This window comes from Cyprinodon tularosa, unplaced genomic scaffold (assembly GCF_016077235.1).
Source record: "Cyprinodon tularosa strain WSP-4 unplaced genomic scaffold, ASM1607723v1 ctg955, whole genome shotgun sequence".
Lineage (NCBI taxonomy): Eukaryota > Metazoa > Chordata > Actinopteri > Cyprinodontiformes > Cyprinodontidae > Cyprinodon > Cyprinodon tularosa.
The window spans coordinates 9,374-81,462 of record NW_024039735.1 but is presented as its reverse complement, the minus strand read 5'-3'; the positions used below and the strand labels follow the sequence as shown (position 1 = coordinate 81,462).

The 72,089-nt window shown below is 39.8% G+C and overlaps 1 protein-coding gene across 7 annotated transcripts; it reads left to right on the top strand.

Moving 5' to 3' along the window:
* Positions 1–33,079: 33,079 nt before the first annotated feature.
* Positions 33,080–67,666, top strand: LOC119776776 (NACHT, LRR and PYD domains-containing protein 3-like). 7 transcript variants are annotated; one of them, XM_038275372.1, is made up of 13 exons: positions 40,019–40,159; positions 41,079–41,201; positions 41,286–41,290; positions 41,333–41,435; positions 42,502–42,615; positions 43,971–44,049; positions 44,210–44,426; positions 44,545–46,342; positions 58,099–58,272; positions 60,279–60,452; positions 64,893–65,066; positions 66,115–66,285; positions 67,434–67,666. In XM_038275372.1, the coding sequence occupies exons 2-13, from the start codon at positions 41,113–41,115 to the stop codon at positions 67,444–67,446; spliced, it is 3,111 nt and encodes a 1,036-aa protein (XP_038131300.1). In that variant the 5' UTR covers positions 40,019–40,159; positions 41,079–41,112; the 3' UTR covers positions 67,447–67,666. The 7 variants fall into 7 exon arrangements, with proteins under 7 accessions (XP_038131296.1, XP_038131300.1, XP_038131299.1 ...); XM_038275370.1 differs by adding an exon at positions 40,394–40,472 and having other exon boundaries at positions 40,043–40,159; positions 41,286–41,435; XM_038275368.1 differs by lacking the exon at positions 40,019–40,159 and adding an exon at positions 33,080–33,140 and having other exon boundaries at positions 41,286–41,435.
* The last annotated feature ends 4,423 nt before the right edge of the window (positions 67,667–72,089 follow it).

Genomic DNA, 72,089 nt, shown 5'->3' with positions numbered 1-72,089 from the left:
TTTGCAGTTGGAGGCAAGAGATGAACCATCAGGATAATGGCTGCCAAGTCTCTGTCCCATTCTAAGCAAATAATTTAATTCAGTTTAATTCAGTTTATTTATATAGCGCCAAATTCACAACACATGTCATCTCAAGGCACTTTACAGTTCAACCAGATCAAATTGATACAAAGTTTTCTATCTAAGGAAAACCAGTTGATTGCATTGACTCATTGACTCAAATACAATCCCCCACACTAAGCATGCTTGTAGCGACAGTGGAGAGGAAAAACTCCCTTTTAACAGGAAGAAACCTCCAGCAGAACCAGGCTCAGTGTGAGCGGCCATCTGCCGAGGCCGACTGGGGTTCAAGGAGACAGAAGCAGAGATACAAAAAGCAGCTGTAAAAGGCGGCCCCGTCCAGGAAACACACAGCCAGGCAGACGAGCTCCAAGGCAGCTCCCATGCCAGAGGACGAAGAAAGCACATCCACTCAGTCACGGTCAGAGAAACAGGACCACACTGGAAAACAGGCCGATCTCCAACATCTATAAACAAGGGTGTTGATGGAAGCAGCACAGCTGATGTTTCTTTCCAGGATGACGTCACAGCCAAACAGGAACAGACGAGGCAAAGCTACTCTGAGGAAAAGCAGAGAGAGCAGAAGGTTAGAGATTGAACTAACAGATTCTGCAGAATAGGAGAACAGAGAGAGAATGAAGCAGAATGATGAAATGGGGGTCCCTATGTCCTCCAAAAGTCTAAGCCTATAGCAGCATAACTATAGAGATAGCTCAGGATAACCTGAGCTATCTCTAACTATAAGCTTTATCAAAAAGGAAAGTTTTAAGCCTAGCCTTAAAAGTAGACAGGGTGTCTGCCTCACGGACTAAAACTGGTAGTTGGTTCCACAGGAGAGGAGCCTGATAACTAAAAGATCTGCCTCCCATTCTACTTTTAGAAATTCTAGGAACCACTAGTAAACCTGCAGATTGAGAGCGAAGTGCTCTGTTAGGAACATAAGGAACAATCAGATCTCTGATATAAGATGGAGCTTGGCCATTTAAGGCTTTATATGTGAGAAGGAGGATTTTAAATTCTATTCTTGATTTAACAGGAAGCCAATGAAGAGAAGCCAGGATAGGCGAGATATGATCTCTCTTTTTCATTTTCATTAGAACTCTGGCTGCAGCATTTTGGATCAGCTGAAGGCTTTTAACTACAGTTTGTGGACTTCCTGATAGTAAAGAATTACAATAGTCCAGCCTTGAAGTAACAAATGCATGGACTAGTTTCTCAGCATCACCCCTGGACAGGATATTTCTAATTTTTGCAATGTTCCTCAGATGAAAGAAGGAAATTCTAGAAACCTCTTTGATGTGGGATTTAAATGACAGGTCCTGATCAAAAACAACACCAAGATTTTTTACTTTATTATCTGAAATCAGTTTAATCCCATCCAAATGAAGTGACTGGCTAATCAGTTTCTTTTTCAGAGACTCTGGTCCAAAGACTATAACTTCTGTTTTGTCTGCATTCAGAAGCAGAAAGTTAAGAGTCATCCAGGTTTTTATGTCTTCAAGACATGCCTGTAATCTATGTAATGGGTTAGCTTCATCTGGATTTATAGACAGATATAGCTGGGTATCATCAGCATAACAGTGGAAATTAATCCCATGCTGTCTAATAATTCTACCAATTGGGAGCATGTATAAAGTAAAGAGAATTGGTCCTAGCACTGATCCCTGTGGTACTCCACAGGTAACCTTTGAGCGTGTTGAAGATCTATCATTAACATGAACAAACTGAATTCGATCAGATAGATAAGATTTAAACCAGTCTAGTGCTGTTCCTTTAATTCCAACAAAATATTCAAGTCTTTCTAAAAGAATATTATGGTCAACTGTATCAAATGCAGCACTAAGATCCAACAGGACGAGCACAGATACAAGTCCATTATCTGAGGCCATGAGAATATCATTAGTGACTTTCACCAGAGCTGTTTCAGTGCTATGATGAGCTCTAAAGCCAGACTGAAACTCTTCAAAAAGTTCATTATGGTGGAAGTGATCGCAAACTTGTTTGGCAACTACTTTCTCAAGAATTTTGGATAAGAAAGGAAGATTGGATATAGGTCTATAATTGACCAAGTCATCTGGGTCAAGAGACGGTTTCTTAAGCAGAGGTTTAATTACAGCAACCTTAAAAGCTTTAGGTACATATCCCTGTAACAGAGATAGATTAATCACATCTAAAATGGAGGAGGAGATCAAAGGGAATACCTCCTTAAATAACCTGGTTGGAACTGGATCTAACATACAAGTTGAAGGCTTAGATGAAGACAATAATTTTGCTAATTCAGAGAGTTCAACTGGATCAAAGCAGTCTAAACCCAGTTCAGATTCCATGACTACCTCAGGTACAATCGCGGATAGAGGAGTGCTTATGATCTTATTTTTAATAAGATCAATCTTATTTATAAAGAATCCCATAAAGTCATTGCTGCTAAGAGCAGGTGGAATGGACGGTTCAACAGAGCTATGGCTCTGGGTGAGTTTGGCAACTGTATTAAAAAGAAATCTAGGATTATTCTTATTCTCCTCTATTAATGAGGAGAAGTATGCTGCTCTTGCTTTACAAAGGGTCCTCTTATACAGCAGTAAACCATTTTTCCAGACTAGGAAGGACTCTCGCAGGCCTGTGGAGCGATATTTTCTCTCCAGTTTCCTAGCATTTTGCTTCAAAGTACGCAGCTCTGCATTAAACCAAGGAGCAAGCTTTCTATTTTTAACGGTTTTCATTTTCAAAGGAGCTGCGTTGTCTAAGGCAATACGCAGAGAACTAGCAACCCCATCAACAAAATCATCAACCTGTGAAGGGGAATAAGCTAAACTTTTGCACTCTGCAGCACTGCTCAGTGACACAGAGGAGAGAGAAAGTGAAGCAGATTCTTTAAAATTTATAACTGCACTATCTGATAAAGATCTACTAAAATTGAACCTTCTTTTGGGGGAGGAGAACTCTGTTAAAGTAATCCCGAAGGTTATTAGAAAGTGGTCAGAGAGGACAGGGTTGTGAGGAAATACTGTTATTTCTTCACATTCTATGCCGTATGTCAGCACAAGATCCAAAGTATGAAGATGAGAATGCGTGGGACTATTCACATTTTGAACAAAGCCAATAGTGTCTAAGATAGCATTAAAGGCTGCTCTTAAGCTATCGCCTTCAATGTCAGCATGGATGTTAAAATCTCCCACTATGATGACCCTGTCAGTATTTAATACCAAATCAGAAAGGAACTCTGAAAACTCATCTAAAAATTCAGAGTAAGGACCTGGTGGACGATACAAAGTTACAAAAAGAAGAGGTTTTCTTGCCTTGAAATTTGGATCAGGGAAATTAAGGGTTAAATGTTCAAAAGAGTTGTAGGTATTAACTGTTTTGGGAGTAATCAGTAAGTCAGACTGGAAGATTGTTGCTACTCCTCCTCCTCGCCCAGAACTTCTGGGGATGTGAAAATTTAAATAGCTTGAAGGAGTTGCCTCATTTATGCTCACATAATCCTCTTGCTGCAGCCAGGTTTCTGTAAGGCAAAACAAGTCAATGTGATTATCACAAATCAAGTCATTAACTAGTAGACTTTTAGAGGAAAGCGATCTTATGTTAAACAGACCGCATTTAATTGTTTTAACTTTTTCCCCAATTTGAGTTATTTTGATTTTAATTAGATTATCATGATTTACTCCTTTGGGAATCTTTGCTAATTTATTAGATTTTGGTCGTGGGCAAGACACTGTCTGGATGGAGTAAAGAGTGGGTAACAGTAGAGAAGCTGCAGAGATGTGTGTTAAACTACAACTCTGCTTCCTGGTCTGCACCCTGGGTGGTCAGGGTTTTGGAGGACTAATAAATGTGGCCAGATTCCTAGAAAGAAGAGCTGCACCATCCAAAGTGGGATGGATGCCGTCTCTCCGAATCAGACCAGGCTTTCCCCAAAAGGATTGCCAATTATTAATGTAGCCCACGTTGTTTTCAGGGCACCACCTAGACAACCAGCGGTTGAATGACGACATGCGGCTAAACATGTCATCACTGGTCAGATCAGGGAGGGGACCAGAGAAAATTACGGAGTCCGACATTTTTTTGGCAAACTTACACACCGAAGCAACACTAATTTTAGTGACCTCCGATCGGCGTAACCGGGTGTCATTACCACCAGCGTGAATAACAATCTTACTGTATTTAACCTTATCCTTAGCCAGTAGTTTCAGGTAGGATTTGATGTCGCCCGTTCTGGCCCCCGGCAAACATTTGACTATGGTCCCTGGTGTCTCTAATGCCACGTTTCTGACTATGGAGCTGCCAATCACCAGAGTGGGCTTCTCAGTGGGTGTGTCACTGAGTGGGGAAAACCGGTTAGAAACGTGAACGGGTTGGTGGTGACCAGTGGGCAGAGATCCACGACTACGCTTTCTGCGTACAGTTACCCAATCGCCTGGCTGCTCAGGCACTTTTGGAGGACAGCTACGTGGGGGGCCTACTTCAACAGCCTGAAGCCTGGATTCTAACTCTGACACCCTCGCCTCCAAAGCTACAAAAATACTACACTTATTACACATCCCATTATCACTAAAGGAGGCAGAGGAATAACTGAACATCTGACACAGAGAGCAGGAGAGAGGAGAGGAAGAAGGAAGAGTTGGAAAAGAGTCAAGGGAGGGAGAGAGAGAAGCCATAGCAATGCTAAGCTAGCGCTAGCCTAGGCTAGCTACTTCTTGCTATCAGAAATAAAACCGTGTGAAACTGACAAGTGCTCAGTAGAAAAGTGCAGCAGAAGGTGCTATGTTTTAAAGTAGTCAGTTAGAGTTACTTAGATACAGAGGTATCACAGAGAAAATAACTTAACTTCAGATGGAGATCCTCTGAACAGCTGCACACTCAGTTAATCCAAACAGGAAGTTTGAATAACACATACCAACTTTAAAATCCGAGCATGCAAAATGCATATGTAGAGAGAAGTGTGCAAAAAGTTTATATATTAACACTCACCATATTCACCTGATTCCTCCTGAGCGGACAGAAGCTCATCCAGATGAGAACTGTGTCGAAGGCTTTTGCTGACAGTGATGACCCTCGGTTTGTAGAATGTAGGCCATCTAGCAATGAACTTTCCTGAGATGTCTTCCCCAAAGAGCATCATGAAGTCCTGTTCAATCTTGCACAAAACAAATGCATCAAAATGCAATTCAACACAAATAATTAGTTAATCAAGTCTGTATTTCTTACTAAGCCTGGTTTATCCAAGAATGTTGGGAAGTGATCCAAGATCAATGATGACTGCTCCAGATCATGCAGTAGTTTCTGTCTATGTTGAAATGTTGCCTTCATTTTCTTCTTGATGACTTCTGGGTTTGACGAATGCTTCATTATGGAAATTGCTTCTGTGCATTCATCCCCAAACAGCTGGTCAGATGTTTCTGTCTGCCTCAGAGTTTTTGGGCCACACTGATGAGCAGACTCAGAGGTTCTCCTGAAGTTGCTTGCAGTGTTACGCTGGACAGTTTTCAATCGACAGGCCAGGTACCCCTGTCCAATTTGAGGATCATAGTAATGCTCCTATCACAAAACAGAATAGACAAGACAAATTGTCTACTACATTCCATTCAACAGGATCTTCACAGTAGGACTACAAGTCATTGTCAAAAGAAGAGGACAAAAAAAGAGTTGCTTATTAATGCATTTTGTACAATTATCACTTAAGACATGTTTAACACAGTGAGTCATCTAATTTACTGTGGTTCATTCAGTTGTGTGTAAACAAAATAGTTGTGGTTGGTAAAGCAGTCTAGTCAGTTGAAACCTCAAACTTTAGTGATTAAAACTGATGGCAGTTATTTTAACCATTTAATTTTTGAAACCACCTTTTTCCTCGCTTACAGGGGTTAGAAATATAAAAGGAAATAATTAAAATCTGCATACATAACTAAAACAAGGAATTGTACTTGATGAATAATGAGAAAATGGTAAACAATCTATCCATCCATTTTCCGACATGCTTATCCCCGCTGGTGTCTATCTCCAGCTGTCAACGGGCGAGAGGCGGGGTTCCCCCAATAAATCGACCAGTCGACTAGGATTTTACAGCTCTACACACCAAGACATACAAATGTACCACACCCAAATTGTAGAATCAAGATTTCTACAAACAAAAAAAAAAATGTATATATTCACATAGCCAGTTGGTGAGGTGCTATCTTTCAAATTAGGGAAGAGGGTGACAATTCCCAGGGCATAGGTAATGCAGACACCGACAGGAGGGACCCTCCTACAAAACAGTGGCATAAAATTGCTATTTCACACAAGTGTCAAACTCGAGGTAATAGAAACTATATATTTCATATATTTAATAAGTGAACTTAAAAATAGTGGTTACATACCCATGACTTTCAATCATGTCAGCCACTAAAATGTTGACAAGTTTCTTTCTAGTTGGATCAGAGAGACTTTTGGTCTTGTACTCTTTTAATATATCTTCTCCCCCCGGTTTTTGGTGCAGGGCTACGTAGACAATCTGAAACAGGTGCCAAATGTCATCCTGCTATGAATTTTGAAAATGTATAAATATTCCAATTGCTACACTGACTCAACTCACATCTTTGGCCATCTTACTGTTATGTGGTCCTTCAATCAGTCGTCTTCTCTGTGCTTTGGTGTTCTCTGTTATCACTGTAGCGGAGGAGCTTGCTGAGCTCGAAGACGACCCATCTTCAGAACAGAAGGAAGCATCAGTTACCTCACTCTCAGGAGCAGATTTAATCCCAATTCAAGTCATGACAGAGCATCATTTGAAAAACCATTGCCTCCAAACAACCCAAACCAATAACTAATTCTATGCAGAGAATTTCATGCTTTAAGCCAATATACGATCACACTTGACGATTTGTCTGCACTAAGCTTGTTAGGTTTATACCGAAATCACATTTCAATTGTTGTAACATAAGCCATAATAATTTTTTTGCAAGTCAAATTATTTTGGCTATTCGGAGGTATTTTTCAGTGTGGGAAGTTCAGCTCAAGATAAACTATAAATTTAAATTTAACAAGTAAATATAACAAAATGCTTGCCATTTTTATTAGATTTTTGAGTCACATCCGTCAAAGCTGACAGTTAAGAAACAGAATTGCTCTAAATCTAAACAAGCTTAGTGGAGATAAATTGTCTGAAGTTGATTTTTACTGCTATAGCCCCGTTTATGAGGACAAACACCTGAAACTGAGCGGAGAACAGGAAGAAAAGGGTAAACGACACATACCTGTACAGTAATCCAAATATAAAGATTTTACTGGTGTTCATACTGTTTGATTTCAAGAACTAAAACCCTGAGAAAGACGCTTGAAACAGCAGACTGCTCGCTCCCACAGTCCTTCTCCTGCTGCTGCTCGCAGCTCCACAGGAACGCGCCCCATCGTATCCCATTACTGTTTTGAACATCATTGTTTTAAGTGATGTACCAACTCACATATGGCCAAAGTCCTGCACTTCTTCTATTAGCAGCGCACACTGAGACGCAGATTATTGCTTGCACAGCGTGGCTTTGGGAAGTCTTAACATATAGAGAAGAGCCAAAGGAAAACATGTGCCCCGCTTTGTAGACAAGAAAAACCCAAGAGCGATGATCGGAGAAACTTCTCCAGGCAGACAAGAAAAACTAAACGGTTCCGAGCGGTGCTACGTGCCGTAACAATGCGCGCAGCATAAAAAGACCAGCTAAGCTAATGAACCTGTACCAGTTAACAAGCTACCGCCGCCCCGCCGCCAGCCACGACGTCACAAAAAGACATTTCAGATTAAAAAAAATCTAATTGTGGTTGCCAGACCAACAAAATTAGCAATAAACTTACCTTCTTGAATGAATTTCAAGTAATCATAGCAGTCATATGTCACTGGAAGTCGAACCCATTTCTGGACTCCCTTATACTCCACTTGCACCAGCATTTCTTTCGACACAAAAAAGGATGAAAGTTAAGCTTGGACGTTACAGACATCTGCACGTTACAAAAATGTGAAGAGAAGTACTACTTAAAACAAAACGCTCCCTCAAAAGACAGCTGCGTGAACTCAATCCAAACTAGCGTTTAGGCCTAGCTATGAGCAGAGAAAGTTCCCGGTCGGCTAGCAGGTGGCTTTATACATAATAGCTTAGCTAGTAGTCTAGCTGAACATTAGTAGTGTGCCATGCCAGCTTTTTTAATTACACCATTTTAGGCTATACATACAGACACTTCGACTAAGGGGTAAAATAACAGGCAGTACTGACCAACTATAACATTAAAATTCAAATTTATCCGTCGGTTGAATTTTGAAAGATGGCGGGATATTTTAGTTTTATTATTTGGTCAAATAATTTTCCGCCCATCCGGGGGTCAGTAGAACCGTCGCCTTAATTTCGAGACGCTTCTGGTGGCCAACTCTTCACAGAGATGTCAAGGAGTATGTGTTGGCCTGTCCCACCTGTGCAAGAAATAAAGCCTCACATCAGCCTCCTTAAGGCCTGCTACAGCCTCTTCCGGTTCCCTCACATCCATGGTCCCATATAGCTATCGACTTCGTCACCGGTCTCCCTGTCTCCCAAGGTATGTCCACTATACTCACCATCGTTGATCGATTCTCGAAATCCTGTCATCTCATCCCTCTCAGGAAACTTCCCACGGCTTTCCAAACTGCTCAGCTTCTGGTGAAACACGTTTTCCGTCTTCATGGCATCCCCCAGGAGATCCTCTCTGACCGTGGCCCCCAGTTCATATCCCAAGTTTGGAAGGCATTCTGTTCTGCTCTCGACTGTAAGTCATCTCTAACATCCGGTTATCACCCACAGTCCAACGGCCAAACAGAGAGGATGAATCAACAGCTGGAATCGACCCTCCGTTGCCTGACATCTAACAATCCCACCGACTGGAGCCAATATCTCACTTGGATTGAATATGCTCACAATTCCCTCAAATCTGCTTCCACCGGCCAATCACCATTTCAGGTCAGTCTCGGTTACCAACCTCCACTTTTTCCCGCAGACGAGAGAGAGATTTCGGTCCAGTCAGTCAACCAGCACATCAGACGCTGCCAACGGATATGGAGAGAAACCATCACGACCCTCAATCGATCTTCTGAGACTACCAAGCGCTTCGCCGACTCCAAGAGACGCCCCGCCCCCGAGTACTCCATGGGCCAAGAGGTATGGCTATCCACTCGAGACATTCCCCTCAAGGGAATGTCTCGTAAACTCTCCCCCAAATTCATTGGTCCGTATAAGATTTCCCAGGTCATCAACCCTTCAGCCGTCCATCTTCAACTACCTCAGTCTCTCCGTATTCACCCTACCTTCCACGTCTCCCAAGTCAAACCTGTAGTCTCAAGTCCTCTGTGCCCACCATCCGACTCCCCACCACCCGCCCTGGAAGTCGATGGTCATCCTGCCTTTACCGTTCGTCGAATCGTGGACTCCCGTCGGCGAGGTCGCGGCTGGCAGTACCTCGTTGACTGGGAGGGCTACGGCCTGGAGGATCGCCAGTGGGTTCCCGGTTCTTACATCCTCGATTCTTCCCTGATTGAGGAGTACGAGCGTTCCTGTCCACCGACCTCCTCCGGACCGCCAAGGGGCGGTCATTGAGGGGGGGGGTACTGTTGGGAGCTGGAGAAGTACCACCTTTCTCCAGCAGAGTCCGCCGTGGATCCTCCTGAGTTGAGCCTCCTGCACAGCTGCAGCCCATTCCATCATCAGAGGATCCACAGTACTTAAGCTATCTTCAGACCTTGCCTCAACGCCGCAGTGTTGATCCAGTTGGTTAGCACCTAAGCCTAGTATCTCTGTGAACCTTTGTCGACTTCTGAATCCAGTCTGGATTCTAACCTTTGTCTCTGTCTTCCAGGAAACCAGTTTTTCCCCTGTGAAGCTCAGGAAGAGCTTAACCTGCCGAGCCTGCCCTCTGAGCCAAACCTGAAGCCTCTCTCTGAACTTCCATGCAGCTCTGGACCAAGAGCTGGAAACTCAAAGCCAAGGTCTGCTCATTCTTTAGAAGTAAGACGCTGAAGCAGCTTACGGACTCTGCTGATCAAATCCTCTCCAAGATCCAACAGTTTCCCTCTCAAGGCTTTCGTCAAGAACCCTCAAGGTACAAATCAGAAACTGTCAAGAATCAAACTCCTATGCGCAACGCTAACTGAACTGTTTCTCACGCAGACTCCGGTGAACCAGTTTCCCAGGCCTGAACCAGAACCAGTCATTATCTCAGTGCTTGTGAAAATAAACTCTGTTAAACCTTTTACTCCTGTTTCCGTCTCAGTGGTGTTCTGCATATTGGGTCACACCAGTGAACCCATCATGACAGTAGCCCCCCTCTCTCATATGGCAGGTACAGCAATCTGAGCCTCAACCTAGGTTTTTTGTTGTTCCAAATGAATTTCCTAAAAGTACTATTAAGTTTGTCAAAAAATGAACCTGGGAGTGGAAGTGGGAGCGATTGAAACAGGTATAAAAATGTTGGTAATATATTCATTTTAATCAGATTTATACGGCCAATCAGTGATATGGGCAGCATCAACAATCGATCCAGTGTCTCATTCACTTCACTAATTAGTGGATCATAGTTTGCTGGGGTGATCATTTTAATTTCAGGGAGGTCATTTTTTATATTTAGTGACAAGGTTAACTATACTCATGTAAAGCAGGCTGATCATTCTTTAAGGTTTTAAAAAATAGAAAATATGATGATTGAAATTAAATTGGTCTAAACTGGAGATTTACAAATTAACAATTATGGAACTGCTTCTAAAATACAGTTAAGTTTTAAGTTCAACATGATAGGAAACATTTATTTCTCATGTAGGCCTTATATAAAAGAGGGTCAAAGGATTGATAAAATACAGCTCTAAAGGAGCAGATTTATAATACAAAAGGAAGACAGCAAAGCTGCCATAAAGTGTCGGATCAATCATTAACCAATCAACAGGGTTCTCTCCATATGAGCTCCAGACAGGACAGATATTTGCAGGACCTGCTACCCGTATTCCAGGATGGAAAGGTAAGCTTGCACATTTATCTCATAAAGATTTCTTCAATGAGTTACAGGTCCTGGCAGCAGAATTTACAAAATACCAGACGACACAGGAACGTCCAGGCTTGGGATCAGTTCGGGGAATCGACTGGGTGCGCCTGAAGGTCATCAAAAGAAAATGGTCTGAACCTCGCTTCACCGGACCATACCAAGTCGTGGAGAGGACATCTCATGCTGTCCGTCTACAAGGGAAAGGAGACACGTGGTTCCATTGGAGTCAGTGCATAGCAATTGAGGAGCCACAACGCACGCTACAAGGCATACAGGAGAATCTACAGTCTCAACCTGCGGTCGAGGAGTGTCTGAGGGCCATCACAGCGCGGAGGAGGATCTGCATTTCCACGCAGAAGTGTGGCAGGGATTCCTGCCAAAACCACTTCATTTTCCTGAATTACAAGGCTTAAAAAGCCCGGACAGGCACAATAATCCTGTTCCGGTGTCCTTCCATTGAGAAAAGGAGATTGCAACCTCTCCTTAAACTCACTGTTATATTGGCACAATACTCCAATTTTCAGTGAGCAACGGACACTCAGGTGGAAACCTGAGGTTTACAACTGAGGAGGAACACGTGAAGTTCTTTTTTTAATGTTTTCTGTTCATAAATTTTTGTATTCTGGTCTCTAAATAAAGTTTAAAATGAAGTAGTTCTCTCCTATCAACATACCTTACTAGTCTGTGTTTTTTTTTAACTATTAATTTCAAAGAGTCACACAACCAGAAACTCTGCACATTTATAGCTCTGTAACCCTCAACTGCACGTTCTCCTCTTTCACTGAATAAATCTAAAAGCATGGAAACAGTGAACAGATGTTGAAACATCAGGTTTAAAACATTATACTAAGATCATCATTAACTTATCTTCCCTTTATTGCGTGTTTTCGTTTTTTTGCGAACTCTTCAAGAACATTTGTTTCTTTTTGCGCGTATTTTTGGATCGTTTCAATTCAATTCAATTCAATTCAATTTCAATTCAATTCAGTTTATTTATATAGCGCCAAATTCACAACACATGTCATCTCAAGGCACTTTACAGTTCAACAGATCATACAGTCAAATTGATACAAAGTTTTCTATCTAAGGAAAACCAGTTGATTGCATTGACTCATTGACTGAAATACAATCCCCCACACTAAGCATGCTTGTAGCGACAGTGGAGAGGAAAAACTCCCTTTTAACAGGAAGAAACCTCCAGCAGAACCAGGCTCAGTATGAGCGGCCATCTGCCGAGGAGATTTACATTTATTTATGAATTGTTCCTGACGAACAATTCATATTCATTTTTGGAGGACTATTGAAGGAGCATAGAGACGAACTCTAAGTTCTTATTGTTGAATTGTGAAAAAAAAAAAAGAAAAAAAAGGTCTTTTGTAATTTTTATGTGTTTATGATTTATTTTCTTTTTTGATGTTGTTATTGTTTTGGATTGACAAATTGTAATTTTTGTGGCGAGTATTGTCTTTTAAGTTTCCTGGGCATTTTTTTAGTAATTTCGAGATATCTTACTCTGGTTTTCTAATTTTATACTTGGGCTGGTATTTCTATTGTGTTTTTTTCTTCTATTGACATAACTGAGTTTTATGATTTTTTCATATTTGGTAAGTGAAAGGTATTTTTAGTTTTAGTTTTTACTGGTTAAAATTTTGTGGTTAATCAGGTGAGTATTAAATTGTTGGATAGCGCAAGATACATTTGATAAGTTCAGATAATGGAGTTCAGCTTCAGACACATGACCTGGCAGTGGAGCTAGGAGGTTCTGTCTAAAAAGGGGACTGTTATATATTTAGGCTAATGTTTTAGTTTTTTTTAGTATACTAAATAGTTTTTTGGTTCCTCTATTAGAAGGCTTAATCAATTTATTTGTGAGGTCTGTGTGTCTCAGACCTCAAAACGGGGACTGTTAAAGAAAAATGATTATTTTTCAGTCTTTAATACAGTTAATCTTATGGCATGTGTAAAAGGTATGTTGAACACTCTCATTTTGAACATATTTCTTAATTTTGAACAAGGTTGTGTTAATGATTTAAAACTAAGCTATTGAGGGGTAAGTATTTAAAGCACCAGGCCATAAAATGAGTATCTCCTGGGGGGCGAACATTATTTGAGCCTGGAGGAGAGATTTCTCCCTGGTTTACAGAAGGTCAAAAGTCTTCCAGAATAAACATTAGGGATGGTGTGAAACTGAATCAGGAAAGAGGCCCCCGCATTCTACAAGCTGTTTGTGAAAGCTTATCTTAGCCAGATGACCCTAAGAATTCTAGAGGCCAAGATAAGCTTTCCGCTTTTTCTTGTTAAAACAAAGAAGCAAATGACCCCAGATGTTTGCCGTAAATTAGGGGAATGGCTCCTGGTTGGAGGAGCAAGGGCCAGCCTTATTTGAATGGATTAGATACAAGAGGATAAAGCTTTCTACATAGAAGTAACAATTCAGATTTGCTCTTGCAACTCTCCAAAGATGTCTTTGTACGTCTTTGCTTTCTTTTCTTCTCTCCATTTATGTCAGGTAATTGAATGTATGTCTCTGTTGTTCTGCAGTTTCTGGTGTAGGTTTATGCATTGTCTTATTTTGGATTAAACTCTGTAATTCTGTGACGTCAACACGCCTTGCTGGTTTTCATTGTGACCACATGCAGCTCGCCGAGTGGACCTAGGAAAGGAAGAATGAAAAGCCAACCTTTTTCCAAAGTTAACTATTTTAGAATATTTTCTTCCTTTACAACTGTAAATTAACTATACATTATTGAGTATTAAAACAAAATGTTTGCAGTATTGACAGCCTAGTACAGCTGGACTAATGTTATTTCTTCAGCTGCATTAAGCTTTAACAGCTCTAATACTTTGTAATAAGCTGTTTGAGAATAAATAGATCCAATTAGTGAGGGATATATGCAGTTACAATAAGATTAAGGTTAAAATAAAAAATTGTGGTATTTGTATGAAGGCTTTTAATATGTTGATGAGCATCTCGTATCAACAAGTTAGTTTTAAGCTTTAACTTTAGCTGGTCCTATACATCCCGGTGGCTCCGTTACCGTCATGTATTTTAATAGATGTTCAGATAAAAAAACAAAAACAAACTACTTACATTTATAGGTGTTCTCTGCACTACTGCCGGCGCTGCTGCTGCTTTCTGTTGTCCATAACTTGAAGAAGATCCAACTTTTTTCTTCTTCTTCTTCTTCTTCTTCTTCAAATACTTAGAAAAAAAAGAGCACGCAAAGAACCTTGGGAAATCTAGTGGGAGGCAAGGCCACTAAGGATGGTAGCGATGCATCCTCAGAATTTGGGGAAAAGGAGGACGCATTTTGAGGCTGCATTTTAAGCGTCCTCAGAATTTATGCCAAATGGGACAGCCTCTGTGCAATGTTGTGACGTCACCGGCATTAAAATAGGGTGACCATATTTTCAAAGGAAATGTTACTTGGCGCAGAACAGTGGTGAAAATTGGAAGTTCAATTTAATATAATACAACTCTGTGAATGGTTCCGTCTGAAATGACTGAAAATAGTTTTTTTAATGTTTATTGAATCAGATATTTGGCGGTAATGTTGAGTTTGGCTGTAATTTAAGGACAGATTCTAATAGATCTGCAGAGTGGGAACTATAAATCTGATAGGAGTTTAATTTTTTTATTGTTGTTTTGCACAATATGCTTAACTAAGTATTTTTTGTTGTTGAATATTAGAGATTTTGCAGATATTTTTTTATACATTGTTTAGATTTACTTATATATTTCTACCCCTTTTTTAGAATAGAATAGAAAATCCCCCAAATTTACAGCAGCAGAAAGATTATTGAAAATGGTCACACAAATGAGGACCTTAGAAAAATGTATAAGAATAACATAATAGGGAAGAGTTAAAATATAAAAAATAAAATTCTGTAAAGTGATGTTATGCCAATATGCCATGATCATACTGTTTGGACATTGGGAAGCAGTGTCCATATTTCATCCTGATAGGGTGACCAGAGAAGAAAACGCAGCTTTGATGAATAACAGCTTGGGGACTTCTGCAGCCCCCCTTTTTCAGCCAGCAAGTCACATGGAAGTCACAGAGGTGTGAAAACCTACCCCCCTCTGTGAGGGCAGAACAAAACCACAGAGCACACAGGACTCTTTTGCCTCTTCTCTCTTCACTTTTTCTCCCTCGTCTGATCCAGCCTGCTTCTGCTCCTGCTCTCAAAGCTGGGGCCCACTGTGGCCCACAGTGGAGATGCAGGCCCCAGGGAAACCAGATCCCCAGAACCATCAAGGATGAGTCAGAACTCTTCAGAACCTAACTGCTGCAAACAGAACCTTTGCAACACATTTCTCTTGAGTTTCAGAACTTACAGAGCCAAACTGGATGAAGACCATGCCCTGGTGTGAGACTGAGGGGACCCCTGCTGTGAGACTGAGACAAAGAACCCCTGACTGCAGAGCTGCAAAACTGGATGAAACTCAAGCTTTCCAAACAGACATGGAAAAAGGTTTGCAGGTCTGGCATGATTAGGGACAGAACAAGCAATGTGTGTTTTGATGATGCTAATCATATCGTGTGTTTACTGCTGAGTAAAGACAACGCTAATTGATGCTAAAGAATGGACTGCATGCTACGCTATGCTACAGGAATATGTGTTGAGCTGTTGCTAAAGCTTAGACAAGCTTTATTCACTAAGGATTTAAACACTAAAATAACATTAGTGTTTATGTGTTCCTCAAATGCTCATTACACTTCCATTACCAAGTATGACCAAGAGTCATTTAGTGGAATCCTGATGTCTATTCGCTGCTAGCTATTTCAAAGAGGGTAAAGAATCATTTAACTAAAGGTTTTTGGTTCTTGATTAAGCAAATCCTTTAATAGAACATTATTTGGCCAAATAATGTTTTATTCACCTCATGGATTTGCATTGTGAATTGGTCTGAAAACATTCCAATTTCTTTAAAATTAGTGAAAAGCTAATTTGATCATATCCCAAATTATTCCAGATAAACTTTGGTTTCAAACACAGAATCCATCTTAAACTGTAATATGTTTTTCAACCGTTTTCCCCTTCCTCTTTGTACATAGTAGTTAGTTTAGTTTAGTTGAGTTTTACTAGTCTTAGTTGAGAGTGTTAAACTGAAATATGTTTGACGTGGAGCTGAATGATTTTTGTTAATAAAATCTTATATTTTGAACAGAACTTGTGGTGAATTTGTTCCATGTATGTGCAGAAATAACTGTTTGACCATGATTAGTGCTCGAATCACTCTTTCATCTATTGTTCTAACACACAGTTAGTAGGACTGTGTGTCATAAACAGTATATAACAGCTGAAATAATATCTGATTAAATAAGATATTTTACCACCCCTACAGGGGAGGGCAATAAACATCTTAAAGTATCAGAAACATAAATTCCCAGCGGGCTGGGAATAGAATTTAACTATAGAATCACAACATAAATATGGCGTCCCTGATTGCTGGGCCCATTAATTGTAACATTTATTTAGTGTCCCATGCGACTGGGCTCATTGAATGTAACATTTAATTGGTGTCTCAGTTTGGTGGTCATCGAATATAACAGTCATTCTGCACATATATGAGAATAAACTTAGAGCCATTATTGAAAACCGTGTGAAAGCATTAACATCAGCTCTCACCACTCAATAATGAAATCTTAAACTCACAGCTTAAGAATCCAATACTAAATGTCTTAGCTTATATGAGAAGAAAATATAACCTTTGACATTCTTGGAGCATCAAAATATAGAAAATTTAACTAAATCTAGTAACTCCAAAATATCTCTTCAGCTAGTGATAACCAACTTTACTTCAAAGCAAAACTCAGATGATTCAAATCAATCTGATCACTTTGGTCCAACTAAAACTAAAAGATTTAACACCCAAGTTAATCTTATTGTTCGACCAAAATTTATGCACATCTATACCTAGATGCTGCCATTTGTGGTTTCTATAACCACATCCCAAAAATGAAAACTCCCAAGTTATGCTATTTCAAAGTCACTTCCAGTCCAAAATAGGTTAGATGCCTCGGAATTTAACCTAAATCCCTTTGTCTATTAGACTGATAAGACTCCTAAACACTTATTTTATATTGTGTAGAACAAGATTTGTTGCCAGATTTAACGTAAGTTAATCTGTGATCCTACCCAACCGAAAGGGGGTGGATTCAAATTAAATTGCTTAAAATCCCTTAAAGAAAGGTGAATCATAAGCTAAATTGCTAGTAAAACCTTAAAGGTTAAGCTTTGCGCCAAACTGCTTATAAATCCTCCAAGACAGGCAAAGCATGCGCTAAAATAGCTAATAAATCCTAAAACAAGGTATAGCATTTTTAACACTGAAAGAAAAGTGTTTCTTTGATATCACAGAAAAGGGTGAAGCATAAGCAAAATTGCTTGTAAGTCCTTAAAAGGTAAGCTTTGCGCCAAACTGCTTATAAATCCTCAGAGACAGGTAAAGCATGCGCTAAAATAGCTGGTAAATCCTAAACAAGGTGTAGCATTTCTAACACTGAAAAGAAAAGTGTTCTTTGATATCACAGGTTTAAAGATAACCCGTGACCCGTTTCTACACACATAAAAATAAGTCCTTATAATATGTATATGTAAATATACAAATATAGTGGGTACTGACTGGATTGTGTTCTTTTGAAATTTCTTCATAACTTGTGTTTTTGTGCCATCAGCTGAAAATGGATCCAAGCATCCTCAATTCTGGGCACACCATTGACTCCATAGGCATAGAGAAACAGAAACAAATTGTTGCAAAGCTTATCCACTTATCTTCAGAAAAGCAGGATAACCTAAACAATTTTAACCTCAGCCTATGTGAAGAAAAGATTCAAGAATTAATTAACTTAATTCAAAACCCAAATGGAAACTTTCTGATAACAGATGTACTCTGTGAGCTCACGCTACTTTATCAGCTTAAATACCAAATAAAAGCTAAACAGTACTCTGAGTTAGAAGCCAAATATCAGATGATCTGCCACAGAGTAAGGGCTGCAAACATTTTATTGTCAGGAGCTGACAAGATCAAAGACCCATGTGGCCAGACTGACCATGCCTCAGAACAAACAGTGACCCCCCTCTTGGAGGAGCTATGCAATAAACAAAGCAAGCAGACTTTGAATCAGCAGGAGGTCACCCCAGTCAAAAGGAGAACAGTTCCTGAAGCAGATACAAAGTCTCTAAACTCTGAGTTAACACTAAATAGATCTGAAGATGTTCAAAGTCAAAGTAGTGTCGCAGACAGAGAGAAACAAGTAGATCACTTGGTAAACTCAAGCAGTTTAAAATTTTGCAAAGCACAGCCATGCAAACCAATCTCTGTCTCACACTCCGCTGACCGAGCATCAAGTGCCAAAGTTCACACCTTGAAAAACTCTGAGGAGAACCAGTCTCCCTTGTGTCATCAAAGGTTAGCTCAAAACCCCCCACCACTTAATGAGCAGAACCAGCTTCCTGACGGGCCAGGTCCACCGAGTGACCATAGAATTCAACAAATTGAATCCTTGGCCAAAGACATTGATATTTTTGACCCAGAAATTCAACACTCCAACATAGCTGATTATCTGCAAGAAGTTGAGCACTGTCTAAAAGACTTGCCATTTCCTTCTTCTCGTGAGAAATTGAAGCTGATTTGGAAAACAACAGCTAGAAGCGTCCATGTTTTCATAAAATCTCTTCCTCCAAAAACCAGAGAAAGTTATTCAGCTCTTTGTCAAACCTTAAGAGAAGAATATTCTGGTTACAGAGATCCGGCGTTAGCAACGCTTGAGGCATCTTTAGTTCTCCAAGGAGAACATGAAACACCCAGAGAATATTACTTTCGCTTGAGACAGGTTTATTTTGAGGGCTGCAGTTCTCCAGATATTGACGAAGAAGATCCCACATTTAAAGCATTGTTTATCCAAAATCTACATGAAAATGTACGATATGATGTAGCAATGCATTGCAGGATAGAAAACCTTTCTATTCAGGAAACTCGCAGATATGCTCAGCTTGTTTGGGAAATACGTCTCAAATCAGATAGATTACAAAGCAAGCTTAGAGTCTCTAACCTTCAAACAAAGAACAGGACCAGAAACAGACACAGATTCAGTTCCCCAGTGGTTCACCAAGATGAAGGTCATAAGCCTTCACATCACAATGCAAAACCAAAGGTTTACACTGGTAAAGGGGGACATCAACAAGTTACAGAAACAACCACAAAAGAAAACTTAGAACAGATCTGCAAAACAGTTCTTACAGAGCTACTGGCTTCTCTGACCAATCACAAAGTACTACAATTCCAAGCTAATGGTAAAACTTATCATATCCAAGAGTATGATAGTTGCTGATAATTTCTAACATACTTTAACCTGTTTTATCCTTTCTTTCTTTTGTTTCACAACTTGAGAAATGATGAAGGTTGAACAACAACATCATGAAGGTGTTAGGAAATTGTGTTTGGAATGTATATATTTGTGTATCAGGGTCAGACTTTCCTGCCAGACCTGCTTCAACCAGACGCAAAACCTCTGGAGAAAATGAACTGTTTTATGATAAGATAGGGTCAGCTTCTGCCAGACCTGCAACAAATCCTCCAGGGACAAACACTGGAGAAGATATGAACCCTAAATGAACTTTCTTCCTGCCAACAGGAACCTGACTCATCACCGCTCCAGATCTCATGGCTTTATGGACCTATTTGTGATCTGAAAACAAAGAACTGCATCTTTTATTTCCAGATCAAAAGGGGGATATGTTATGCCAATATGCCATGATCATACTGTTTGGACATTGGGAAGCAGTGTCCATATTTCATCCTGATAGGGTGACCAGAGAAGAAAACGCAGCTTTGATGAATAACAGCTTGGGGACTTCTGCAGCCCCCCTTTTTCAGCCAGCAAGTCACATGGAAGTCACAGAGGTGTGAAAACCTACCCCCCTCTGTGAGGGCAGAACAAAACCACAGAGCACACAGGACTCTTTTGCCTCTTCTCTCTTCACTTTTTCTCCCTCGTCTGATCCAGCCTGCTTCTGCTCCTGCTCTCAAAGCTGGGGCCCACTGTGGCCCACAGTGGAGATGCAGGCCCCAGGGAAACCAGATCCCCAGAACCATCAAGGATGAGTCAGAACTCTTCAGAACCTAACTGCTGCAAACAGAACCTTTGCAACACATTTCTCTTGAGTTTCAGAACTTACAGAGCCAAACTGGATGAAGACCATGCCCTGGTGTGAGACTGAGGGGACCCCTGCTGTGAGACTGAGACAAAGAACCCCTGACTGCAGAGCTGCAAAACTGGATGAAACTCAAGCTTTCCAAACAGACATGGAAAAAGGTTTGCAGGTCTGGCATGATTAGGGACAGAACAAGCAATGTGTGTTTTGATGATGCTAATCATATCGTGTGTTTACTGCTGAGTAAAGACAACGCTAATTGATGCTAAAGAATGGACTGCATGCTACGCTATGCTACAGGAATATGTGTTGAGCTGTTGCTAAAGCTTAGACAAGCTTTATTCACTAAGGATTTAAACACTAAAATAACATTAGTGTTTATGTGTTCCTCAAATGCTCATTACACTTCCATTACCAAGTATGACCAAGAGTCATTTAGTGGAATCCTGATGTCTATTCGCTGCTAGCTATTTCAAAGAGGGTAAAGAATCATTTAACTAAAGGTTTTTGGTTCTTGATTAAGCAAATCCTTTAATAGAACATTATTTGGCCAAATAATGTTTTATTCACCTCATGGATTTGCATTGTGAATTGGTCTGAAAACATTCCAATTTCTTTAAAATTAGTGAAAAGCTAATTTGATCATATCCCAAATTATTCCAGATAAACTTTGGTTTCAAACACAGAATCCATCTTAAACTGTAATATGTTTTTCAACCGTTTTCCCCTTCCTCTTTGTACATAGTAGTTAGTTTAGTTTAGTTGAGTTTTACTAGTCTTAGTTTAGAGTGTTAAACTGAAATATGTTTGACGTGGAGCTGAATGATTTTTGTTAATAAAATCTTATATTTTGAACAGAACTTGTGGTGAATTTGTTCCATGTATGTGCAGAAATAACTGTTTGACCATGATTAGTGCTCGAATCACTCTTTCATCTATTGTTCTAACACACAGTTAGTAGGACTGTGTGTCATAAACAGTATATAACAGCTGAAATAATATCTGATTAAATAAGATATTTTACCACCCCTACAGGGGAGGGCAATAAACATCTTAAAGTATCAGAAACATAAATTCCCAGCGGGCTGGGAATAGAATTTAACTATAGAATCACAACAGTGATTTAACAATATAAAACCGGAGAATTAATAACCAATATGCAGCTATGGACATTTTTACAGTAATGGATATTTGAAAATAGCAGCAGCATCATAGATGTGCAGAATGACAGCAGCAGGTTATTTAACTGACTAAGGTTTCTATCATTACATTTGATTTGATTTGTTCCTGCTCCCGGTGGTTGGAACCTTTATTCCACTCTGGATTCTTGTGAGTGTAGTCTTTGTTCACTTTAACTTTTTAAAAAATAAATAAATAAAGAAACAGTTTTGAAAATCATTCTTTTCCTGCTTTGTGTGTCAACTTTCACGGTTGCTAAGCAACAGAGCATACGGCGGTAAAACCCGCCGAAGGGAGGACCTGGTCGAATTCACAGCCTAAACTCTTCCAGCCTCCCTATTTTCAAGGACTTCGACGGATCCAGTCTAGGTAGACCGCGTCCTTGGAGGATGCAGCCCAGGATTTCGAGCAGAGCCTCTGATAAGAACAGGGCTGCCCGCACTGACGCGGCTCAGGGATTACGTCACACGGAGCGTCGTGCGCAGTGAAATCAGGACATTTCCTCACTTTCTAAAAAAAACGTTTGGTCACTAATTAAAATGCATCCTCCGAATTACGCAGCCTGCGAATTGAGACGCAGCCTAAAAGTATGGCTCGCTGTAGCAAACAGAAAGGGTTGGGGACGGACCTTTCCGTCAGTCCCATACCTTATTTGGAAATGGGACTATTGCATTCCGGAAATGAAGAGGGCACTATTTTCATAATCACTACCTTAAAGACACGCCGTTAAGATGAAAGCAAGAAGAAAGAAGTTTCAAAGGTTCGTGCACTGCTAGTGTTCGGCACATGCTCCACAATGCAAAACTCACAAAGCTATTTTTAACTTCTTAAAATTTTTCACCTAGTAAATCAATATGCTTTTTTGGATTAGGTTGAAAACATAATTAACAGCTGTAAACTAGTGAAATTCGTAATTCATAAAGGGAAAGGTTATTTTAGCCTGTCGCATTGCTAATTATTATCCTGCTGGGCGCCATTACATAAAAACAGAAAAGTAGATAACATGATTAATTGAGTGTATTTTATGATCAAACTTTTTTTTTTTATATTCATGATACAGCTCCACCTACCCATTTGCAATATTCGGAACGGAGAGAAGATTCTTCCGTATTGCATAAAAGAAACATATTGCTGTCCCATTAGCTCGTACAGTGCCAATGCATCGTAGAAGGTACAGAACCACACAGCACAGACTGCTATGGTTCAACATAACCGCATGTAAAACTACACTTGAAAAACAGGAAATGTTTTTTACAAACCAGTTTTCTAGTGTTTTTCTTTCATTTTTAAAGGTAATTTTTTTATATATTTTTTGTACACCAATGTTTTAAACAAACAGCTGCCATCATAGGTGGGTGTAATACCCAGATGTAGTACTCCAATGACGAGAAGCACTACTTCAATATATTTATTTAGTACGTAACTGTGCAATAAACGACACAAGCAACAGTAACAAAGTATTTGGTGAAATGGCTGTTATTAAATACTGTTTTACTGATCATAATGTGCAATGTAATATTACCCATTTATTTCTGCATACATGAATAAAACGGTGCACAAAAAAGTTATGTGCACTGTTAGGTATTTTAAAACCAAAAATGAGAAATATTAATACAAGACAATAGATTAAGGTTAGGAAAAACCAAACATAAACAACATTTATCTGTGTATCATGTTTTATTTTTTTATGGATTAACATTTCTTCTTCATTCAGTTAAGTTACTTGCATTAGGTTGCATATCAACAAACCTTACTCAAGAGTATAACATATGGAAAAATTGCCTAACTTATTTATTATTATTATTATTATTATTATTTTGTCAAAAGTTAGAGTAGTTGAGTAAATCTAATTAGGTAATACCTGCCCTTGGCTGTTTGAATAATATCACTTTTACAATTTCAATGAAGTTTTTTCCCTATATATATTTGGTATCTGAAAGCCATTGTGACTTCGAAAATACATTTTTAAATCCTACAAAACAGTAACAATAATATGAAATAATCTACAGTGATTAATTCAAACATGCCTTTTTTCTACCAATCATTTGTATATTTGCTGATGTGTAATAACTTTTTCTTTTACGTTAGTAGCTGTTGCGTTTTGTCCCTGCTCTATATTAAGTGGGAATGAACCACATGCTGTTTAAACATATCTGAGAGATATGTTTATAAGAGACGCCTTTCCACAGGACAGAGGTTTATGTGCTTAGTCGCACATCTTACACAACTGCTTTGGTGACCAGGTAGCATTCTTTTGAGCACACAAAAGCAAGCAAAAGGTGTTAGCAATACAGTTTAGCGTGTGAGGACATTAATCCTGTTTCTGTTGATGAAAGAAACAATATGGCTCCAAGGAAGAACGTGTCTGAGGATATGGAGGAACTAAGAAGAGCGATTGAATTCCTAACCGAGGAGGTTTCCTCGGTCAAAACGCAGCAAAAAGGAATATTGAGCTTAGTGGAGGAGAACAAGGCACTTCGTATTCAAAATGCAGAAAAGGACAAGAAAATCGAGCGACTACAAAGTCGGGTTGCAGAGCTGGAGCAACACGCAAGGTTAAACGAGGTAATTATCACAGGCCTCAGGGTGAAACCGCGTTCGTATGCTCGCGCTGTCACTGCAGACGAAGGAGAAACGAATATGGAGATGCAAGCGTCCACGGAGCAACAAGTTACTTCCTTTTTCCAATCTAAAGGAATTGAGCTGGACAATGGGAGTATCGAGGCTTGTTTTCCAATCACGAAGAGAAATGCCGGTGATAGGCAAGCCATCCTGATACGTTTTTGCAACAGAAAACACAAGACGGCACTGTTGAAAGAGGGGAGGAAATTGAAAGGAACCGATGTTTATGTAAATGAACATCTGACCAAGGAAAATGCGGAAATAGCCAAACAAGCGAGATTCATTAAAAAACTGAAGAAAATACAACAAACGTGGACTGTAAACGGCAAGATATTCATCAAGTTAAATGGGGCTCCGGAAGAGGCTAAAGTTGTTCAAGTAAGGAGTATGGAGGAGTTGAGAAAGTTTGAATGAGGAACGTCATGGGAGCTACCGTAAGGTGACGCAAAGACTACACCTACATGACAAGCATAAAAGAAGATTTGGCGGAGGCCAGTAGGTCACACCTTCACAATTTACAGGACATTACGGAGTTAGGCTTACACCAATTTCAATACACTGAGCATACCCAACTAGATATGGAACAGGATATAGATCCCAACAACAACTTCTACACTCACATCAAAAGTGACTGTCGTTACTACACCGACAAACAATACAATCAAATAAAGCAGGACGGGAAATTATCAGTACAACACATTAACAGCAGAAGCCTGTATGCAAACTTTGTAAATATAAAGGGCTATGGGCCGGATTTATCAAGATCCAATTTTGCGTGCAGTAATTTGCGCTCGCAAACTGGAATTTTGCGCGAGGGGCTGAACCATGGTTTGCGGGTGATTTAACAAGAGTGATTGCGTAACTGGTGGAAGGTGCAAAACTGTTGGAGACGCCCTATTTAAATGATGGGTTTGCGCGTTTTGTGGTTTGCGGCAAAGTAGTTTGTAGTCTGTACAAACTAGTGCATTAAGAAATTTAAATCTTACAGTGACCCCCAACAAAAAATAAATAAATCAAATCTGCAGTAAAAAAAAACAAACAAACAAAAAAAACAGGTGTTTTGTATTGGCCTGTGACTGTGGATGAGATCCCCGCAGCATTTGTCATGTTGCTCCACAGGCGCAGGGGGAGAACCCCGACCCCGTCGCACAGCACTTCTGAAAAAACGAGATAGGGAGATCCCAGCTCTCGCTGCAACCGTACGCTGGAATGACCCAGATGCAAAAAAGTGCAATGTTGCAAGGAGTTTTGTGATATCTGGTATTGCGTGGGTCCTCCTTGTGGCTGGCTCCAAATCCATTCGGAGTTCCCCCAACAGCTCCAAAATGGCAATGCTGGATAAACGATATGTTTTGATGATCGTTTCCTCGTTCATTGCAAAAATATTCACACGGAGTGAAAAAATGCGTTCTCTGCGTCTCCTTGCTTTATTTCCATGTCTCCTTCTTGCGACAATAACCGCTGCCATGTGTGCGCAATTACGCATACAGACCATTTGCACCTTCTTTTGAAACGTGTTAAATATAGAGTCAGATACCGTCAGCAAAATTGCGTTCAGGTTTGATAAATCACTTTGCGAGTGCTAAATTAATATATTTACATGTTCTCCTCCCACAAGACGCACTTTAGCGTGTAAACGCCCCATATTGCATATTCATTGCAGAAAAAGTACTAAATGGATAAGAGGCGCTATTTAGCACGTTTTAAAGACCAAATCCTTTTAGCACGCTGTTGATAGATCAGTTTGTACATTTTTTAGCGTGCGCAGTGAAATAGCTCACGTTTTAATACACGCAAACCTTTGATAGATCCGGCCCTATGTGTGTCAAGTTGTACATCCCTTTGATGTCATAGCAATAACAGAAACGTGGATAAACAACGAAAGGGGGGCGGATTTTGGGATGGAAGGATATGAGTTTGTGCATCTGAATCGAAACAATAAGACTGGTAGAGAAGTGGGATTTTTTGTGAAAAATGAGTTGAATGCTAAGATTGTTGACAAAATGACGGTATGTGTGGATGACTTACTGGAATGCGTCACAATTGAAATTGGTTTAGAAAAAATGAAGAATGCTGTTATCAGTTGTGTTTACAGAGCACCGGGAGGAAATGTTGAATTATTTACTGAATGGTTTGAGCACTTCTTTAATAAGACACAGACGCTTCTATTCATCTGTGGAGATTTCAATATTAATCTCATGAATACAGAACATAGAAAGACGGAACAGTTCATGAATACACTCTACAGTATGGGTCTATATCCAACCATTACCAGTCCAACAAGAATAACTTCTCACAGTGCCAAGTTGATTGACAACATATTTACAAACTACATGGAAAATAGCACAGAAAGTGGTATATTAATTACAGACATATCTGACCATTTACCAATTTTTACATTATTTAATTGCAATTATAGAAGAAAGAAGCTTGCAATTAATGGGTTTAGATATAAAAGAATTAAAACAGAGGGAGCCATGATGGCTTTAAAACAGGATTTATTACATCAAAACTGGGAGCCTGTGTACATCGAAGAAAATGTAAATGCAGCCTTTGAGAAATTTATGGATATGTTTAATATGTCGTACAATAAGCACTGCCCAGTAAAGAAATTTAAAGAAAGCATTAAACAGATAAATAGTCCATGGGTGACTGAGGGGTTGAGGAGGGCGTTTATGAAGAAGAACTCATTGTATAGACATTTTCTTAAAAAAAGGACAGTGGAAGCAGAAGCAAAATACAAGAGGTACAAAAATAAATTAACTAATATATTGAGGTCTTGTAAGAGGGAGTACTACAATAAATTGCTGGAAGGAAATAAAAACAATGTTAAAGGTATATGGACTATCTTAAACAGTATTGTGAGAAAGGAGTCAAAGGGAACAAAATTACCGGAATATTTTACTGAAAAGGACAAAATTATAAAGGATATAACTGACGTTGCAAATGGTTTTAATAGGTTCTTTGTCAATGTTGGACCTGAGCTTGCGTCAAAAATATCAGAGACAAATACATCTGTCTGCGAAGACATGGGGGAAAGGAACCCATACACAATCTTTCTGGGTGCAGTGACTGAGACTGATGTTAGAGAAATAATACAAAACTGCAATAATAAAACCTCTGCTGACTGGATGGAAATAGATATGAAAACTGTTAAGATTGTTATGGAAGAAATTATTAAACCACTAACTTATATTTGTAACCTGTCCTTTCAAACAGGTAAATTTCCCGACAAAATGAAAATAGCCAAAGTTATTCCACTGTTCAAAAACGGAAACAGACACCATTTTACAAACTATAGGCCAGTTTCTTTACTCCCTCATTTTTCCAAAATAATTGAAAAACTATTTACCACTAAACTAGATATCTTTATGGAAAAACACAACATATACACTGACAATCAATATGGATTCAGGTCAAACAGATCAACATCCCAGGCACTACTACAACTCATGGAGGAAATTACAGATTGCATTGACGATAAAAAAGTGGCAGTTGGGGTTTTTATTGATTTAAAAAAGGCTTTTGATACCATTGACCACAACATATTGCTGATTAAACTAGAAAGGTATGGGATAAGGGGAGTTGGGTTGGATTGGATAAGAAGCTACTTCGGAAATAGACAGCAATTTGTTCAAATAGGGGAACATAAATCAGAGCTCTTGGAAATTACATGTGGAGTACCACAGGGTTCAGTGCTGGGCCCCAAATTATTTATCATTTATATAAATGACATCTGTAAAGTTTCAAGGGCACTGTCATTGATTTTATTTGCAGATGACACAAATGTATTTTGTTCGGGCGATAGTTTACCGCAGATCTTGGAGCTAATTACAACAGAAATGAATAAATTTAAAATTTGGTTTGATAAAAATAAATTATCTCTTAATTTGGACAAAACAAAGTTTATCATATTTGGAAGAAAGAATTCTGAGATTAATGGAAACATTTCAATTGATAATAAAGAAATCAAAAAAGTGAATGAAATAAAGTTTCTTGGTGTGATTTTAGACCACAAGATCTGCTGGAAACCACATGTAAGCTATGTGAAAAATAAGCTTGCCAAATGCTGTGCTATTCTTAGCAGGGCGAGTCATATATTGAACCCAAAATCACTAAAAATGCTTTATTTTTCATTGTTTTTGCCATATTTGATTTACTGTGTTGAAGTTTGGGGTAACATCTATAAGAGCACATTACAATCCATATGCACACTAAAAAAAAAGAGCAATAAGAATAATATGCAAAGTAGGATTTAGAGAGCACACCAATCGATTATTTATACAGCTATATGCATTAAAATTCACAGACCTGGTAAAATTCAAGACAGCGCAAGTAATGTATAAAGTAAAAAACAAACTAGTGGCTAAAAATATAAATGAATTGTTTCAAGAACGAGATGAAAAATATAATTTTAGAGGAGATGCAGTATTCAGAACGAAGACGGTACGAACAGCGATGAAAAGAATGACTATATCAAGTAGTGGAGTGAAGTTATGGAATAGTCTACAGCCGTGTTTAAAGCAGAGTGTGAACATAAATTTGTTTAAAGGAATAGTACACCCAAAACATGATTAGCCTTCATTTTCTACTCACCCCCATGCTGAACAACACTCTGGAGTACTTTTTTGATATCTCAAATGCATCTGGAGATCTGGGAGGCTTCTTGCTGTCTGCTGACATTCAAATAATGGAGGTCTATGGTGACCGAGACAGAAAGGTCCATAAAAGTCCACCAAAAACGTGTCAATATTCCTCCATACTGCTCGTCCAATGTATTCCAAGTGTCCTGAGTGGGTAGCATCCAGAATTTACTCGAAACGAAGTCATTTAGAATGTTTTTAGAGCATAAACAGTAGTGTATAGGATTTCCTGAAAGCGCGCACATGCGCGATCACGACGCTACGGAAGCCGGCAGACCAAACCAGATGAAAGTGCGCATTCAGTGTCTGCTCCTCCAATAATGCAAGCGTAGAAGAAGAAATGTGCCATTTACTTGTGCAAAGAAAGAAACAACGAAAGAAAAATGTTTGAGGACTTCAGTGTTGAGGAAGAGCATGAGTTCTATGCCGAGCTGAATGCGCTGGTTTGGTCTGCCGGCTTCCGTAGCATCGTGAGCGCGCATGTGCACGCTTTCAGGAAATCCTATACACTACTGTTTATGCTCTAAAAACATTCTAAATGACTTTGTTTCGAGTAAATTCTGGATGCTACCCACTCAGGAAACTTGGAATACATTGGACGAGCAGTATGGAGGAATATTGAAATGTTTTTTGTGGACTTTTATGGACCTTTCTGCCTCGGGCGCTGGGCACCTCCATTATTTGAATGTCAGCAGACAGCAAGAAGCCTCCCAGATCTCCAGATGCATTTGAGATATCAAAAAAGTACTCCAGGGTGTTGTTCAGCATGGGGGCGAGTAGAAAATGAAGGCTAATCATGTTTTGGGTGTACTATTCCTTTAAGAGAAGGTACAAAAAATTACTTTTGGATAAATATGTAGAAGAGGAATGATAAAAAACAGGTAGATTAATATGGAAGAGTGAATGTAACTAGTTAAATGAGCAACTTAGGTCTCTTGATTCATTAGGGTTTGGGAAACTTAAAAGTTTATACTTCGTCCCATTCCTTTTCGAACAATTTATTATGGTTTATGTATTCATTGTGTTGTGTTGTATTTACACATCTTATATTGTTTTGTTGTTCGAATAAAGTGAACTGAACTGAACTGAAACATATCTGCAATGTACATAGATGTTTTTAATTTTGTTGATTTTTTTAATGCAGAATTCCATATATTGAGATGCAGCACAGGAACCGCTCAGAAGACATGGTAACATGTGAAATTTGCTATTTACAATTTTTCTTATACATTTTTAAAATTCTCTGAAATCAATCGTTTTTAGAGTGCAGTTCAAGGAATCTATTGCAATTGGAAAATAATAGCGGGGATACCAATCAGTTTACTAGTTAAGCTAGAGTCCTTATAGCAAAAGTTTCCAATAAGACATGGTAAACAATAATAACAGCTGAGTAAGGTCACCTGCAACCAAGCATATTCTAGTTTTCAGAATGGCACTTGTTAGAAGTTTGGTTTGGTTCGTTTATAAATTATATTCACAATGTGAATAATAAGAAAAAAAATGGCAAACAACAAAAGTGCACAGTGAATGGATGCACCAAGTAGGCAAAAATTGTTGACTAAATGTTTTAATGACCAAACCTCGTTTCCATCTAGTTCCTTTCAAATAAGCCAAAGGCTATTATATTTTAGATTTTAATTTATTTATTTTAAGAGTACCATTCACAACATCAAAATCATTATTTGAACTTCAGCACCAGCAATTATTTGTTTATATCTGTTTTCCTAACCTGCGATAGTCTGAAGATCTGTCCAGGGTCAGCAGCCCTCATGACCCCCACTCTAAGGATAATTCATGATTTTTAAGGGATGGATAAATGTGCTCTTAATTTGAAGTACATTTGTCTCCAAAATATTGATTTGATTCATGTTTCATGGCTTTTTTTTAGATAGACAGGTGTAAGGATAGATAAACACATCTTCATAATGATTCCTTATTGCTTATTTTAGATTGTTTGTTAATACTATAATTTTAAATATAAAGTTTGATAAAGATTTAAAATTGAAAAAGGGACCTACTACGTGACAGACATTCCATTCCATGACGTCATACACGCGCCGCTTTGTTTTTAAAACATAAATATAGAAAGTATAATCGTAGATGTTTGGGGGACAGTGATTGGCCTCCATGTTCTGAATGCTGGCGTACCATAAAGAATAAATGATGAACAGTTTAGTTTGTGCCTTCAACTCGTTGCCCATAGGACAACGTTACTTGGATATAACCTAACGGAATATCTTCAGAACGGCTCCAAATGACACAGAACTCATATGGGCGAGTAGAACATGATGGAATAACGTAAAATCAAGGGCCCAATGTAAAAAAAAACAAAGTTCTCCTTTAACTGCATTTTTGAGGCGGGGCTTTAAAGAAGCTAACTAATTTGGCAACACAGGAAGTGGCCTGAAAAAATAAAATTCTCTGACCCTTAACATAAGGAAAACAAGTTGACTGCATTGACTGGAAAGCAATCCCTTAAACTAAGCATGCTGTGGCCGGCCATCTGCAGAGGCCAACTGGGGTTCAAGGAGACAGAAGCAGAGATACAAAAGGCAACTGCAAAAAAGGCGGCCCCGTCCAGGAAATACACAGCCAGACAGGCAAGCCCCGATGCTTGTCAGCTCCCATGTCAGAGGATGAAGAGAACACATCCAGTTAGCCACAGTCAGAGAAACAGGACTACACTGAAAAACAGGCCGATCTCCAACATCTAGAAACAAAGGTGTTGATGGCAGCAGCACAGCTGATATTTCTCTCTAGGATGGAGTCACAGAGATCAGGCTGAATAAATCTGTTTTCTGCATTTGGCCGCATCCTCCTCCTCCAGCGCCTTTTATTTTTGACTGTCTTTCTCTCTGTGCCGCCTTTTTCTTCCTTTTACTACGTTAGTAGTCCAAGTCCATTGCTTCTTATCCTCACTTGCACCGCTTGCTAGCTACGCACAACACATCAGCCGGCTCCAGACACATATCCCTCACCCCTCAGTCTACACGCTGCTGTCTGTGTGGTCGATACGGACTATTGGGGCGGGTGTTCATTAAAATAAACCATAATCTTTCTCGCCTCATATGCTATTGAACTAAGTGGCCTGGCCTGCCTCTCTGACAGGTACGCCATTGCACCAACAATCTGGAATAAACACCCAGAAAACTGGAAAAGAGCTGAAACCCTTTAAATCTTTGGATTTAGAGCGGCCTTTGAATGAACCATCTTAACATTATTAGTTTTAGTCTCCTTTCATATTTCATTAATCCTTTTATTATTCTCTTTTAATGTGTTTTTCCCTGTGTGTTTTCTTACCATAAACAGCTCTTTGAATCATCGTTCTACTGAAATGTGACGTATAGATAAACTTGTTCCGCCTTGTCTGACCAGAACCTGCAGAACCGGTTCCTCCTCATGTCGTCACTGAATGTTTCTCTAAAAACAGGATCAGACTGCAGTAAAGGTCATGATGTGATTATCACCTGGCTGACAGTGGCAGGATAACAGGAAGACCCCCCTGTCTAGATAATATTTCTAGATTGTTCCTGCTTTGTTCCCTTTTCTTGGTTACCTCCTTCCTGTTTCCTATTCATCATGGTAATTTCACCATCTGTACTATCAGCAGTATCTGTGTTCCTGGGCTGCATTAGATCTGCTGCTGTTTTCTATGTGTTGGTAGTGATTGTTTTCTGTGTTCCAGGATTTATCCAGTACCTTCCCTCAGTGTCTCAGTTCCCTGCTCTACCCAGCTGTCTCTCATTTCCTCAATAACTCACCTGTCATTTCAGTTTCCAGTTTCTCCAGCTTAGATCGTTCTCTGTGTTCTCAGTCAGATCCTAACTCCATTAAATCCTGTTTCCATGTTTTTCTATTTTCCATCTTCTTCCCAGCTTCTGTAGTTTCCATTGTCCTCTTTCCTGCCTCCCTCCTTCCACCTTCTGCATTTGGGTTCTTCACTACAGCCTTTTATAACCTAACATGTATTTTCAGCACCAAATGCTCACTGGCTGCATTCCTGATACTGTGGCTGAGTCTTTATCAGCTCTTCAAGTTCAACCATTTTGTTTGCCAGAGATCTCATGTATGATTGATGGAGGAGATGGTTGAACTTCCTCCTTCTCTATTTCCACTTCAGTCCTGCTCAGCATCCACAGTGTCTCCTGTTTATCTCGTCTCTACAGAAGATTGATTATAAACAGTCAGATTTACTGAGAATAGAATCAGCTTTCTGCTCTACAGGATAGATCAGAGAGCAGCTAACTGGGAACACTGGGACTAAACCACATGTTAACTGAGTGTCTGTTTTCCTCTCAGATTGACTTCATGTCTGCAAAGACCATCAGTTTTGGTTATGAACACAGATGAGAACAGAGCAGAGTCTCCATCACCCAGCTGTGTTTCTATGAGAAGTGACTGGTCCAAAGATATTGCTGCAGGGTTCAGCAATGATCCTGGAGCAGCAGATCCAAGGTGAGTCATCTGTTACTAGCTGCTACAATCATGTTTAAACATCATCAACCTCTGATAGATGGAAACTAAGTCAGACTGAACTTTAAGCTGAGAAGTTCAGCTGCAGAAAAGAAGCTTCAGGACGTCCAACCAGCTCCAGGAAGGTTTTCTGATGAGAGGGAAGCTGCAGCATCATGCTGCCTCCAGTGCAGAGCTTGATCAGCAATCAGTGCTGTTAAAACTACTAATTGAACTGCTTTAATTAAGAAAAAAACTACAGGCTCTACAGTGGACTTTATTACAAGGGTGAAATTATTTTTTTCCATAAATGAAATAACATAACTTTTATTATTATTGAGGTTTCCTATACACTTCAATGGAAGCCTGAACATTGAAGTGTATAGGAAACCTACTCACACAGACCAGTATCTTCTTTTTGACTCACACCACCCACTGGAACACAAACTCTCAATCATCAGAACTGTCATGATTGGCTTAAGAGACTTAACCCACATGCAGAACACCACTGGAAGCAGAGTAAAAGTTTAACAGAGTTTATTGAAAGGTTTTCACACAAAGAACATGAACTGGTTCAGGCACTGGTCCGGGGCTGGAATCACAGATGTCTGCAGAGACGGATAGTTTGATTAGCCAGGCAGTCTGATGGTTTGTTGAATTTAGATTATTCAGAATATACCTTGAAGAGGTCCAGACAGATCTTTGTGAGAGAGGGAACCGCTTGGGTCCAGAGACTGTTGGTTCAGCAGAGTGCTCAGCAGCAGCAGCGTCTAGCTTCTGACTTGTGAGTGGCACACTGAAAAAAAAAATAGAGGTTGACAGAACTTAAATTTTCTAGGCAACGTGATGCATTTGGTTTTTTGAGTTTTCCTTACTTAAATTCACTGTGGTTGAGTTTACAAAGATTTTTGAGTTCTGCCAACTTAGGTTTTTGGAGTGATACATAGAAATTTTGAGTTCTACCAACTTAGGTTTTTGAGTTTCACCTTTAGGTTCTGAGTTCTATCAACTTTGTTTTATGAGTTTAACATATAGATTTTGAGTTCTACAAACTCAGATTTTGTAGTGTTATCTGCAAGTTGAGTTCTATCAACTCAGTTTTTTTTGTCCTACCAATCGTCTTCACTACCAATCATTCAACACACAAAAAATTACGTTAATACAACATTTTTATTGCTTCAGGTCAAACATTGTATCAATAGATACAGTATAAAACCATGTTCAACAACATAATCTTAACTGCACAGATCAAAGTAACCTGACACTGGACCAGAATGTTCTAGATTCGTAAGAGGGAGTGATGATGAGGGAAAAAACAGTAAGACACCGATTTAGTAAGAGGAAAACACACAGGTAATTTTTTGTGAAGTAAGTGTATTAACATATATGAAAAAAATAACAGTTTTACAAATTTGGACGGCCTTCAGTTTGTTTTTTTCAATTGTAGTCTCTTTAAATTGGGTGCACCCTTTAAAAAAATAAAATGAAATAAAATGTCTTGTTTCCCAACGGAAAAAGAAAAAGGTTTTCCCTTTTTATCTCTGAGTTTTTCTTTAAAGTCCTACCACTCCGACAGGACGATGAATGCAAGAAAAGAAAGTCCTCTTCAGTCCAAATCCAGATGTTCACACAGTTGGCTCGCCATCTCCATTTAAGGAGAGAATCCAGAATCCATGGTATCCAAAAAACCCAGCCTGCATAGCACAACAGGGCTTAGTTAAATCCATTCACTTCTTGTTCTTAACTGCACAGTTTATATCTCTCCAAGTATGATAAATTTCAGTGTGTAATGTAACTTTTCTAACTCATTACGAATTAACTGCTGCATTACAGGGTTAACATATAAAATATTAATGTCAATGTTTTTCTTGTAAAGCAAATAAAATCATGAAAGCAAAAAATCCACATGTAAATAATTATAAAACCAATTACAGTTAAACAGTAAATACCCACATCGGATTAAGAATGTAAAATAATGTAATCTTGTAACATTCTGTGCCTGAGTGCAAAAACACTGCACTACATAAAACAATTTAGAAATTTCATAAGTTATTACACTCCACTTAATGTCTCTTTTCATTTGTACAATGAAAATAACAGGCACACTCTTTTCTCTACGCATAAACACTCACCCGCACATGCGCGGCATAAACACGCACGCGCGCACGCGCATTATAAACACGCACGCGCATGCGCGCAGCTTTTCCTTTCATCAGAACGTGAAAAACATGTGAACTCATGCTTCAACTCGGTGGCAATACACCACAAGGGAATGCTAACTCACAGAGCTAACCCTAACTGTCTGTACTTTGCAGGACTCACCGGGAAAAGAAAAGATTCAGAAAACTGGTAAGGTCCCAGGGTCGTTCCTCCGTGGTTGTCCAGATGCATAAAAGCACAATGTCCGCCAATCTTCTCAAACACGAGGGAAAAAGGCTGTGCACTTGAAGAAAGGGATAGGAAACCCCGTACCGTAGTGGGCGTGTCCATGAACATAAGCAGTGCGCATGCCCATGAGTTTACAGTTGAGGGAACTCAAAAAATCTTGTATAGGCGATTTAAAACTCCTTGTTAAACCAACTTCTGAGAATTTGAGTTGGGCAAACGTGTATTTATATGTTAGATGTCAAATTTATATTTCTGAGTCGGATTACAATACAATTGTGTGTTAGAACAACAATTGCCATTTACTTTTTTAACAGTGCAGACCTTGGTTTGAGATTCCAGCTCTTCCTTGAGAGCAGCAGGAGGAGTCCAGATTGAGATGTTCAGGTTTGGCTCCCTTAGGCAGGCAAGCAGGTTTACAGGCAAAGCTCATCCAGAGCTTTAGGCTTAGACAGGTTTCCTGTGAGCAAGAAGACAGAGGCAGATTAGAATCAGGTTTCTCTCCAGAGACAACTAAGATTCTATCAGAATAACAGAGGCTCAGGTTCGCTAACCAAACTTGGTCAACACTGCGGCGTTGAAGGAAGGTCTGGCTGCTGCTTATGTAGGAAAGTCTCCTGATGGGCTGATGAGCGTCAGGTGTGCTGGAGGACTCCAGCCCAGGAGACCCACAGCGCACTCTGCTGGAGAAAGGTGGTGAATCTCCAGATCCCAACAAGAACCTTACAACACCGGGCAGAACATGTCCCTACTAAAACAGATGGGAAGCACAAAGAACAGAAAAACATCAAAGATGCTCTCCAAAACTGTGGATATCCAAACTGGGCTTTTATCAAATCAGCAAGGAAATCCAAAAGACACGCAACAGAAGACAGCGATGGGAAAATTAAACGCAAAAACATCACAATCCCTTATGTTGCTTGAGTGTCTGAAAAGCTCAAGAGGATTTTCTCCAAACACAAGATCCCAGTACATTTCAAGCCAAACCAAACCCTTAAACAGAGGCTAGTGCATCCTAAAGATAAAACCCCCAGACCGAATATGAGCGGAGTGGTATATGCTGTTCAGTGCAGCGAGGAATGCTCTGATCTTTATATTGGCGAAACAAAACAACCTCTCCACAGACGCATGGCCCAACACAAAAGAGCGGCCTCCTCTGGACAAGACTCCACAGTACACCTACACCTTATGGACAAAGGACATTCTTTGGAGGACCAGAATGTCCATATTCTGGATAAAGAAAATAGGTGGTTTGAGAGGGGCGTGAAGGAAGCCATCTATGTTAAGAGAGAAAAACAGGTGGTGGACTCAGATTCCAGCTTCCAAAAACATACAATTCAATCATAGACATGATCCCTTCCAGATATCACCAAACCCCCCACCCCATCACAGAGGAACGAGGGACCCACCCGCTCCAGCCGGTGAACAATACCTCCTTAACGACCGACTCTTAACAATCATAGACAGGTTTCAGGTATTACAGGACACAATCCCCCCTTAACGGCAACCCCCCCCCCCCCTTTAATGACCGACCCCTAGAATCATAGACAGGTTCAGATATTACAGGCTAACAATGGAACTAAACGACCCATTCATCGGTTACCATTTGCATGTTTCCAAGCAATACAAGGCCTTGTCCATATAAGACTCAACTCACTGCAGATCCAGACATTTGAATTGAGAAAGCTTCCTGGAGAGGTGGAGAAACATCTTCAAATCTTGAAAACCAAGTCCAGTGGATATTTTTTGAATTTTTACGGAATTTTATTATTAGTATTATTATTATTTTTTCATTTTTAGGATCAGACAATGAGTTAATTATCTTCCATCTCTCACTGTGTTGGTAGAGAAGCAATTAAATAAACTGACTCAGTCTAGTTTTGTTCTAAATGATAATTTCAGACAGGATGATATAAACTGAACTGAACCTCAGTCCTTGATGAGCAGCTGAATATTTTAGAGCTCTGATATTTACAGCATTAAAGCTGCAAATATCATTAAAATGAAAATAGAACTTGAATCATAATGAACATGTAAATGAAAAACCTCCTAAAGGGGGAATAGATGGAGAATGTCCTGCTTCCCAGAATCTGATCCATTATCTGCAGTGTTTTCCAGCCTCCTGTCTTCATTCATGTCTCTATCAGGGTTTTTCTATAACCTAACTGGGCTCCAGATGGACACATTCTGTTCTCTGTTTTCTTGCTTTGTTGCAGCTGTTACATCATGTCTTTATCAATATAGTTTCATATCAATATAGATCATATTCTATGATTCAGTTTCATAGAAGTAATCATTAAATTCAGCAAAAGACTAGGAATCCCAACTCCTTAACTTTAAGATTTTAGGGGATTTAATAACAAAAATAAATAGAATAGAATTATATAAGTAAAATTAACAACTAATGGAAATTACTGAACATCAACTAAGAATCAGAATCAGAATCAGAAATACTTTAATAATCCCAGAGGGAAATTACTTTTGTTACACGCTCTAGTTACAGTTTTACATGATATAAACACACATCCAACTATACAATATAATAAAGATAAAAAATAAGAATAAAAAGATAAAATATATATACACATATAGCTCTTCTGTACATATATCTGTATGTATATCTATGTATATGTAAAAACTAAATCCAAATAAAGTGAAAAGTCCAATTAAAGTGAATAAATCCAAGTAAAGTGATACGTGGCGTGCAAAAATAGTGCATAAATGTCAATTATGGACGGGGGGGGTCTGAATCACTTGAGGGAGGCGTTATATAGGTTGATGACCACAGGTAGGAATGATTTCCTGTGGCGCTCTGTGGAGCATCTGGGAAGGAGGAGTCTTCTGCTGAAGGAGCTGGTCTGCTGGACCAGTGTGTTGTGGAGAGGATGTAAATCATTGTCTAAGATGGACTGAAACCTGGACAGCATCCTCCTCTCTGCCACGGTGGTCAGGGTGTCCAGCTGCTCCCCCACAACATCACCGGCCCTCTTGATCAGTTTGTTCAGTCTGTTGTTTTCAGCGACCCTCAGCCCACTGCCCCAGCATGTGACAGCAAAGAAGAGCGTGCTAGCAACAACAGACTCATAAAAAATCCTCAGCATCGTCCCACAGATGTTAAAGGACTTCAGCCTCCTCAGGAAGAATAGTCGGCTTTGGCCCTTTTTGTAGACCGCCTCAGTGTTTCTAGTCCAGTCCAACTTATTGTTAAAGTACACTCCCAGGTACTTATACTCCTCCACAGTGTCAACAGGAACCCCCTGGATGGAAACAGGGGTCACAGGTGTTTTTGTCCTCCTCAGATCCACTATGAGCTCCTTAGTCTTTGTCACATTGAGCTGCAGGTGGTTCAGCTCACTCCAAGTGACAAAGTTGCCCACCACGGTCCTGTATTCACTCTCCTCACCCTTTTCAATGCAGCCAACAATTGCTGAGTCATCAGAAAACTTCTGAAGGTGGCAGGACTCAGAGCAATAGCTGAAGTCTGAGGTGAAAAGGGTGAAGAGGAAGGGGGAGAGGACAGTCCCCTGAGGTGCCCCAGTGTTGCTGACCACCCTGTCAGACACACAGTTCTGTTGGCGTACATACTGTGGTCTGCCCGTCAGGTAATCAACAATCCAGGACACGATGGGGGCCTCCACCTGCATCGCAGTCATCTTCTCACCTAGTAGAGCCGGGCGGATGGTGTTGAAGGCACTGGAGAAATCAAAGAACATGATTCTCACAGTGCTCGCCGGCTTGTCCAGGTGATTGTAGACTCTGTTCAGCAGGAAGATAATGCTGTCCTCAACTCCCAGGCGGGGCTGGTAGGCGAACTGTAGTGGATCAGTGAAGGGCCTGACCATGGGCCTTAGCTGCTCCAGGACAATCCTCTCAAAGGTCTTCATGATATAGGACGTCAGTGCTACCGGTCTGTAGTCCTGAGGGTCGCTAGGGCGCAAAGTCTTTGGCACCGGAACGAGGCAGGACGTCTTCCACAGCACGGGTACTCTCTGGAGGAGCATGCTCAGACTGAAGACTAGGCTAAGTATTCCACACAGCTGGTTGGAACAAGCTTTGAGCACCCAGGGGAGTACACCATCGGGGCCCGCAGCTTTGCCAGAGTGGAGTCTGGTTAGCTGTCTTCTCACTAGGTCAGGAGTGAAGGACACTGTAGAGGTGACTGTAGGGGGACGGGTGAGGTCCTCATGTTCTGTAGGACAGGATGTGAAGCAGGGGGGAGGGGTGGAGACGGTGGATGTGGATTGCGGTGGTGAAGAGCAGACAGGGGGTCTGTATGGAGGAGGACTGGAAGAAGGTGGAGTGGTCAAAGAGAGATAAATACAGAAGGAAATCCAAAATGTAACTACAAATGTTATCCATAAAAGTCAGAACACCTCCCTATGAGTCAAAAGTGAAGGCTCTTTTTCTGTTGTCATGGTTACCGTCCCTCACCTTAACTCCTCCTACCTGCCCAGCCTCCATCTCAGGTGAAGTTCTGACTGCAGTTAAACTGGTTCTACTGGTTCTCCTTTTCTGCCTCTATCTCAGGTGAAGTTCTGACTGCAGGTAAACTGGTTCTACTTGTTCTCCTTTTTTGCCTCCATCTCAGTCTGTTTTCTTCAGACCGTCGTCTGTTCTCTGCTTTGCCTAAAGACACCGTAAGTTTAACTATTTAACTTTATTTCATAGTAAAAGTTTAAGTTTAATAGTTTAACAGTCTGTTTCTGTTTTCTGGGGTTTTTAGAAAACATTCTGCTTTTATTCCAGACCAAAGTTTTAATTTTACTGTGAATGAAGGGAAATCTCCAGGATTACTAGATTATTTTCTGAAACAGTCAACATGAGGAGCAGATGATGTTTGTTCTTCACTTTAAAAATTGCTTATTTTTCAGGTCTTTAGATACAACTTTCAGTTTCTCCTTTAATGACAAACGACAAGCAGAGCAGCTGCTTCCTGTGGAGCCTTTCATAGTAAGATAATCAATTTTATTAAATATTAATTTTATTAAAATATACATTTCCTTGTATTAAACTGTCTGAAGCTTTAATAGAGCATAAAATCCATCTGTTTAGTTTGATAGTTTAGAAACACATCAGGTCCAGATGTTCTGAGTTTCTGATGCACCAAGAAGTATCTTTGCTGCACTAGAAGCTCATTTTTTGCACAGTGGGCTGAAAGGAAAGATGTTAGTAGAGACAGGGAGAGGCATGTGGCAAAGGACCACAGGCCGGATTCAAGGCTCGTCGAGGACTAAGGCCTCCGTGGGTCGTTGGCCCTAACACTGCACCACCGTAGCACGCCCATAATGCAGGAAGAAGTTTGACTGAATATATTTTAACATCATAGTGTTGGAGTCTGAAAATCATTCACATTTATTCCAAACTGTAATTATTTAATTAATTTAAAAATGGTTTAATTTCTGATAAATTTTATCAGTCCTTTGTTTTAGTTTTTAATGTTAGATATACTTTAGTATCACATCTTTATTTCTGTAATAGATGGTAAACAGCTACTGTATCCTACAGGTGGGAATCAGTGAATGTTAATGTAGCTTCATCCTGTGTTCTTGGCTGCAGCTGCAGGTGTGTGAGCTGATGTGAAGTGAGCAGCATGGATCAGTGTGAGGACAGAGAGGACAGAGTCCCTCCCTCTAAAACCACTCTGTGTGGAGAACATGAGGACCAGAGCAAAGCTCAGAGGTCAGATCACCATCTCTAACTGTCCAGGACTCTTCTCCATGTCAGAGCTCAGCATGAACATCAACAAACCATCTTTATTCACAGGAAACCAGCAGAACCAGAACCTGGACCAGAACTAGAACCTGGACCAGAACCAGAACCTGGACCAGAACCCAGCTGTGTGTCTTTACAGAGTAACATGTCAAAGGATGCTTTCTTTGAATTTAAATCAGACCAACCTTCATCAGCAAACAGGTGAGCTGTTTCTAAATGATCCACTAATCAGTTTAACTTCATTCCAACATATTAATGTGAACTCAACTCTTTCTCTCACGTGTTCACATGTGAAGCAGTGAGTGATGGAGGCTAAATAATGGAAATAATCAAAGGATTGTTTTATTGTGATGATATGAAATGATCTTGTTAGATGATATTGGAGCTAAAATCAGTTGTTCTTCCATCCAGTTGAATCTTTCTGGATCACCTTGTGTAACATTAGTGAACCAGAGTTGGTGCTTCTGCAGAGCTTAAGGTGATGCACATGTAGGCAAGTCATGATGCTGATTCAACTATTAGATGGAAAATAAATCTGATGGAAAACATGATCTCTCACTGTTATCTGCAAACATCAGTGAAATCAGCAGCTTCTAAAGTTCATCTGTGTTCATTCAAAATGATCATCAGTCTGATTATTAGCAAACTGCTCCACAGTCTCCTTCAGCAGCCGCTACATGTCATCAGAAATACAAGATCATTGACCTGCTGCTGGGAGGAAGTTTGATGATAATAACACGATCAATCTTTGATAGGAAACTTAGTGGGGATTACTACATTAATGAAAGGTCCTTGAATGCACCACCATGGCCTGTATTACCATAAAAAGCTGAACAGAGGCTCAGAAATGATCAGCTGAGAATAAAGCTGCTGCTCTAAAGGGGTTTGATCATCAGTTTAAGACTAGAACAAGTAAAACAATCAACTAGAAGATAAATGAACTTGTTTCTCCATCAGCAGTTCTGACTCTGATCTAAAGGAAGAAAGTTTATCAGGATAGAAGATCAGAACACATCAAACACTGTTCTACATCCAGACTTTCTGATTATTGTTCAGTTCCTGCTAACAAACCCAAACATAATCCCTTATTAATTATCATCAGAGCTAATTATTAATCCATCATTAATATACGGTTTACAGTGAAACCAGGAATATTTGGATCCACTTCAAACTAGCGCCATTGTGGGGCACGTTAGAGTTCTGGGCTTCACTGTTTAACTTTAAATACATTATAAGACTAAGACTGAATTCAGAGTTTTTCCTTCAGGATCCAACAGAACCTCAAACCAGAACCAGAACCCAGCTGTGTTTCCTTAAAGAGTGACAGGTCAAAGGATGATTATATTGATTTTAAATCAGACCAACCTTCAGCTGCAAAGAGGTGAGCTCTGTCTAAATGTTAGAACTGTTTGAAACTGAAATGACTCATTTTGAAAAGTTCTGATTCCACATTTTTATTCCTTTAATGAAACTGTTTGTTTCTTCTGGATGTTTTTCCACTAATTCAGTCTCCAATGAGTTCAGGGCAAACATTGTTGGAGGTGTTTCTAAGTGTCTGTAGTTCACCTGTTGGTCCAGCAGGGGTCAGGCTGATTTCTGCTGAATTCAGATTAATCATTTTACAGAAATAATCAATGACAGAATAAGATGTTCCCAGTTCAGACCCTAGAGGCTTGTTTTATCCCTGATTTTAAGTTTCTGATAGTTTTCTTAATCAGTTTTAATTCATATGTCGAATCAAACGACTTTAAAAATTCAAGAACTACAATTTTTATCTGACTGTATTTAACTCAAAGATTTAACTGTGACACTTTAAACAAATAGAAATGTTCAAATATTGAGGGACAGTTTTACTGGTGATGAATATAGTAAAAACAAAATTCACCTGTAGAAATACCTAAACTTTATATTTCTTAAAAAAAATTATCCAAGATCTTAAATTTAAGCTAGAATTTTCTTCCATATACATGAAAACAATTTTTAATCGAGGTCAAAGGAACGTCTTGCTGCAGCCTTTTCTTACTGAAGACCAACATTATTTCTGTGCATGAATCCTCCTGCTAGCTTTCTTTAGATGTTGGACCATGTTTATAATGAAACAAACAGATTCATCTCAGGATGTAAACCTTTAACCTTTCTCTGGACTTTGCTCTGTCTGATGAACTTGCCTTCATCAATATTTTCATGAAATAATCAGTTAAGGTTTAATAAATGTGTCTCCAGCTTCCTGTCAGTCATTGAAACAGAGCAGCTGCAGCCTCTGATCACAGACTAGGATTAGATTTACTGATCCTTCAGTAGAGATAGGTTTAGGGATGGGAAACGTTGGTAAGAAGACATTTCTCTAAGAAACTACAAGAGGAGCTGGAGCTGTGCAGCTTAATGAAACTGAAATATTTCAGAGACATTTCAAAGAAAAAAGAAAATCACTGAATGGCTATAATTGATTTAACAGTTTTTTCTATCATTGGTCTATTTTGACATTATTAATTAAATTATTTTATGAAATGCTAAACCGATGATATTGAATGGATTTACACAATTTTCACTTCTGTATAATGCTGAGCATCAGAAACTCAAACTCTAATCAGGTAGAAGCTTCTTTAATATAGAAAGTCGTCCCTGAGAGAAGTGAAAAGACATAAAGCTTTTGGATCAGGACACCACCAGGGCCTTGGCCTTTGTCTGTTTGTTGTTCTACATAATGTGAGTTAATGCTTCCTGGTTCCTCCACAGAGTGAACCAGCAGAACTCAGAGGTTCCCAGTGCTCCATCTGCCCAGCAGCATCAAACCCAGCTGGACTCCATATTTATGGTCTGTACATGAACTACAACTACTTCTCCATGGGTTCTGTTCACAGTCATCTCCATGCTGCACTTTGTAGACCAGAGGACTGTCAGTCTGTCCAACTTGGATCTGATGTTTAGCTCCATGATCTCAGTCTGATGTGTCCTTCACTTATCGTTCTGTTCAGCTGCTGGAGGAAAACATTGTTAATTTTGTGAAGAACGAGCTGAAGAAGATCCAGAAGCTTTTGAGTCCAGATTATCCAGAAGCTCAAAGGGAAGATGAGGAGCAGTTGGAAGGTGAGGATGAAGAGCAGAGGAGAAGTAGAGAGGCTTTAGTGAAGATCACCCTGAGCTTCCTGAGGAGGATGAAGCAGGAGGAGCTGGCTGATCGTCTGCAGAGCAGTAAGAGGATGTCTATAAAGATTTAACCTGATGGATAAATTACTAATTTATCCAGTAAGAACAGAAAATTAGTTGAAAGGAATTATTTAAATGCTAACAATACACTTTCATCTTTCAGAGCTTTTTGCCTCTGTTTGTCAACTTAAATCCAGTCTGAAGAAGAGGTTCCAGTCTGTGTATGAGGGGATCGCTGAAGCAGGAAGTCCAGCGCTTCTGAACCAGATTTACACAGAGCTCTACATCACAGAGGGGGGGACTGGGGGGGTCAATGATGAACATGAGGTCAGACAGATTGAAACAGCATCCAGGAAACCAACCAGACCAGAAACAACAATCAGACAAGAAGACATCTTTAAAGTCCCACCTGGAAGAGATCAGCCAATCAGAACAGTGATGACTAAGGGAGTGGCTGGCATTGGGAAAACAGTCTTAACACAGAAGTTCACTCTGGACTGGGCTGAAGGCAAAGCCCACCAGAACATCCAGTTCATATTTCCATTCACCTTCAGAGAGCTGAATGTGCTGAAAGAGAAAAAGTTCAGCTTGGTGGAACTTGTTCATCACTTCTTCACTGAAACCAAAGGAATCTGCAGCTTTGATAACTTCCAGGTTCTGTTCATCTTTGATGGTCTGGATGAGAGTCGACTTCCTCTGGACTTCCAGAACAAGGAGATCCTGACTGATGTTACAGAGTCCACCTCAGTGGATGTTCTGCTGACAAACCTCATCAGAGGGAAACTCCTTCCCTCTGCTCTCCTCTGGATAACCACACGGCCTGCAGCAGCCAATCAGATACCTCCTGAGTGTGTTGGCATGGTGACAGAGGTCAGAGGGTTCAATGACCCACAGAAGGAGGAGTACTTCAGGAAGAGATTCAGAGATGAGGAGCAGGCCAGCAGGATCATCTCCCACATCAATAGATCTAGAAGCATCCAGATAATGTGCCATGTTCCAGTCTTCTGCTGGATCACTGCTACGGTTCTGGAGGATTTGTTGGAGACTAGAGAGGGAGAAGAGCTGCCCAACACCCTGACTGAGATGTACATCCACTTCCTGGAGGTTCAGACCAAAGTTAAGAAGGTCAAGTATGATGGAGGAGCTGAGACATATCCACACTGGAGTCCAGAGAGCAGGAAGATGATTGAGTCTCTGGGAAAACTGGCTTTCAATCAGCTGCAGAAAGGAAACCTGATCTTCTATGAATCAGACCTGACAGAGTGTGGCATCGATATCGGAGCAGCCTCAGTTTACTCTGGAGTGTTCACACAGATCTTTAGAGAGGAGAGAGGGCTGTACCAGAACCAGGACAAGGTGTTCTGCTTCGTCCATCTGAGTGTTCAGGAGTTTCTGGCTGCTCTTCATGTCAAACTGACCTTCATCACACGTGGAATAAACCTGATGGAAGAAAAACAAGAAAAGAAAACTTTTTTATCTAAATTTCTCAAGACAGTAAAACTAAGAGGTCTCAATCAGAGTGCTGTGGACAAGGCCTTACAGAGTCCAAATGGACACCTGGACTTGTTCCTCCGCTTCCTCCTGGGTCTTTCACTGCAGACCAATCAGATACTCCTACAAGGTCTGATGACAGTGACAGGAAATAGCTCACTGACCAATCAGGAAACAGTTCAATACATCAAAAAGAAGATCAATAAGAATCTGTCTGCAGAGAAGAGCATCAACCTGTTCCACTGTCTGAATGAACTGAATGATCGTTCTCTGGTCCAGGAGATCCAACAGTCTCTGAGATCAGGAAGTCTCTCCATGAATAAACTGTCTCCTGCTCAGTGGTCAGCTCTGGCCTTTATCTTAGTGACATCAGGAGACGATCTGGATGTGTTTGACCTGAAGAAATACTGTGCTTCAGAGGAGGCTCTTCTCAGGCTGCTGCCAGTGGTCAAAGCTTCAAACAAAGCTCTGTGAGTACTGACAGAATTTGGGTTTTCCTGGTAAAAAAAAAGGAAAGAGAACTATTATCCTGGTAAAACTAATGTTTAGTTATCAGCTTTATAAAAATACCTTTTATTGAAATAGTCGCTAGTCAAGAGGATTTACAGAATAAGATTTAGCTAAGAGACCGGAAAAAGAAGCACAAAATTTCTCTTATCAACGTGGAAAATACTTACTTATTTGTTTCTTTTATTTTTGTAAATCATGAATTATGTGTCATGATGGGTTCTCAAATGGAGACCCAATTATGCAGAACACCACTTTGACGGACACAGGGATGAAAGTTTAACACGTTTATTATGCACAACACACAGAATGTACTGAAGACAGGTTCGGGCCTGGGTTCTGGTTTCACCGGAGTCTGCGTGAGAGACAGAGCGGTTAAGGACTGCTGACAGGATTTGATTTCCAAGTGAGCTCTGATTGTACCTTGAGGGTTCTTGAGGTTCTCTTTGGGGAGAGTCACTGTTGGTTCTGGAGAGGTGTTTATCAGCAGAGTCCGTTTGCTGCTTCAGCGTCTCACGTCTAGCTTGAACAGACCTTAGCTTTGGTTTCCCAGCTCTGGTCCAGAGCTGCTTGGAGGTTCTCAGAGAATCTTCAGGGTTTGGCTCAGAGGGTCGGCTCGGCAGGTTAGCTCTTCCTGAGCTTTCACGGAGGAGACACGGGTTTCCTGGAAACACAGAGATAGTGGTTAGAATCCAACCTGGATTCAAAGTCATGGAGATACTCAAAGATCTAGGCTTTAGCGCTGACCAACTGGAACAACACTCCGGCGTTGAGGCAAGGTCTGAAGACAGCTTATGTAGTGGATCCTCTGATGATCTTGACGAGCTGCAGCTGTGCAGGAGGCTCCCTCAGAGGATCCACGGCGGACTCTGCTGGAGAAAGATGGGATTTCTCCAGCTCCCAACATTATGTTCATCCTCGCTAGACCTAGAAACAGAAATTCAGTCACACATATAAGCTTTTAAGTAAGAAATTTCATGTCATCTTAATATTATATCCCAGCTTTTTTTATTATAAATGTGCTGAAGGTATGCCTTATCAATCTTTCAGAGAGCTTCAAACAGACTTGATAAAAAAGGTGCACAAGGTGTTAAAGTAATGTGTAAAAGTATTGTGTTAAAATAAATAATTGGTCACATTAATTGTCCAATGAGTGCATGTTGAAACATAAAAAGTAATATTTCTCAGATTTTTTTCCTAACTTCCATCATGTTCTTGCCGATGACCTTAGAAGGATCAAAGACTTGGACGTAGAGTTAGAGTCATACTTTTAGCAGCAGGTAGAGCAGATAGTCAGGTTACTTTATTGTGCTGTGTTAATTATCTAACCCAGAAAACACATTACTTTTGCAGGTTAAATACAGGGGAGATATTTTTGGGACTAAAAAATGTGTTATTGGAGAAACAGGGAGTACATTTACCATATTTCAGAGGAAGACAAGAATGCTTTGCTCCAAACAACCTGACTCACACTGTTTTCCTTAATGGTAAACTGGATAAAAAACAAACAAATAAATGATATAATAATAATAAAAGGGTTTTAAAAGTAACTAGAGAGACATATTTTTGATGAACTGGACTCTCTCTCCTCCTAAAAGATGTACTACAGCAATATACACCGAATGCCCACCCGACTAATCAATAAAGAGAATGTTTTTGTCCTGATACAGAGCTGAGCTTCTAGATCAAATCTAATGTTGTGAATCGTGGGGTATTCAGTTCCTACTTTATCATGAATTTAAACATTTTATCATCATATTACAATGACATGGGTCACTTATCCAACAAGTTGTTTTTTAGATCACCTACATACATGGCTCTTAACACTAGATGTCCCGGAGAATTCCAGTTTTCCTGCAAGCCCCCCTCCCCTCTTCAAGTGTATTCTTGCTAACTGTCCTTGTTGTAATGCAAATAACCTGTGATGTGACCAGTCCTTCTACAGGAGACTGGATAAAGGCTGAAACAAACTGGCATCAGAACCAGAGCATGCTCCAAACACCTTTCATTACCTTCCCCTGCAACATCAGACCTTTTTGCAGGAATATCTTGATAAGTCATATCTAAATCTTTACCAGATATCATACGGGTCCTAGTTCCTGAGCTGAGAACACGTCATAACCAGCTTTTCCAACAAGGCATTATATTGTCCATTCACCAACAGACTCATTTATATTGCAAAGCTCACTATGTGAAAGAAACATTGAGAATAATTGTATTTTGCCTGTTCTCACCTTTTCATGTCATTCAACATTTCAGCTTAGAGAATGACAAACAGTATGATTTCAGTGTAGAACTAACATTTATTTCACCCAAGGAAAAGCACAACATACGAAACTACAATTGTCCCATTTAGCAGTTTTTACAAACCCAAGGTGAGTCCCTTCTGCATGTGTGACAGGTATACTTTGTGCAGTGCACACAACGCTCAGTGCTGTGGTTCATGTTGCAGAGATTGCACACCTGGTCTGCTTATAATAACAATAAAAAAATCTTTAAAAAATAGAGTTTAGCACATTTTCCCAAAGTAAGAGTTGTAGTGTGAACTAGATAAGGTTATCTATGTGTGCTACAAGTTTTGTGGCCCTACAATGATCTATAGTGTAATTATTGGCTATTATATGCTTATAATAACAATAAATAAATCTGTAAAAATACAGTTTGGCCTATCTTCCCAAAGTAAGAGCTGTAGTCTGATCCAGATGAGGTTATCTGTGTATCCTACAAGTTTGGAGGCAGTACAGTGATCTATAGTGTAGTCATTGCTAATTTTATACTTATTCTAATAATAAAATAGTGGTGTCATTTAGGCTTTTGGAAATTCCTCAGAAAAGTATTATTTTCGAATCCAATAAATGTGATAATAATCCACCTCTCCTTGGTGACGCTTCGAATATTTCTCTCTGATTATTTGAGATTTTTGGAGCATCGAGCTCCCCATAGGGTCCAATGTAATTCTCCCAGCGCGATAGGATACTCGTTTTGAGGAAACTACAGTTGTAGTTTACTGTCTGCCTTGCTCTGGTTGAAGAGAAGAGTCTGTTTTGTATAATAAATCATCCGCTGATGAGTTATTAATCCCGAAAAGCCGAATCTGTGATTATATTGCCAACTTTACTGCAGTCTCACAATGCTGTCTACATGTCTGCAGCGGAGGACAGAGAGAGGAGAGATATATTTTCCCCCCAAATAAATAATGTTCATTATTGTATAAGTATTGTTGCTTTCTACAGCGTTCCAGCTCATGCAGCTATTTTCATTGTACAGATCAGTTATCGTCTGATCGTTGCGCTGGTGGCTCCGCTGAAATCATTGCAATGTTGGTGACACTGATGACATAGGCCTAATTATATTTAATCACAAATATGATTTTTTCCCACCCTGCTCTCAGGTAAAACACTCTCAAAGAGAGAGACTTTAGCTGAAACCGAAACTGAAGGGGGTGGAATGGTTCTCCAGCCACAGCACTAATGGGGCATTTACATCTGAAAAGGAATTCACGAGTTGTGAAGTACTGCGAGGAGATTGAAGGCTCACAAGAATTTTCATATCTGGGTTTTCTAGGGTTAAGAAGTTCAAATACAGTAATTTTATTTTTTGCTAATTTAGAACCTGTTGAAATAACTGATGGTTTATTTGTATTTTTTTCTCTTTTGATAGATATTATTTTCAGTTTAATACCGCCTTAATGCTGGACTAAGTATTCCCGATTTAGAATTCATTCTTTCTCAGACTAATATTTTTCCATTTAAACCCTGTTTGTAAAGACAACATTTCTGGTTTATTTAGGTCATTTTATCTAATTTGACCTAAACTACATTAAGTCACTTTACCAAGTCTTCTAAAAATAGAAACCTCTAAGGTGTCCATGGAGATCACTATGGACAGAGAGTGAGAGCTCACTGTTGAGTTAGAGGAGAGATATGACTAGATGAGAATAATGATGGACTGACTGCAACAGAGGTCCTGAGCGAAGTGAGTTCAATGGAAAGCTTTTTCAGTACATTAAAATGGGACATAGCATCCTAAAGAAGCACCATAGAGAGCGTTCTGAGCAGCTGTCTCACTGTGTGGTGTGGAGGCTGCAGCGCCTCAGACTGGAAGAAGGTGAGAACAGCAGAGAGGATAATGAGGGCTCCTTTTCCCTCCATTAAAGACATTTCATCCCAGCGCTGCATGTCCCGAGTCCGTAACATCATCAATGACCCCTCACCCCCCCACCATGGACTGTTCTCCCTGCTGCCCTCTGGGAAGAGGCTTCACAGCATCCAATGCAGGTCCAGCTGACTCCAGAAAAGTTTATTCCTTCCTTTCTGCAGAGGTATTTAAAATCTCTTTTGATTAGAGATTTTTCCAGCAGTTTTTACAGCTGGAGTCTAGGCTTGTTGAATATTATAATATGGCTATTTCATATTTTTCAGAGGTTAAATAAATACAACAATAATTAAATTTCAGTTTTTGACTGTATGATCTGGTTGAACTGTAAAGTGCCTTGAGATGACGTGTTGTGAATTTGGCGCTATATAAATAAACTGAATTGAATTGAATTAAACACAAATACATTTTAGGTTAAGATTGTACTGGGTTGTTGTATAAGTAATTCTCCACCAGATGGCATAGGTGCTATATGTCAGCCATAGTTGTTTTTTTTTTTCCTGTTTTCTGACCAGCGAAGAAGTTGTGTTTTTCTAGAAATGTGGCTCTGTTAGAAAACCTGGGCTGCATCCTCCAAGGACGCGGTCTACCCAGACTGGATCCTTCGAAGTCCTTGAAAATAAGGAGACTGGAAGAGTTCTGGCTGTGAATTCGACCAGGTCTACCCTTCGGCGGGTTTTACCGCTGTATGCTCCGTTGCTTAGCAACCATGAAAGTTGACACACAAAGCAGGAAAAGAATGAATACCAAAGTTTTCAAAACTGTTTGTTTATTTATTTATTTTTTATTGTAAAGTGAACAAAGACTATACTCACAAGAATCCAGAGTGGAATAAAGGTTCCAACCACCGGGAGCAGGAACAAATAAAATCAACTGTAATGATAGAAACCTAAGTCAGTTAAATAACCTGCTGCTGTCATTCAGCACATCTCTGATGTTGCTGCTATTTTCAAATATCCATCACTGTAAAAATGTCCATAGCTGGATATTGGTTATTTACTCTCCAGTTTTTTTGTTACATGGGCGTAGGTTTGCATAGGGACCATAGGGACATGTCCCTACCAAAATTTTGAACCGACCTAATTGTCCCGACCAATAATTGGATGTGAGCAACATGTTTATAATTTACAGCAGTAGTTGTTGCAGCAGTGGCTTCTTTTCCTCTTGCAGCTCCTCTGCCTGGTCTCTCCTGTCCCTGTCATGTAGCAGCGCATGGAACTGTGCTGCGCTGTTTAACTCCACTCTCATTGGTTGTTCTGCCTTAGGTTCCGCCTTCTCTCTCTCTGATTGGCTGTTTTCTAGTCTGCGTGTGCTTGGAGCACATCATTGAAAATGTATTCACACTAGAATGCAGCGGTTACTACAATTAATATTAGGCTACAAAACTAGTCCCGATAAAAAAAAAAAATAATATCATGTTCACTAAAGAACAAAAACCTTTTTTTTTTTTTTTATAAAACGAAATATTCTGAGAAAAATGGGCAAATAAAGGCTGTAAGCCATCAACATTTCTGATTCTTAGCCACAGCCACCTAAAACAGAAAATGTGAGGGTTTCCTTTTTACCGATATTTAGTTGATATTATTGTTTTCATTTTTTTGTTTTTATTTTTACAATTTTGATATAATAACTGATCTAAGTGGGTTGCTCTGTGGGGAAAGGCACATTTTACATTTATATTACTGTATGTTTTAGAGTCTCTATTCTACAGTTAATGATGAATCACTCACTAAATTAGTTGACGATTATTGAAATAATCAATTAATATGATTAATTTTTTTCAGCCCCAGATGAAATACATGAAATGGGCTACACAGAGTAACTACAGCCCAGATGTTCAACTTTTATAGTGAAGTTAATATTTTAATGATTGTATTATTTTGCTTGATACAGAGAGAGAATAGTAGGTACAAATATAACAGTGGGGTTTAACTGCACAATTCTATATCTTCAGAAGAAAATACTGTGTGTACCTTCTCTCTTAGTCGTTCAAATCAAACCATTTTCAAAGTGGAAAACAGTCCTAATTCCACATTGATCAGAGCCGGTGATACTTCAAACATTGATAAACAGCATCTAATGAGTGTAGAGCTTATAACATTTTTATTAGTGGAGCAAAATGTTGCTTTTCTCTTTTAACAATGAATACCTCTTATCAGTACGGATGCTCACATCGAGCATAAAAAAGGGCATGCATATTGCATATCACCAATGACACCAGACCAATAGTGTCCCTACCAAAGTTCAAATCAAACCTACGCCCTTGTATTGTTAAAACACTTTACATAATTGTATTTTTTATATTTTAACTCTTCCCTATTATGTTATTCTTATACATTTTTCTAAGGTCCACATTTGTGTGACCATTTTCAATAATCTTTCTGCTGTAAATTTGCCCATTGTGGGACAATAAAGAGATTTTCTGTTCTATTCTATAAAAGGGGTAGAAATATATAAGTAAATCTAAACAATGTATCTATAAAAAAATTATTTGCAAAATCTCTAATATTCAACAACAAAAAATACTTAGTTAAGCATATTGTGCAAAACAGCAATAAAAAAATTAACTATCAGATTTACAGTTCCCACTCTGCAGATATATTAGATTCTGTCCTTAAATTACAGCCAAACCCATTTACACAGTAACAGATAAAACCTATAGATAAATCAAACATTACCACCACATATCTAACTCAATAACCATTAAAACAACTATTTTCATTCATTTCAGACGGAACTATTCACAGACTTGTATCATATTAAACTGAACTTCCAATTTTCACCACTGTTCGGCGCCAAATAACCTTTCCTCTGATCATGGAGCAAATCACGGCTTGCTTGGTCTCGCAATGAGTCCTGGGTAAACCATGGATACCGAGGATACATCGGACCCGTCCTTCAAATCGGGCAAAATGAAGGATGCATTTTAAGGCCGCAAAACGAGGACTCTTGGAATCCGACCAGACTTCGACGCCACGCTATGACGTAATCGCCCTTCGAATCTGGCCTTCTAAGGACGCGTCCTAGGTTTTCGAACAGAGCATGTAGCTCTATGTTTATATGAATGTTGCCGCAGTTCAGAAGTAAAGCAATATAAAATTATATTGAATCTCCAGTTGTTTTTTTCGAGCAAGATGCGATGTTTCAGCTAAATCCACAACATTTTTTGGTGCAGAAACTCGGGATACGTGAGTGACAAAAGAACTTTGTTGGGATTGAGCCGATAGCTGCAAACAATGTGAAAGAAAAAAAAACATGGCAGAGTGACTACAGAGATTTAAACTGAAACGGACTGTTCTGCGGGCATCTGTTACGAAGCTGGTGCAACAAATTCAAGATGAAATGTGAAACTGATGTGAATGTTGACTGGTTGCTGGAGCTATTAGCCATGTTATCACAGAAGGAGAAAACTCCCCAAGAGCTGGAGCCAGAAATAGAGAAGGAAATTCCTCTGGAGAAGTTAGATGCAGACCTTGTAAGGACAATGGAATATCAAGACAGCACAATTTTATGGAGGACACGAGCAGAAAGAGCGATTGCAAGGGCCGCTACACAAGAACAACTTTAAGTGGACACCACTACATTAACAAGCACTCGGCTGAGTGATGCAAATTCACGGTCAACAGCAAGCAGACCCTCTGTAAAACTGCCCAAACTTTCAATAAGCAAATACAACGGAGAAGTGTGCATGTGGCAAGAGTTTTGGGACCAGTTTGTGAATGCTATTCATGAAAATCCAGTTTTAAGCAAAACTGAGAAGTTCACTTATCTGAAGTTCTATCTCACCGGACCAGCCACACGTGCTATTGCTGGGTTGAAGGTAACTGACACTAATTATGATGCCGCTGTAGACATGCTTAAACAAAGATTTGGCAAAAAAGAGTGAATTATGAGCGCACACAAGGCTAAGTTGTTGAATCTGAGCCCAGTAAAAAGATCCTCTGACGTTATTTCTTTGAGACAACTTTTTGATGATGGGGAAGTGCAGATAAGAAGCCTAGAAGCATGCTTAGTGTGAGGAATTGTATTTGAGTCAATGAGTCAATGCAATCAACTGGTCTTCCTTAGATAGAAAACTTTGTATCAATTTAACTGTATGATCTGGTTGAACTGTAAAGTGCCTTGAGATGACATGTGTTGTGAATTTGGCGCTATATAAATAAACTAAATTGAAATTGAAATGAATTGAATAGAAGCTTTAAGTGCTGTGTTAGACAATAATGGAGCTTTATTGTGCCCAATTCTCCTGCAGATGATTCCTGATGATCTTGCTCTTGAGTACACCCAAAAAACAGATAAAGGACAAAAGTGGGGTTTTAAAGATCTTGTAAGTTTTTTACAACAAGAAGTTGAAAGTAGGGAGCATGCAGGACATTTAACAAAACCAAGAGAAATGAAATATGCACCTGTTGCTCACAAACAACATTACAAGCTAGATTTAAGCAGAGAAAAGTGGAAAAGAGCTAATGTGCCGTCAGCTGCAGCACTCTACACTGGCAGTTCCAATACACCTCTCGATTCCCTTTTCTGCAACAGTACAAGCCATAAATCAGAACAGTGCACTGAAGACACAGTCAAGGGGAGTAAGGAAAGGTTAAAGAAAATGGGGAGTTGTTCATATGCCTGAAACCTAGACATCTTGCCCGAGACTGCAGATCAAAACATGTAACATGCACTGATTGTGGAGGGAGACATTATGCTGTAGTATGTGACAAAGGAGAAGAACAAAAGGGGACCACAAATGCTGCCATGGACACAAGTGACACTGTAGTCTCATCAGTAGTACCACAAACAGCTAAACCGACTTCAGAAAAGTGTGAAACTATACTTCTGCAAACTGTGAGAGCAAGGATTAAAGGACCCCAGATGCAGAGAGCACAAGCACATGCATAATGAGAATGAGACGTGTTGTGTTGGGAGTAACTTCAAGTCCTTTCTTACTTGCTGCCACAATCAGACATCATTTGGAGAAATATCAAGACATCCAACCGGAAACAGTGAAACTAATGAGAGACTCGCTCTATGTGGATGATGTGATTGCTAGCTTCAGTAATGCAAACGAGGCATACACACTTACCACAGGAGCAAAAAAAATACTGGCTGCTGCCAACATGAACCTGTGTAAGTGGACAACAAACTCACAAGAACTAAAAACAAAGTGGTCAAACTCTTCCTTTGACATAAGACAAGAAACCGAGCCACACAGAAGTATGGAAACACAGTGATGGTAAACAGAACCCAGCTGATCTAACCACGAGAGGTCAATCTGCAACAAAGTTAAAAGAGGAAGTAATCTGGTGGTCGGGCCCCCTATTTTTGAAGGATTAAATACTTGGAACTACACCTGCAGAGCTAACACCAGATGTGCCCTCAGAAGAAGAGGTTAAAGCAGAACTAAAAGCAAGTCAAGTCATCGTAAAGTTCAGTAACGGTGATAGGTTGCAGACTGAGCCATTGTTGCAGTTGGAAAAATACAGCATGCTGCAAAGGGTATTAAGAGTTACAGCATGAGTTAACAGATTTGTTCACAACTGACGCTCAAAGCAAAAGAAGGTGGGAGAAATAACAGCAGAGGAGATGTCAGAGGCAAAGAAAGTATGGATACGTGAGGCACAAACACACAGTTTTGAAAGAGAAATAAACGAGCTAAAAGCTGGAAATGCTGTGCACAAAGATTAAAAAATTAGAGACTTTAAACCCTTCCTCGATGAGAATGGTTTAATCTGTGTAGGAGGAAGGCTACATCAGTCAGATTTGAGTTTCACTGAGCAGCATCCACGGATGTTACCCTCAAGTCACAGATTTTGCCAACTTTTGATCAAGTACAGTCACCCGGATGAAATGCATTCAGGCGTGAGAGACACTTGTTCATTTAATAGAAAAATACTGGATCCCACGTGCTAGACAGTTAGTGAAAAAAAATATTTCAGACTGTACCATCTGCAAAAGATTTATTGTGAAAGCAGTAAAACAAGCAACTGCACCATTTGAAATAACTGGTGTAGATTTTGCAGGTCCACTGTATGTGAAGTCCAAAGGTAACACTGAAAAGGCGTATGTGGCACTTTTCACATTTGTGCCGTTACACGCACAGTGCATCTTGAACTAGTATCAAGCCTAACAACAGGTTTTCTCTTAGCACGGAAAAGATTTGTTTCACGGAGAGGACTCTGCAGAATAATCTACTCTGACAACGCACAAACATTCAAAAAAGCAGAACAGGAACTAAAAGAACTGTGGAAAGCTATGAAAGAGCCAGAACTGCTGGAATATGCCTCTGAAAAGGGAATTAGGTGGAAATTCATTGCAGAGAGAGCAGCTTGGTGGGGTGGATTTTTGGAACGATTAGTGCACTCAAAAGAGTAATGGGCAGAGCATCTCTAAGTTTTGAAGAGTTAACATCTTTACTGTCAGAAATAGAAGCCACTATCAACTCAAGACCACTTACGTTTGTGTATAATGATTTAAAGGCACCCCAACCTTTGACTCCAGCACATTTTTTGATTGGAAAGAGACTCAGTTCTTTACCTCCGAAGCCTTTCTGCACAGCAGGTCAGATAACAAATGCAAACAAAGAGCAGCTGACCAGAAGATGGAAATACCGCCACAGACTGATGGATCATTTCTGGAGCAGGTGGAGGAGAGAGTATTTGCTGGAACTCAGTTTAACTAACACCTGCCAGACCGAAAATCCTACATTGCTTAAAACTGAAGATTTGGTTCTCATTGGAGATGACAAAATGCCACGTTTAACTTGGAAAACAGGACTTATCACTGAAGTGTTCCCAGGAAGAGATGGACTAGTCAAATCCTGCATGGTGCGCACACCAACAGGGACGAAGTTAAAAAGACATGGGGGGGGGGGGCTATATGTCAGCCTTGTTGTTGTTTTTTTCCTGTTTTCTGACCAGTGAAGAAGTTGTGTTTTTCTAGAAATGTAGTTCTATTTTGATATCAATGTTGTCGCAGTTCAAGAGTAAAGCGATATAAAATGAAGTCGAATCTCCAGTTGCTTTTTCCAGCAAGATGGGATGTTTCAGCTAAATCCACAACAAGGCTGTCTAAATATCAAACGAATCCAAAAGGCTTTTAAAAACTTTTCTGATCCCATAAATCAGTAAAGTCTGATGTAAAACTTCATAATTATTGATCATTTTCAAGGGCTTTTCTATAAATTTAGCAAGGCATTGACTTTTCCTGCTTGTTCCTGCTTGATTCATGGCAAATTAAATCTAGTGTTGGTTCTATGCTATCTACGTTTCCTATGATTCCTCTTTTCTTATAACTAAATAACTTGAAAAACGTATCTACCTACTGAGTGAAACCATTTTCCACTAATAGGGAAAATCTGCAGGTTATTTTTCCAAAAGCAACATTAGGTCATATTTGCAGCTCAGTCAGTCCAGATCAAACCATAATTTAGAGTTAAGCCAAGTTACAGAGATAGAAATGTGTTTAGCCTCAATGTTGTTTTTAGAATGGTTTGGCAGGCATGGCTTTGGTTTGAGCTTTAAAAGCTGCTGAAAAAGTTAATTTTTCATCGTTTTCATCTCTATCTTTGCAGACTGAATGACTGTAAACTCTCAGTGAGAAGCTTTGGAGTTCTGGCCTCAGTTCTCAGCTCCCACTCCTCTAATCTGAGAGAGATGAATCTGAGTTTCAACAACCTGCAGGATTCTGGAGTGGAGCTGCTGTCTTCTGGACTGAAGAGTCCAAACTGCAAACTGGAAATTCTCAGGTCTGAACATCAGTCCAGGACACACTTAAAGCCTTGATTTATAACTGAATTTCTGCAGAATGTTTATGACATGAACTTAGTGAGCATTAAAGTGTTTTTTAATAAGACCTTTACAAGTTACACTGAAACATATTGAATTAGTTCACTAAACTCTGCTAGTGCTGTTTTACATGAAGGGAAAGGTGGTAGTTACATAGCTGGCTGCTCAGTGGCGCAGTGGGTAGCGCTGCCTTGCAGCAAGAAGGTTCTTAGTTCGATTCCCAGCCCAGGCTCTTTCTACATGGCTTTTGCCATGTACTCCAGCTTCCTCCCATGACTGTTAGGTTAATTGGCTTCTCTAAATTGCCCTTAGGTGTTAGTGTGTGCGTGAATGGTCGTTTGTTCTGTTTGTCTCTGTGTTGCCCAGCGATGGACTGGCGACTTGTCAAGGGTGTACCCCACCTCTCGCCCATTGACTGCTGGAGATAGGCACTGGCACCCCTCGTGACTCCACCCCACTTGCAGACAAGCATGTCCGATAATGGATGGATGGATAGTGATATAGCTCTGCATTTAACTGAATTCCTCACCTAAAGCAATGTCAAGATGAATATAAACATTGTTGATACTGGAAAAAAATCTGCTGGGATCCAATTAACTACCTATAAGATCCAATCAGTCTAAACACTATTCATCATATTAAATTTTATGTCAAACTGTAAACCAATTTGTTTGAATTCCATCAGAGCAATTGCTTAATGTTGCTGAAGCATCATGCATGTATGAACAGAAGTTGTTAACAATGACTACAGGGTGTGTATTACAACACAGGGGGAAGATTGTGTATTCAGGAACCAGCTATTTGAACATTTATTCGAATAATAGAGCTCTTAGTAAATGCCTGTAGTTTGTTCCAGGGTCTCTTGGATTACAAAAGCAACGATCTGCATTGCAGGGCATCTGTAGATCAGAGAATCATCATAGTAAATTTTGATGCAGAAATTGTTTTATATACCCCAGTAATGTAATAGAATTTCATAAAATACTTTTTTCTCTTTTCTTTTAATATAGTTAAATCTAGAATAGTATCAAGTTAGATCCAGTGTGGTTTTGTCATTTTTTTTCTTCTCCCAGCAGGGTTCTGAAACTAACTGTGTACAGTAGTTCTGACTGTGAGCTTGTTAATTAACCCAGTAGTTTGATTAAATCTGAATCCTTTGTAATACTAACAGCATTTCATCCTCCTCTTCCTGCAAACCTGAAACAAGTGTTGATCTGTTTCTCTAATAAATCCTAAAACCTGGATTGTATTCCAGTACTGTGTCAGATGCTAATCAAATGTAAGTTTAGTTTTTATTTCTTGTGTCTGCTGCAGTCAAACTAATCAAATAAGTTATTGCATTTATTATTTTTCTATATTATTCGGTAATTGTTACATATATAATATTCCCAATCCCGAGGTATTTAAAATCTCTTTTGATGAGAGATTTTTACATCAGTGGTTACAGCTGGAGACTAGGCTGTCTAAATATCAAACGACTCCAAAAGGCTTTTAAAAACTTTTCTGTTCCCATAAATCAGTAAAGTCTGATGTAAAACTTCACCATTATTGATCATTTTCAAGGGCTTTTCTATAAATCTAGCAAGGCATTGACTTTTCCTTCTTGTTCCTGTTTGATTCATGGCAAATTAAATCTACTGTTGGTTCTATGCTCTCTACATTTCCTACGATTCATCATTTATTATAACTAAATAACTTGAGAAACGTATCTACCTACTGGGAATGAAACCATTTTCCACTATCAGGGAAAATCTGCAGGTTATTTTTCCAAAAGCAACATTAGGTCATGTTTGCAGCTCAGTCAGTCCAGATCAAACCATCATTCAGAGTTTAGCCAAGTTACAGAGATAGAAATGTGTTTAAGCTCAATGTTGTTTTTAGGGGGGTTTGATATGCATAGCTTTGTTTTGAGCTTCAAGAGCTGCTGAAAAAGTTAATTTTTCATCATTTTCATCTGTCTTTGCAGACTGAATAACTGTAACCTCTCAGTGAGAAGCTGTGGAGTTCTGGCCTCAATTCTCAGCTCCCACTCCTCTAATCTGAGAGAGATGAATCTGAGTTTCAACAACCTGCAGGATTCTGGAGTGGAGCTGCTGTCTTCTGGACTGAAGAGTCCAAACTGCAAACTGGAAATTCTCAGGTCTGAACATCAGTCCAGGACACACTTAAAGCCTTGATTTATAACTGAATTTCCGCAGAATGTTTATGACTAGAACTTAGTGAGCATTAAAGTGTTTTTTACTAAGACCTTTACAAATTACACTGAAACATATTGAATTAGTTCACTAAACTCTGCTAGTGCTGTTTTACATGAAGGGAAAGGTGGACTGAACCAGAACTTTCTATTAATATTTAGATCTTTTAATAGAAGTTTGTTACATAGCTGGCTGCTCAGTGGTGCATTGGGTAGCACTGCTGCCTTGCAGCAAGAAGGTTCTGAGTTCGATTCCCAGCCTGTGGTCTTTCTACTTGGATTTTGCATGTTCTCCCTGAGCATGCGTGGGTTCTCTCCGCGTGCTTCAGCTTCCTCCCACAGTCCAAAAACATGACTGTTAGGTGAATTGGCTTCTCTAAATTGTCTTTAGGTGTTAGTGTGTGCATGAGTGGTTGTTTGTCCTGTTTGTCTCTGTGTTGCTCTGTGATGGAATGGCAACCTGTCCGGGGTGTACCCCACTTCTCGCCCATTGACTGCTGGAGATAGGCACCAGTACCCCTCGTGACCCCACCCCGCTTGCAGATGAGCATGTCCGATAATGGTTGGATGTATAGTTAAATCTCTCTGCAAATAGCTCTGCATTTAACTGAATTCCTCACCTAAAGCAATGTCAAGGTGAATTTAAACATTGTTGGTGCTGGAAAACACTATCCATCATATTAAATTTGATGTCAAACAGTAAACCAATCTTTTTGAACAGCAACATTAAGCAATTGCTTAATGTTGCTGAAGCATTATGCATGTATGAACAGAAGTTGTTAACAATGACTACAGGGTGTGTATTACAACACAGGGGGAAGATTGTATATTCAGAGAATCATCATAGTAAATTTTGATGCAGAAATTGTTTTACATAATGTGTATTACAGTAATGTAATAGCATTTTATAAAATACTTTTTTCTCTTTTCTTTTAATATAGTTAAATCTAGAATAGTATCAAGTGTTAATGAAAGACATGTTGGATAAATGTAACTGCTGAATGGATACTAATGCAAAAACTGCATGTTTTGGTATCAAAAGTACATAACAAGTAAAATAAGTGTAACAATCATAAAACCACATTTACTTGTTGTAACTGCTCTGAATTTTCTGAAGAACTGATATTTATTCAAAAAGCATCAGGTCAAAAACTTTTACTGAATGCCTTTTTAAATTTTAATGTGGAAGTACAGGAAAAAATGCTTTATGCTTAAACATTAGATGCTGAATCACAATCTCAATTTTTCAGAATTTATAACAACAAAAATGTTAATATTGGACTGTATGAAAAAACACTGGTTCTCACTCCAGCTGAGAAAAATTATGTAGAATGAAAGAAGGATAAAGAAGCTGAATTTTGCTGGCAAGTTGTAAGTACATCATTGAGAGATGGTTAATATGCAGGGGATTGCAGCACACAGAATACTTCTGCAGATAATGCACCACAAAGGTAATATTAGAAAGGAAAAGTGTGTTTTAGCAATAAGTAAGTTTTCTTTCATCACCTCACAAAGGTTTTTGTTGTGGTGCTACTTGAACTTGTGGCTGTGCTGTTTGTGCGTCCGATCACTGCCCGATCGGGAAAATATGGCCAGGTTGTTGTCATCTGTTAAATACGCAGTTTCTTTATGGACCTCTGACAGGTGTTTAGATTCAAAGACAGGTAATTATTTGTGTTAATGTTCTCATTCATACCAACACACATACAACACATTTATATACATATATAAAGTCATAATGTAACTTCTTAAATTACATAATCAAAGTCATGTAACCTAGCACTGCAGATCTGTCATTTTATTTAAATATTTTTAATTTTAATATGTGAAGTTCTTTTTTGAGTACCGAAAGTAAACAAACTTTAACTGTTATTGTCTAACATTGTTAGTGAATATTTATTCAATAGTCAAAGGTTTTACAAATATAAACACTTACCTTGTCTATTAATGATAGGATCACATTACTTTTTCTCATTAGTTGTTGATGAGAGCAGTTTTCTGATATCTACAGTCATGGCCAAAAGTTTTGAGAATGATTAAAATGTTAATATTTACAATGTCTACTGCTTCAGTTTTTATAATGGTATTTTGCATATACTCCAGATGTTATAAAGAGTGATTAGCATAACAGCAATTAATTACAAAGTCAATATTTGCCTAGAAAATGAACTTTATCCCCCAAAACACATTTCAACGTCATTGCAGCCCTGTCTTAAAAGGACCAGCTAACATGGTTTCAGTGATTGCTTCATTAACACAGGTCTGGGTGGTGATGAGGACAGGGCTGGAGATCAATCTGTCACGATTAAGTAAGAAGGACACCACTGGACACTTTAAAAAGAGGCTGGTGCTTGGCATCATTGTTTCTCTTCTGTGAACCATGGCTATCTCAAAGAAACACGTGCAGTCATCATTGAACTGCACAAAAATGGGCTAACAGGAAAGAGAATTGCAGTTAGAGAGATAACACCATAGTCAACAATCTATCGCATCATCAAGAACTTCAAGGAGAGAGGCTCCATTGTTGCCGAAAAGGCTACAGGGTGCCCAAGAAAGACCAGGAAGCACCAGGGCCATCTCTTAAAAGTGTTTCAGCTGGGGCATTGGGCTACTAGCAGTGCACAGCTTGCTCAGGAAGGGGAGCAGGCAGGTTAGAGTGCATCTGCATGCACTGTGAGGCAGAGACTCTTGGAGCAAGGCCTGGTCTCAAAGAGGGCAGCAAAGAAGCCACTTCTCTCCAGGAAAAATATCAGGGACAGACTGATATTCTGCAATAGGTACAGGGAGTGGACTGCTGAGTACTGGGGGAAAGTCCTTTTCTCTGATCAATCCCCTTTCCGAATGCTTGGGACAACAGCTTGTTCGGAGAAGATGAGGTGAGCGCTACCACCAGTCTTGTCTCATGCCAACTGTAAAGCATCCTGAAACCATTCATGTGTGGGGTTACTTCTCAGCCAAGGGAGTCGGCTCTCTCACAGTCTTACCTAAAAACACAGCCATGAATAAAGAATGGTACCAGAATGTTCTCAGAGAGCAACTTCTCCCAACCATCCAAGAGCAGTTTGGTGATGACCAATGCATTTTCCAGCATGATGGAGCACCTTGCCATAAAGCAAAGGTGATATCTAACTGGCTCAGGGAACAAAACATAGAGATTTTGGGTCCATGGCCCAGAAACTCCCCTGATCCTAATCTCATTGAAAACTTGTGGTCAATCATCAAGACACGGGTGGACAAACGAAAACCTAGAAGTTCTGACAAAATGCAAGCATTGATTGTGCAACAATGGACTGCTATCAGTCAGGAATTGATCCAGAAATTGATCGAGAGCATGCCAGGGAGAATTTCAGAGGTCCTGAAAAAGAGGGGTCAACACTGCAAATATTGACTTGCTGCATTAACTCATTCTGTCATTAAAAGCTTTTGTTACTCATGATATGATTTCAATTGTATTTCTGTATGTGATGACAACATCTGACGTACACACATGAAAACCTGAGGGCAGCAGATCATGTGAAAATACAATATTTTTGTCATTCTCAATACTTTTAAACCATGACTGTATGAGCATTTCTGAACACCTAACTGCTGCAGTGCAGCATGGCTTTTACCCTCATCAAACAGCGTTTCAATTATATACAGTGATCTTCCATTAGAGCCGTTAAACTATAGTCTTTTACCGAGCTGCCTGCGGCATCTCAAAGCAAACTTTACGTGACCCAGATCATATCCGGGTCATTCAACTTGGTTGAAATCAAAAAATTTGAAAAGGATAATGAACAATCCGTAATCAGCATTATTTGTTTTTTCATTTTCGATTCTGTGCAAAAACTCAGATAACGGAAAACGGTTCATTATCTGTTTTTTTTTTCCTTTTTCTTAAATAAACAGTGAGAAAGCAAGTGTATTTTTGCTTTTTTAATTTTGGTTTGGTTGGATTTACTACCAGTCATCTCAGTAAAAGAATAAATGAAATGCTTCTATATGCTTCTATGCAACAATAAATAATTTAACCACTAATCAATAAATCAATACTCAGATATATGTTGATTTAATCAGCGTTTAAGGATAAATGATTAAAACACTTTTTCAACATACATTTTTAAGGCCCAGCAATAGCTGAGGTGGGTTAGCAATGAATAAATAATAATCATTTATTGGTTAGAATGAATATTGAATGACTCATGTCATTTAACTTGTCAAGTTAACTAACAAAGTAATAAACACACCTTGATCTGGACCTTCACACTTCATAAGTTCTGCTTGGTTTACTACTTTACCTTGATCATTTTTCTGGGACTTTAGCTTTCAGTCAAACAAATTTTCTATATTTAATTCATTATTTTTTCGTCTGCAGTTGCTTCAACACATTTATTCTTCATTCAGATTGTGGTGCTGCAGATTGTCAGAGATCAGCTGTGCTTCTCTGGTCTCAGCTCTGAAGTCCAACCCCTCCCATCTGACAGAACTGGACCTGAACATCAACGACCTGAAAGATAGTGGAGTGAAGCAGCTCTGTGGTTTTCTCCAGTCTCCCCTCTGCAAACTGCAAACATTGAGGTCAGTCACCATATTTTAATTTAGTGCTGATATTTCTGATGGTAAAATTGTGTTGACTCTTAACTGCTGACAGCTTTAGGGTTAATGTCAGGGTCAGGCCATAGAAAGGGTTAAAATGACTGAAAATCAATGGAAGGCAATACATGATGATGATGAAGATGAAGGTGGTGGTGATGATGATGATGTTTGTGATTATGATGGTGAAGATGGTGATATTGATGATGATGATGAAGGTGATGATGAAGGTGTTGATGATGATGAAGATGATGGTGATGTCCAGCAGCACGGCGTCCATCAGTACGTCATATGCTTTGTTGATCTGATTGGTTTATTTGGCCCGTCTATCACTAACATAAGCCAATCAGCTAACCAGTATTTTCGCCCCTTCCCAAAATTACTTCAACGGAAGGTTTCCGGATGGATATGCGGAGCAAATCCATCTGGCGGAGTCAGGTTGAGGATCCCAAGGCCTAGGGCTGAACAAAGGGTAGCTGACACACACTGTGTGCAGAGATCCACCTAGGCATGGGCCGCTACTGAGCTCCAATAAAAGCAATAGAAAAGAAAAAGAAGAATTCTGAAATACAGACAAAAACATGGAAGATACAAAGAGGTACGATTAGTGCAGGTTGATCATCAACAGGATGGTAGCTTCACTTTTTTTCATTTCACACTTTATGTGATGCAGAGTTAGAAAAAAATCCTAATGTCGGGGTTTCCAGTATTGTGCAGCCCTACTGTGGAATAATTGATCATCCAGTTGAATTGATCTGCATTCATCCCTATTTGCTCATCTTTCCTCCAAAGTTCTCCCGAATTTGTTTTTTTTTTTTCTTTGAAACTTGAAGAATTTGGCAGCAGAAGCTGAGTTTGTATTAATGGAGCTGCTGGTGGAGCTGACAGAGATGAAGAGCTGAAGTCAGCAGGTCTTTATTGGAGCAGCAGCATGTTGGCATTAATATCAATGAGAGCTCTTTAACTGCTTCTGTTGGACTGTTCTAAACTGCCTACTGTGGGATCAGCTCACATCTTTCTATTCTTTATCCAGGTTGTATTCCTGTGGTTTGTCAGAGATCAGCTGTGCTTCTCTGGTCTCCGCTCTGAAGTCAAACCCCTACCATCTGATACAACTGGACCTGAGGTTCAACATCCTAAAGAAGTCAGATGTTCAGCAGCTGCAGGATCTTGTAGAGAGTCCAGACTACAAACTGCAGACTCTGTAAGTAGATGGTTGGAGTGAGTCCACCTGCTGTCAGCAGGATTGTTCTAAACACAGTTAGTAACAAAGCAAAGATCCAGTGTTTCCAGTAAAGCTGCAGCTTCTCAGTGGAAGGAGAATGGTGATGTGGTGGCTTTCAATGGTAGAATCTCAAAAATCAGGACACCTTCAGTCGATCATCTGATTGCCCCAGGACGGGAGAAGAAGCATTCATTTTATAGATCAAATTGACATGCTGTCCTCAGTACACTGTCAACAGTGACAGGCATCCTGATTGGACACAGAGACACCAATCAGCTAGTCAGAGGAGCCAGAAGGTGGTTGTGTTCCTGTGCTTGTGTTGATGTGAAGACGACTGTTGTTGCTGTGTTCATGTCTCCAGGAAATGAAGCTGGATTCCAGATGCCAGCCTTCAAACATGTCTAGAGACAGTGGTCGTCATCCATTAAACTGTGGGAGCATCAGATCTGATCTCAGACTCTTTGTTCTCTCATTTCAACAGGAAACAACTGATCAGTTTCATCTTAGCCACAGCTCTGAGATCAGTCTGAATGCAGCCTGGAAATCAGTGGCTCTGATTTCACAAACCATCATTCCATTTAGTCACCATGTGGTCTTTCTACAGAGCAGAAGCTCTGCTGAAGTCCACTCAGCACATCTGGACATGTGTCCTTCTGTCATTAGTCTCATCCAGATGTGTTCAGGGACAGCCTCCATGTTTATTAGTCAGCTGATATTTCAGAAACAGATGATATGTTGATCAGCAGCCAGAGTTTCTGTGTCTAAATGGAGCAGCAGCTAACATGTAGCAGCAGTAAATCCATCACTACAGTGTTTGTGCAGCAATGAAGCCTTCAGGACTCTCAGCAGGTGGTTTCCACTGTGGACTGGAGGGAAACCTGCAGAGAACCAGACTGGATGCTAAAATGTGTTGCGCTGTGTGAGCTTGGAGCTCAGTGTGTTCACTCCAACACGTTAAGATGAGAGCTGAAAGGAAGCTGGATCTGCTCCACAGCTGTTCTGAACAGGACTGAAGTCCCTGCTGCTCTTTATCCTGGATGTGCTGCATCACTGACTGACAGCTGATGGAGAGAGAGAGGCTGGAAACACTCACTGTTCTCCTCTCTTCATCCTTCTTCTCTCTGCAGGTGGTGGAGGTGATGATCTTAGTGGAGGAGAGAAGCTGATCTGTGACCTGATGATCCTCAGAGGTTGAAGCTGCAGCAGTTTGAGTTTAAAGAGACTGATTGGATCCTGATGATGAACTCTGAGTTTAGAGATTTGTTTGTTTTCACTCCTTTTTTCTCTTTGTTTTCATCGTCTCCATAATATCATGTTGATATTTTTCCATCAAAATTAAAATTGAGAATAAAATTATCTATATCATGTGAAAAGATGAATTTAAAAAAGAATCCTGAACAGTTTTTGCAGCGGCACTCCAGCTCCTTTAGTTTCTTCTGTACCACATGGATAAACAGTCTGGCAACAAGTATTGAAATGCGAGCAATTCCAGATAATGTTCTTCAACTTGTAATGTTTATTAAAAGAAAACAAACATAAGAAAACATTTACATTTGTGTAACATAAACTTAGTCAAAAACTGTGTTGCTTCCAACATATCTGTTTTCCCTCAGTCTATCATGTTGGGTTATGGAATCTAGCTCATATGCAGAACAATTCGGAGGCAGGGAAAAAGTTCAAAAGTTTATTTACAAAGATGTGTATTAATGAGGACAGGTCCAAGGTTAGGGAGACTGGTCAGGAATAGGTTCACCGCTGATCTGGAGAGGAGCAGAGCTGCAGATAGGGGGGAACCTTGTGGATCCAGAGGCAGTTGACAGGCCGAGGGCTGAGGGCTAGCAGAGCTGAGTGCAGGCAGGAGGAGAACTGAGAACTTGGCAGAGGCGGTCTGAGTGCTGGCAGGCAGGTTCCAGGTTGAGAACAGAGTGCAGGAAGGTGGAGAGCTGAGAGCTGGGCAGAGGCAGCCTGAGTGCTGGCGGGCAGGTTCCAGGTTGGGAACACAGTGCAGGCAGAAGGAGAGCTGAGAGCTGGGCAGACGCAGTCTGAGTGCAGGTAGGCTGATTCCTGATGAGCTCTCTCTCTAGAGAGCTGGGCTGAGACAGTCTGAGTGCAGGCTGGGAGACTCCAGGTTTTGCTCTCTCTCTCTCTCTCCTGAGAGCTGGGTTGAGACGGTCAGAGTGCAGGGCTTACTGAGTGCTTGCAGGCAGATCACAGACAGAGTCTCTCTCCTAATTTTCCTCTGAGGGCGGGCAGGCAGATGCTGACAGAGGAAGCCCTCCAGAGTTCAACAGAGAGCAGACAGACAGATCACCGGCAGAGAAACTCTCCAGAGTTTCAGGTTAACAGGCAGGTTCAACCTGTGAGGCAGATAGGAGAAAACAGGATCAGGTTCAGATCACAAAAGTCAGAAGACTTAGACAGGCAGGTTGGCTCAGGTTTTGCTAACCGTTACTGGCAAACACTCTGGCGTTGGAGTGTTAGTCTCCTCCTCCTTAAGTAGGCCCAAGGCTGATGAGGAGATGAAAGACAGGTGTTGCAGGTGAGCACAAGCCCTCAGGATCGGATCCTTGGCGCCCTCTGGTGGGTAGGCCTCTGGATCCCAACAGACAGCAGAAGCCCCCAGGAAGGAATCCTCGGCACCCTCTGGCGGGCAAACCTCCGGATCCCAACACAGTCCTTACGTACAGTATGTAGAAGCAAACAAATAAAACATGTATACAATTACAGTATGCAGGAAGCCCAAAAATATGCATTTCAAATTGCATTTCTATATTTTATGCTTTTGATATTAGAGTTTTTAAACTTAAATTATAATCTTTACAACACACAAAATGATCAATCTTGTATTTTAACCCTTTTTAAAACTATAAATGAATTTGTCTCAAATTGGCTCTTGCAAGTTTGAACAAACTTTTATTGAACTTTAATGTTAAGTTAAGCGGATATTGTTGTAAACCTCAGAAAGTTCTCTCTCTTTGATTTAATATTCCCACTAAACTTCCTGGATCAGATCTGAAAAGCTGCTCTGTCTTTCTGATTCTCTGAGAGCTGCAGCAGTTTCAGATGCTGAGATCTTTTTTCTTTGGGTGTTTCCTCTATTTTTCACCATTCATTCTGTCTCCATGTTCACCTGCTAAAACCTTTAGATCCTGCTGAAAATCTTTGTTGTTCCTGCTGATGAACCACCACTGTGGCTCATTGTTAGCAGGTTAGCTAAAGCAGGTGTGGAGCGATCAAGGACATTGGTCCTTGGACAGGGATTCTGTTTAGGAGACCGTTTGTAAGCAAAGATGTTAGAGCTGAGCTTGGAAATGTTGGTTTTCTCACTTCCAATGTTTTAATGACTCAAAAACCATTGTAGTGTCTAATTCAAAATGCTCTGATATTTCATGTTGTTTTCCACTGTTAATTATTCTGAACCAGTTTAAAGACAGCAAAGATAGAATATTTCATCCAATATGTTCCTCTACTAGTTACTATCCTGGTCCTGGAGGGTAGCAGCTGGTCTGGATCAGTGATCATCTGGACAATCGTCTAGTTTCCAGTCTGGTGTGAAGCTCAGAAATTGCTCATTATTCCATGTTAAAGTGTTGAAGTTTGAATGTGCCTGCATGGTTCTCTCAGGGTACTCCAGCTTCCTCCCACAGTCCAACTAATGACTGTTAGGCTGTTTGCTGTTTCTAAGTTGCCCTTAGGTGTGAGTGTGTGTGTGTGCATGGTTGTGTCTCTGTATTGCCCTGCGATGGACGACCTGTCCAGGATGGATGGATCCTATTAAATGGATCTAAAAAAACTGCAAATAAGAAAGAAAACTTCAGAAAAATACTTCTTGAACCATTTAAGCTAATTTTTCTATAACCTGTAACAATGTTCAGCACTTTGCTGCAAAGTGTTTTGTTCCTTCACAGCCTGAAAATGCATGTCTAATTTAGAAAACATATTGATTAAAAAGCTGAACGGAAAACACTTTCTGAATCCATGTACTTACTTTATTTGTCTTTGGTATAGTTGGGAAAACATCTTTAAAAGCAGAAGAACTCTGCATTTTTAGCTGCATTGTTTGAAAAAACTACAGCAGTAACTTCAGAAATTGGTGTTTGTTGATTTGAATAATTATTTAGATTGAGGTTTATCAAATGCTTTCATCAGACTTGTGCAAAAGTAGCTATAAACTGGTTAAAGCCACAACATCATAAAACATCAGCTATAGAAACATTCATTAGAAAAAAATGTTCCAACCTGCAGAAGTAATCTGGATTTAATACTTACTAATACTAATGCTAGTGTTTAGATCTATACAAACAGAATAATGTTGTTTACTTTGGGATCGAACTAAGCAATATCCATAATCCAGATGTTGCTCTAAAACTTTGTTCATTTCATGTCAGAAATCAGGGTAGCTTTCATTAATGACTGTCAGCTCTAAGAAACCCCCACATGTGTGAACAATAGGTCTTCTTTGGAAGCCCTGAACCTGTGTGAAGGACACAGTGATGTTTTTCCCTGGAAACAGATCTGATCCTGGAGAAAACCTGAGAAAACTGGAAAGATGGACAGAATCACTCTAAGATCTGCAGTTAGCTACTTCCTGATTAGTTTTTAAGGGCATTTGGGTCACTATGGAAAGTGACTAACTGGATTATTTTAGGTTTAGTTGGTTGCAGTGCATCAAAGGCAGCTGAAGTTCCTGTCAGCTCTGGCTGATTTAGTGCAAACAAATTACTCCACTCCTCAATAACAAAGGCTGACTCTTGGGGAAGTTTTTGGTGAGCAGCTCTTTTAAGATCTGCTGTGTTTCTGCTGTCTGAGGCCTACGACAAATATGCAAATCAAGAAATTGTAATATCTTTGTCAAGACTTTCAGACTCTGAAATGCAACCTCATTCACTGTTAGACAGTCGTTCACTCTTGAGTGTGAAAAACAAACTATTTAATGTATCACTTTCAGTGACACCAAGAGCAGCTTGTTCAAGAAGCTCAGCTGAAAGTTTTCTGCTCAGAGCTTTTCTTTTTCCACCCCGAAGCAATGATTGGCCCTACACTTTCCCTTTCTTCTTTTCCAAAGTTATGTCACAGGTTTGGACCTTTAAAGTCATTTCCCATGATGCACTGCTCATAAAGGTCATCCCAAACTCTGACAGCACATCTCTTAGAACACCACCATCCTCTACAGCCTTTTCCAATTTCCCATCAGGAAGAATAGCATTAAAGGTCACATTATCATTCATGATCTTTCCTTCAAACACTTGAATTCTCTCTGGTAGAGTTTGTTGTCTGTGAACCACATGGCTAGTCTTCCCTCTTTCAGACACATCCATGACAGGAGGCAGTGAAAGGTCCTCAGTGGCTGACATCCTGAAATCTGGAAAATGTGTTTGGTCGTCCAGCTCACGCATCTGTCAAACTGAAACACTATCTTCCTGTTGATCTCTGGATTTATTCAGCGCTCTTACAAACCACCGCCGTTCGCTGGTTTTCCAGCTTCCTGAGCTATTGCTGATAACAGCCAAGAATCTTCTTTCTCCTCCACTTCAAACCTTCTCATCTCCTCCTCCACCTGCATTGCTCCACTAAACTCTGCCCCATGGCGTCATTCTGTTACTGTGCTATCTGTCGTTGAGAAAAATGAGAAGTAACTTCTTCAATTATGATGTTTTCAGTGAAGAGAAGTGGTTAGGAAATCTGTATCTTAGACTATTTAGGCATTTAGTTGATCCACTGTTTGCTAAATCAGTGAATCTGCCATAATCCCACCTGTGGAGCCTGGCTTGGTCAGAGTGAAA

What these genes read in the sequence shown, in the direction of transcription:
- LOC119776776 (XM_038275368.1), top strand. Translation starts at nt 41,113, where the DNA reads ATGGATCAGTGTGAGGACAGAGAGGACAGAGTCCCTCCCTCTAAAACC. An exon ending in CAACCTTCAGCTGCAAAGAG is followed by an intron (nt 42,616 to 43,970) that starts GTGAGCTCTGTC and finishes GTTCCTCCACAG; the next exon opens with AGTGAACCAGCAGAACTCAG. An exon ending in TGCAAACTGCAAACATTGAG is followed by an intron (nt 65,067 to 66,114) that starts GTCAGTCACCAT and finishes TTCTTTATCCAG; the next exon opens with GTTGTATTCCTGTGGTTTGT.